This window comes from Balaenoptera borealis, assembly GCF_965194805.1.
Source record: "Balaenoptera borealis genome assembly, chromosome: 20".
NCBI lineage: Eukaryota > Metazoa > Chordata > Mammalia > Artiodactyla > Balaenopteridae > Balaenoptera > Balaenoptera borealis.
In genome coordinates this window covers 20,101,592-20,167,472 of record NC_138879.1, presented here as the reverse complement: position 1 = coordinate 20,167,472, position 65,881 = coordinate 20,101,592, and the positions used below count along the sequence as shown (strand labels likewise).

Sequence of the window (65,881 nt, the reverse complement as noted above, 5' to 3'; positions counted from 1 at the left end):
TATGTAAGATTGGAACGTTTTGGGCGACCAAGCAGGAGAGATGCTTACAACTGATTTTCAGCCCTCTTTATAGAGGATAGGGAGTTATCAGGGATAATGTGTGTCTGTGTGTTACTACTTTAAAAGTAAGATTTTATTTATTTATTTATTTACTGGCTGTGCCGCGCAGCTTGTGGGATATCAGTTCCTTGACCTGGGATTGAACCCCGGCCCTGGCAGTGAAGGCACCACTGGACCACCAAGGAGTTCCCTAAAAGTAAGATTTTATTAAGACACACACACCCCAATGTTCATAGCAGTGCTATTTACAATAGCCAAGACATGGAAACAACCTAAATGTCCATTGACGGATGAATAATGAAGAAGATGTGGTATACATACAGAAAGGAATACTACTCAGCCATAAAAAAGAATGAAATAATGCCATTTGCAGCAACATGGATGGACCTAGAGATTATCATACTAAATGAAGTAAGTCAGACAGAGAAAGACAAATACCATATGATATCACTTATATGTGGTATCTAAAATATGACATACATGAACTTATTTACAAAACAGAAATAGACTCACAGACATAGAAAACAAACTTATATTTACCAAAGGGGGAAGGGAGAGGGAGAGGGATAAATTAGGAGTTTGGGATTAGCAGATAAAAACTACTATATATGAAATAGATAAACAACAAGGTCCTACTGTATAGCACAGGGAACTATATTCACTATCCTGGACAAACCATAATGGAAAAGAATACGAAGAAGAATATGTATATATATGTATAACTGAATCAATTTGCTGTACACCAGAAACTAACACATCATAAATCAACTATACTTCAATTAAAAAGTAAGATTTTATTATGGAAAACAAAAAACACACGAGAGAGAACAGTATTATGATCCGCCTGTGTTTATCCCACGATGACGACACTATTTGTCAACTCATGGCCGACCTTGTTTCATCTATGAACCCATCGGCTTCCCCCTCCTGTGTTATTTTGAAGCAAATCCCAGACATTGTTTCATATACAAAAAGTTCGGTATCTATCTTTAAAAAATAAAGGCTCTTTTCAAAAACATCAGGGGACTTCCCTGGTGGTCCAGTGGGTAAGACTCCGCTCTCCCAATGCAGGGGGCCCGGGTTTGATCCCTGGTTGGGAAACTAGATACTGCATGCATTCCTGCAACTAAGAAGCCCACATGCCCCAACTAAGAAGTCCGCATGCCTCAGCTAAATATCCTGCATGCCTCAACGAAGATCCTGTGTGCTGCAACTAGGATCTGGCGCAGCCAAAATAAATAAATAAATAATAAATAAAACAAAAACGAAAGGACGTCAGTAGGTGAATAGATTAATAAACCATGGTACATCCAGATGATAAAATATTATTCAGTGCAAAAAAAGAATGCGCTATTGAGACATGAAAAGACATGGAAGAACCTTAAATACATATTAGTAAGTGAAAGAAGCCAATCCAAAAAGGCTAGATATTGTCTGATTCCAACTACATGACATTCTGGAAAAGGCAAAACTATGAGATTGTGAAGATGTCTGTGGTTGCCAGGGTTGAGGTGGAGGGAGGCATGAAAAGGTGGAGCACAGGAGATTTTTTAAAAATTTTTATTTATTTTTCGCTGCACTGAGTCTTCATTGCTGCACTAGGGCTTTCCTCTAGTTGCGGCGAGCGGGGGCCACTCTCCGTTGTGGCGCACGGGCCTCTCACTGTGGCGACCTCTCTTGTTGTGGAGCACAGGCTCTAGGCACGCGGCCTTCAGTAGTTGTGGCTCGCGGGCTCTAGAGCGCAGGCTCAGTAGGTGTGGCGCACGGGCCCAGCTGCTCCGCGGCATGTGGGACCTTCCTGGACCAGGGCTCAAACCCGCGTCCCCTGAACTGGCAGGTGGATTCTCAACCACTGCGCCACCAGGGAAGTCCCGAGATTTTTTTTTTAAATTGAAGCATAGTTGATTTATAACGTGTTAATTGTTGCTGTACAGCAAAGTGATTCAGTTCTACATACATGTATACGTTCTTTTTTATATTCTTTTCCATTATGGTTTATCACAGGATTTGAATGTAATTCCCTGTGCTATACAGTAGGACCTTGTTAAACAACAAGGTTATCCAAGGTTGTTATCCATTTTATGTAAAATAGTTGGCGCCTTCTAATCCCAAACTCCCAGTCCATCCCTCCCCCATCCTTCCTCCCCCTTGTCAGCCACAAGTCTGTTCTCTACGTCTGTGAGTCTGTTTCTGTTTCGTAAAAAAGTTCATGTGTGTCATATTTTAGATTCCACATATAAGTGATATCATATGGTATTTGTCTTTTTCTTTCTGACTTACTTCACTTAGTATGATAATCTCTAAGCCCATCCATGTTGCAGAGGAGTTTTAGGGCAATGAAAATGTTCTGTATGATACCCTAATGATGGCTACATATCATACATTTGTCCAAATCCATAGAATGTAAAACACCAAGAATGACCCCTAATGTAAACTATGGACTTTGGGTGATTATGATGTGTCAGTTTAGGCTCATCAGTTGTAACAAATGTCCCACTCTGGGGGGAGATGCTGATAATGTAGGAAAGCTATGCATGTGTCGGGGGAGGGGATATATAGGGAACTCTTTGTACTTTCTAAGCTCAATTTTGCTGCGAACCTAAAACTGCTCTAAAACATAAACTTTATTTTTTTTGAAAGATAAAATATGGAGTGATGGATATGTTCATTATCCTGATTGTGATGATGGTTTCATGAGTATTATATGTATATCAAAATTTACCCGATTTAAGTATGTTCCACTTTAAGTATGTTCAGTTAGAATTGTCAATTATACCTCAATAAGTCTGTTTACAAAAAAAGGAATGAAGTATTGATATATTCTACACCTTGGATGAACCTTAAAAACATGATGCTAAGTGAAAGAAGCCAGACACAAAGGCCACATATTATATGATTCCATGTATATGAAGTGTCCGGAATAGGCAATCCATAGAGATAGAAAGTAGATTAGTGGTTGCTGGGGCTTGTCGGGGAGGGGAATGGGGAATGACTACCAATGGGTATGGGGTTTCATTCTGGTTTGATGAAAATGTTCTGAAATTAGGTAGTGGTGTTGGTTGCACAATTCTGTGAATATACTAAAACCAGAGATTAAACATTTTTTCTCTCTTTTTTTGTTTTATCTTTTAATTTTTAAAATTATTTATTTTAAATTTATTTTTATTTATTTATTTATTAAAAATATTTATTTATTTATTTTTGGCTGTGTTGGGTCTTCGTTGTTGCGTGCGGGCTTTCTCTAGTTGCATCGAGCGGGGGCTGCTCTTCGGTCTGGTGTGCAGGCTTCTCACTGCGGTGGCTTCTCTTGTTGCGGAGCACGGGCTCTAGGAGTGCAGGCTTCAGTAGTTGTGGCTCGTGGGCTCTAGAGCGCAGGCTCAGTAGTTGTGGTGCACGGGCTTAGTTGCTCCGCGGCATGTGGGATCTTCCCGGACCAGGGCTCGAACCTGTGTCCCCTGCACTGGCAGCGGATTCTTAAGCACTGTGCCACCAGGGAAGTCCAGATTGGACACTTTTAAATGGTGAATTTTATGGCATGTGTTATATCTCAAAAAAGCTTTTATTTTTTTTATAGGAGTGATAGGGTTGTTACAGACTGTTTTGTCTTCCACCTCCCTCTGCAATTCGTAGGCTGAAACTTCAGCCCCAATGTGATAGTATTAAGAGGAGGAGGCTTTGGGGAAGTGATTATGCCATGAGGGTGGAGCCCTCCTGAATGGGAATTGCGGCCTTATAAAAGAGACCCCACAGAGCTCCCTTACCAGGTGAGGACACAGTGAGAAGGGAAAAGGCTGTCTATGAACAAGGAATTGGAACTCTCACCAGACACGGAACATGCCAGCATCTGGATCTTGGACTTCCAGCCTCCAGAACTCTGAGGAATAAATTTTTTGTTGTTTATAAGCCATCCAGTCTATGGTATTTTGTTAGAGCAATCTGAACGGACTAAGGCACCCCCTACTGTCTGTCTATTCTCAGCTAAACAGCCAGAGCCTTCCTGTTAAAGCTTAAGTCAGGTCACATCACTCCTCTGAGGTAAAGTCTTCCACTGACTCAAATTAGGTCTAGCCCATCGGGCCCTGCTGTTACCTTTCCGCCTCCCTCATCTATAGTCCCCTTTGTTCATGCCATTTTAGCCACTGTGGCCTCCTTCTCTGGCCTCGAGTCTTTGCATTTGCTGTTGCTGCTTCTCACCCTCTGTTGGTGAATATTCTCCCCAGCTCCCTCCCTCCTTCAGCTCTGGACTTAAGTGACTCTTCAGTGAGAGCTTCCCTGACCACCCAAATATTTAAACTTGCAACCCACAGCCCACCCACCCCTCCCAGGTCCTCCTCCTGCTTTCTTTTCTTCTCCCAGCACTTTTCACATCATTTATGCTATGTGCTCTACTTCTTTGTTTATTATTTGTAGCTCTGCATTGCATGTGGGCCCTATGAAGGCAAAGATCTTTGTTTTGTTTCACTGATGTGTCCCCAACACCTGTCACAATGCCTGGCACCAGGTGCTTGATAAATGTTTGTTGAATGCACCCCTATGTTCATAGCAGCACTATTCACAATAGCCAAGACATGGAAACAACCTAAATGTCCATCAACAGAGGAATGGATAAAGAAGATGTGGTACATATATACAATGGAATACTACTCAGCCATAAAAAAGAACAAAATAATGCCATTTGCAGCAACATGGATGCAACTAGAGATTATCATACTAAGTGAAGTAAGTCAGAAAGAGAAAGACAAATACCATATGACATCACTTATATGTGGAATCTAAAATATGGCACAGATGAACCTATCTACAAAACAGAAACAGACTCACAGACATAGAGAACAGACTTGTGGTTGCCAAGGGGGAGGGGGAATGGGGGAGGGATGGAGTGGGAGTTTGGGGTTAGTAGATGCAAACTATTTCATATAGAATGGATAAACAGCAAGGTCCCACTGTATAGCACAGGGAACTACATCCAATATCTTGGGATAAATCATAATGGAAAAGAATGTATATATGTGTATAACTGAGTTACTTTGCTGTACAGCAGAAATTAACACAACATTGTCAATCAACTATACTTCAATAATAAATAAATAAATAAATATTTGTTGAATGAATAAGGAGTAGAAGGTAAGTTAGGGGGACGAGAAGAGCTGAGATGAAAGAAGGAATGAAGCCAACAAATAATATGGTTGTTAAAGATTATGACCATAAAAAATGGCCGTGGATCTTAGATGCCCCATCTTTTTATCCAAAGCCTCTGGCCTGAGCCACCTTTAACAACTCGGCAGAAGTGCCCTGGAGTCTGGATGGGAGGAGAGGAGAGGAAGAGGGAGCAGGGGCCAGGTGGGCAAGGGTTGGGAGGGGTCTGGTTCCGCAGGGGAACAACTTCTTACTTCCCAGCCAGTGAGGGGGCTGCATTTGAGCCACTGTTTCAGAAACAACGTTAACTAGTGCAGACTGCTCCTTTGATAAACTAGCAGATGAATCCCCGTGGGGTATGCAGGATTTGGGGAAGGGGAGGTGAATTGGCGCCAGGGTTCACTCACTCACTCAGGAATAAGAAACACAGGCTCCTGAGGAGAGAGGCTGCCACTGGAGGGGTGTGGGTATGAATGGGCTGTGAAGCTGGAGGTGTGGGTTGAGATGCAAAATACTATGAAATTAATGATTTCTCCTCTCCCACGGCCCAGACCACCCTGTCAGTAGCACTTGCCATTTTTCTCAGTCATAGCTCCCTGTTTGTTTCTTTCAGAGAACTCCCCACACTCTGTAACTACCTTACTTGTTCTCTTGTTTATCTGCCTCCCCTTATAGACTCTAAACTCCAGGAGAGCAGGGATCTAGTTTCTCTTGTTCCCTGGTCTAGCCTGAGAGTCTAGCACAGTGCCTAGTATATATAGTAGGTGCTCAAGAAATATTTGTCAAAGGAATGAATGAACCCAGACAGAAGGAAATACTCTGATCACAATGCTTCTCCACTGGACGGCTGGGGATGGGGCACTCTGATCCTCCTTCCTGGGTTGTGCCTCTTGTTCCAGGCTGTGTCATGGACACCTGGCCCCCAAAGCACGCTGTCAGCACGAGGAGCCTCTGTCCTGGGCTCCGGCTTTGAGTGGTGGCTGTAGGAAAAGGGCTCCTGGAATTCCTTAGCTAGGACAGGGGTATGAGTGAGAGGGATGGGTTAGAGATGGAGTCATGTGGATGGGGGTCGGGTGGGTGGGAGGATAGACTCACAACAATCTAGAAGAGAGAATGAGGCCTCAACAGCAGAAGGGCTGAAAAGGAGGTGGCACATTTGAGAACTATTTAGGAGGTAAGTTAAGCAGGATTTGGTGATTGACGGTATTGAAGAGAAGGAGACTGGGGCACCAAGAATGATCCCAAGGCTTTAAAAGAATCAGTGTCGCAGCCATTTCTTTTTGGCCTGTAGGTTCCTCCGGTCCAAAGGCACAGAAATGGTCACTGGACTCCTCTGCCGCTCCACAGTTCATTCAGGACTTACGGCGACCCTCACAGGTATCCCGTCCTGTGCTGCGCTCTGAGGGACACGCTCCCTGTGTTGAAGGGGCGCACGTCTGGTCTCGGAGACACACACAGTGTGACCACTACGGCCATCGCATAAAGGATGCTCTGGGGCCGAGAAGGACGGGGTCGGAGGAGTCTTTACGCGGAGACACCTAAGTGGGGTCTCCCGGAAGAACAGGTGTTTGCTAGCGTGGTATAAGGTGGGCAAAGTGAATGAGGGCGGAGGTAAAGCACTAGGAAAGGCAATAAAACGACTTAAGAAATAAGAAAGAGGTTTGTCAAGCGGCTGCAACACCGGGAGTGTGAGCGCAGGCATCATGATGCCCCAGACTGGGCAGCGCGTGGAGGCCGTACTGGAGTTTGGATTTATCTCCCAGCCCACGCGGGAGAGACACAATACGGCCCCAACTCACAGGTCAGATCCAGGGAAGGCAGCCGGAAAGCCTCGGGCTGGAGCTGAGCGAGGGGGTGCCCCCAGTTAGAAACTTCCAAGTCCCTGTAACCGAAACCCCGGGAAGCGGCGGCTTTGGGCAAAACCATTCTCCGGAGGTGGATAGGGGAGAGAAGGCCAGCACTCGGAGCCCAAGTCCGCTGAACCAGCTGGAACGTCCACTCGCCTCTTCTCCTCGCTCTTTTCTTACTTTTGCGCTCTGTTCCGCCCCATTAGCTCGCCTCCTGCGCGCCCGCCAGTGCCGGGCACCACCAGTTGCTCCTCGGCCGCCCCCTCCCGCGCGTGGTACGGCCCGGCGGGCGCGCGTCCAGGCGCAGGTTATAAAGGCCCTGCTGCGGCAGCCGACTGCGGACTCAAGATGCGCCCGAAAGAGTTGGGGCAGGGTTCAGCCGGCGACTGGCCGGGACCCGGCGTTCCGGCAGCAGTCACCCCAGCTCCTCCGCCCGCAGCCAATCCCGCTCCAGAGCCCTCCGTCGAGCCTGAACCCGCCCCTGTGCAGGTACCGGCGGCAGGACCGGGAGCAGGATCCGGATCCGCAACCGTCTCGGGACCCTCAGCGGGAGCTCGCCCGGCCTCCAAGGCTGGATCGGAGGCAGGAGCCCAGCGCGCGTCCGCATTCTCGGCGGTCCAGGGGAATGCCCAGTCCGTGCCCAACAACTCGGACGCGCCGTGGACTCGCTTCATATTCCAAGGTCCCTTTGGGCCCCGGGCCGCTGGCTTGGGGACTGGAAAGGTAGCGGGCATCTGGAAGACGCCGGCTGCCTACATCGGCCGGCGGCCTGGGGTGTCGGGCCCCGAGCGCGCCGCCTTTATTCGGGAGCTGGAGGAAGGTAAACTGGGTCCCCGGGCCCCCGGAGCAGGTGGGACTAGGGCAGCAGCAGGCAGGAGGGGGCCCCGTCGGGTCCGGGCGCCGGGTCCCCTCTGGCACTCAGTCCCACCCCTCCGCCCACCCTTGCGAAGTCATGGTCTGCGGCGCCTCTCCGGTCCCCTTTCCCCCACCTCCTTCTCCCCTTCTCTCGTTCCCTATTTCCGTCGGTGGGTAGGATCCCCGGGGCTCGCGCTCCCCTGCCCCCCTCTTCACGCCTGTTGCTGCAGCAGATCTGCGCACTCTCAGTGCCCCCCTCCCGAGGCTACCGCAGTGCCAGGAGAGGGGCGGGGGGCTGCGGGAGGGCGCTGCCCGGTGCGCTCTGAGCCTGCGCTGGTCCGCCGCGCCAGCGACGGGGAGGTGGGTGGGCAGAGGGGAGGTTTTGCCAACCTTTTGGCTGCTGAGGTCAAGATCGGGCTTCCCCCCGACCCCAAACAATCTTGGGGGTGGGCGGAGCCTCAGACAGATGCTGCCTCTCCTCTTCCCTCCCACCTGCTCCTCGGTCGCTGGAGCGCTCCTGATTGGGTCTAGAGGCTCAAGTGGCCCCTACCCCAGTGCTGGAGAAGTCTCCTCCTCCTCTCCTCACGCAACAGGTGCAGGGTGGGCGACTGCGTCTGTTTTTATGACTCGTGAGGCTCCAGTGAGCTGGCCAAGGCTGCCCTCTGGATAAGGGGTGATGAGTCAGTCGGCGCTGTACTTCCGCTAGCTGCCTCCATTCTCCTAGGTTCCAGGAACTGTAGGACTGGGATATCCTTACCTCTCGCAGGCCCCTCCAGAAAAAAACAAACAGTCAATCAAACAAACAAACAAGAGTCCAGTTGGCCCTGGGAGCAGGGAAGGGAGTGCTGATTACTGCGGGTATGGAGAGGATATTGGGGGCAGAAAGGGAACTCAGTCTTCTCCCTTGTTGCTGACCCTTGCTGTTGAGGGCAGGAAACAGTAGGGTGGCAGGTAGCATATGCCCCCTTTTTCCTGATGCGGCTTCCCGCTTTCTCTTGCAGCGCTGTGTCCTGACCTACGCCCACCAGTCAAGAAGATCACCCAAGAAGATGTCAAAGTGATGTTAAGTTTGCTAGAGGAGGTGTGTGCTGCCTTCCCTACCCGGGACAGCCCCAGCTGTAGCCAGGCTCCCGTTTTAATTATGTCTGTAGGGGTAGGAGTGTTCTTGCCTGAATACCTCTCTGGGGGCCGAGCTGGAGGTCCCTCTTATGGAAGGCAGGTAGATGTGGGATGTCCAGGCTGGTAGAGCTCTTAGCACCATCCGGTCTGATCTCTTTTTCCGTAGGGGGAAACTGAGTCAGGTCCCACAGTGGGTTCATGGCAGACTCTTGTCTAGTACCTTGGAGAACTAGGGGATGGAGAGGGTCTCCAGTAGTGGCCTAGCTTTCCTCTGACCGCTGGCTTCTCCCATCTGTCTGGGAGATCCCAGAAACCAGGAACATATTCCCCATGGATGGGGGTCCCTCTGCAGAGAGAGCGGGACCTGAACACGGCAGCTCACATTGGCCAGTCCCTGGTGAAACAGAACAGTGTTCTGATGGAGGAGAACAGCAAGCTGGAAGCCATGCTGGGCTCGGCCAGGGAGGAGGTACCTGGGTGGGGAGGGCAGGGGGAGGCGTATCTCAGGCCTGCCTCCATCCCACTGTGCTGGGATCTGTGCCTGCCCCTGCCCATACCCCGACTCAGGGCTCCTCTTCCTCCTGCCAGATTTTACGTCTCAGACACCAGGTGAGCCTGCGGGATGACCTCCTTCAGCTTTACTCAGACTCTGATGATGATGAGGAGGAGGAGGAGGAGGAGGAGGAAGGAGAGGAGGAAGAAGAAGAAGAGGAGGACGAGGGGGAGGAAGAAGAAGAAGAGGAGGACGAGGGGGAGGAAGAAGAAGAGCAGGGGCATGATCATCCCTATGAAGCCTCAGACCCGTGAGTGTCCTGCCTTTTTTTTTTTTTTTTTTTTTAATTTTTGCTGTGCCACGTGGCTTGCGAGATCTCATTTCCCCAACCAGGGATTGAACCTGGGCCACGGCAGTGAAAGTGCCAAATCCTAACCACTGGACCACGAGGGAATTCCCCACAAGTGTCCTGCCTTTGCACCTGGGCGGCCCCTTCTCTGAGCCTCAGTTTCCTTGTTCGCAAACAGGGACACCATGTACCTGCCACTGGGGTTGCGGGAGCTAATTGAGACCACCGCAGTCAGCCTGGGGTGGGGGAGCCCTGGGTGGGCTGGGAACTGGGTCCCCCGAGCCCCTGCACCCCAACTCCCATCACTCCCTCCCCTAGGACTCCTCTGACAGAGTCAGAGTCACACCGCTGCCCGCAGCTGGAGGCCCTGCAGGAGCAGCTGCGGCTGCTGGAGGAGGAGAATGAGCAGCTGCGAGAGGAGGTGAGGATGGGGGAAGAGGGCGTGCCCGTGGGCAGGGGGTGTTGCCTCCCCTGCCCCTTCCTCTCTCCCTCCCTGCAGGTCTCTCAACTCGATGACCTTGAGGAGGAGGAGCAGATGTTCATCCTGGATTGTGTGGAGCAGTTTTGTACGTGAACTTGTAACGTGGGGTAGGGGGCTGTCCAGAGGAGCAGAGAGAAGAACCCGGGATTTGGAGTCTGGAGACTTGAGTTCATGTCACAGCTCTGACACCTCCTAGCTGTGTTGGCTTGGACAAGTTCCTTAACCTCTCTGAAACTTCATCTTTAGAATGAGGGTTAATAATCTTGGCCCTGCTGACCTCTCCAGGGGTTACAGCTGAGGAGGTGCTTTGTGCAAACTGCAAAGAGCTGTACAGATGCCATGGGGCTCCGCTAAGCCTGTCTCCTTTTGTTATTTGAGAAGGGGGAGGGAGGGGGCTGGGAGCGAGGAATGGAGGGAGCCATGAACTGCCAGAGACCAGGCCCCCCCTCCCTCCTCAGGCACTACATGATTAGGCAGAGGCTGTGCCTGGCACTGTGTGGTCATGGAGATGCGTGAGGCACAGCGTTTGTCCCTGAGGAGCTCAGGCCTAGCTGGGCAGATGCATACTCAAGGTGGCAACAGCTGAACTCGTGCTGTTCCGCTCACCCTAACTCTGGCCTGCCTTCCCCCTGGGTTCCCTGAATGGCCCCCCTGGTCCCAGGCCCCCGGAGTAAGAGCCAGTCCCCACATTCTGTTGCTTCTATGTCCTAGGAAAGGCTCACGTCTCTTTCCTTTTCCCACCCCAGCTGCCTCTAGCCCAGGCCACCTCTTACCTGGTCTCTCTGCCTCCACTCCTACCCTTCCAGGCCCTTCTGCACACAGCGCAAAGGAGTTTTCTGAAACCAAATCTATGTCACTCCCCTGCCTAAAATACCCAAATAACTCCCCATTGGCCAAAGGATAAACCCCACCCTCCCTGCCCCAGCCCTAGTGATCTGGGCCCTGCCCACTGCCTCAGCCACTCCCTCCTGGTGTCCTCTGGGCCTCTCCACACCCTGCCTGGGCCCTGTCTTCCCTTCTGCTGGGCGAGCCCCACTTCCCCGAGGAGGTCCTAGCATCTCAGACCTTGCCAGCCTGGCCTGGGTGCGGCAGCTGTGACCCCCGATGCACCCTTTACACTTGCTGCAGCCTAGTTCATAATACGCACTATTGTGATTTCTTTTTCCCTCAGTCTCCACACTGGTCTTGAGCTCAATGTGGGCTGGGGCCAGGTCTTGCTGACTGCTTGTCCAACACCCTGCTCTGTGTCAGTCAATAAATGTTTATTGAAAAGAAGACCCAAGTGAGGGATGCTAAGCCCTGTGGAACCTGGGGGACTTGGCGCGAGCTGAGGGGTGCAGGTGGACAGAGGCATCTGGGAGACTGAGGGCCCGGGGAACCAGGGCTGACCTCTCCCCACTCCTCCCCAGCGGAGGCCAGCCAGCAGATGGCCAAGCTGTCGGAGGTGCTGGCACTCAGGATGGAGAACTATGAACAGCAGCAGAGGGAGGTTGCCCAGCTGCGGGCCCAGGTCATGAAGCTGCAGCGGTGCTGCCGGTCGGTGCGTCGGGGTGTGTGCAGGGCTCCTTGCTCCTGTCGTGGCCCCATGGGACCCACACCTCCTTCTCCCTGCCCCCACCCCATGGAGCTCAGAGGCCCAAGGCCCCTCTCTGTGTCAGAGTCAGTGTTGGAGGAGACATCAGAGAGCGCCTCATCCTGTCCCCTCGTCCCAAGTTGGGGACCGAGCCCAAAGAGAGACACAGGGTGTTCCAGGAAGCAGACCACGTGACTCCCCACATTCTTTGGCCTTATTCCATGTGACTTCTTTTTTAAAGAGCTGCCAAAGACTCACTGATGAGCTTGGGAAGACTTCCCAGAGCAAGGTGTGCACGGGAGTGGGGAGGTCTGGGGTGAGGTTCACTGGTCTTGGGTCCTTCCAGTGTGGGGCTGAGGCTGAGAAGTTGCAGCAGCAGCTGGCTTCGGAGAAAGAAATCCAGATGCAGCTCCAGGATGAGGTGAGGCCCCCCTAGGCTCCTGGCCCAGCGTGGGGGACCTGGGACCCTTGGGCAGCTGCCTGACTCTCCTGAGAGGACAAGCTCCTTGCAGCAGGGACTGGGTCTGTCCTTTCCATACCCTCAGGCTCTGGCACAGGGCCTGGCAGGTGGCAGTTCATTTGGGGTCTGAGTGGAGTGGAGTCCGGGGATCACCCTGCATATCATTATGGGGGTCTAGGGTCTGGGCCTCTTGCCTCTTTGCCCAGGCTTCCCCGCCCCCTGGGGAGAGAGTGGGCAAGGCGTCTGGGCTGGGTGTGCCTGGGTCCCAGCAGAGCCTGGGGGCGGGTTCCCAGCTGCAGGACCTACGGGAGAAGTACTCCGAGTGTGGGAGCATGCTGATTGAGGCCCAGGAGGAGGTGAAGACCCTCCGCCAGCAAGCGTCCACTGGCTCTGTCACCCACTACACGTACACTGTACCTCTGGTGAGGCCCCCTGGCTGCCTGCCTTTTACCTCTGTGTGCTCTGTGTCTATCCGCAGTCTTTCCTGTGCCTGGAGGTACGGGTCGGGAGTTCTGTGGGGATCTTCTGGTAATGTCCTCCCTCTCCACCATAGGAGGCACTTCCTGATTTCCAGGAGACCCTGGCTGAGGAGCTCAGAATGTCTATAAGGAGGATTATCTCAGACCCTGTGTTTTTTATGGAAAGGTGCACTCTGGGCCCCAGACCTTTGCCTGCCCTGCACCCACTCTTGCCTACCTGGTAGGCAGCAGCCTTTCTGGTAGTGGGAGGGGTTCCCCCCACCCCCCCCCCCCGCTCTGACCTCCCTCTCCCCCTCCCCCTCCCCCCCTTTCCCCTCGTGGTGCCCCTCCTCCTGCCTCATTGGTCCTCGGCCCCTTCCACTCAACACACCTTTCCTCTGTGCACACGTTCTGCACGCATCATTTCTCCCTGGGATTTTTCTGCATGATGGGGTCCCAGGGATTTCGCACTTTCAGCTTCCCGTTGCCTCGGGACAGTGAAGGCCCTTTTCTATGTTGAAGGAATTATGAAGTGACTACAGAGGAGACCTCAGATCTGGGGTACGCCGACCAGGGGCTCCCCCTTCACCTGCCCTCACCTTTTTTTTTTTAATTTTATTTTTTTTTGGCTGCATTGGGTCTTTGTTGCTGTGCAGGCTTTCTCTCGTTGTGGTGCGCGGGCTTCTCATTGCGGTGGCTTCTCTTGTTGCGGAGCTTGGGCTCTAGGAACGCGGGCTTCAGTAGTTGTGGCTCGCGGGCTCTAGAGTGTAGGCTCAGTAGTTGTGGCACATGGGCTTAGTTGCTCTGCGGCATGTGGGATCTTAGTTCCCCGACCAGGGCTTGAACCCGTGTCCCGTGCATTGGCAGGCGGATTCTTAACCACTGCGCCACCAGGGAAGCCCCCACCTGCCCTCCCCTTTCAGCAGCCAGACAACCCCCTGCAGCTGGTTCTGTGACCCTACAACCCTGGAGAAGCCCCTGCTCTCGGGCCGGCTGGGCTAAGAGTTGTTCTGGGAAGGAGCTGCCCCCTTTGCCTTCAAATCTTGCCCCACAGGTGGCCGTCTGATTTGAGGCTTCTCCAAGTGGGGGCTGAAGCCTTCCCTTCACCTGACCAGGGGCTGAGAGGCGAATGGGCACTGGCCTAGAAGCTGGGAACAACTGGGACTGAGTCCCAGCTTGATCCCTTTACTGGCTGTGTGTCCTTGGGCAAGTCACTTGACCTGTCTGGGCCTTACTAAAATGGATTTGTTCCTATGGCAACTAGATGTGGGATGGGTTGTGAACGTTAAATAACGAAGGAGGTGGGCAGAGGGGATGTTATTCCTGCTGGTCTGTTCCGTGCAGCAGGGTGGGGTTACTGGGGGAAGGCGGGGCCTATGCAGTGTTGGTGACCATTCTTCTTTCTACCAGGGTCATGGGCTGGGTGTTTGAAGCCTTGAGTCTGGTACCCAGCTGCCCTCTCCCCTGGCTGGGACAGAAGTGGGGAGTAACCATCAGGGTCTGTGTGCAGACTGGGGCGGAGAGCAGGAGCCCCAGTGGCTGGAGATGTCCTGGGGGAGTGAAGAGGGGTGGCTCTGGCTTTGGGGGGTTAGGGAAAGACTTTCCTGTCTCCCTGCCCAGATATGAGCTGCACCACAGTGAGGATCGAGAGCAGGAGCAGGGGCTCGAGGCAGAGGAGGGGCTGATGTCGGCTGAGCATTTCGTGCCTGCGGAGGAGCTGGGGGCCACAGAAGAGGCGCTGCCAGCTGAGGAGGGGGTGACGGAAGAGGCAGAGCTGGTGTCTGAGGAGGCTGAGGCCTGGGAAGAGGTGGAGCTGGAGCTGGATGAGGCAACGCAGATGAATGTGGTCACGTCAGCCCTGGAGGCCAGCGGCTTGGGCCCCTCGCACCTGGACATGAAGTATGTCCTCCAGCAACTGGCCAACTGGCAGGACGCCCATTACAGGCAGCAGCTGAGGCAGAAGATGCTCCAGAAAGGTGAGTGCTCCCGTGGGGGCCTCCCTCCCGCCAGCCGGACAAGCTGCAGATCGTCAAGCCGATGAAAGGTGAGGGTAGGTGAGCCCCCCAAACGCTCACTTACCCCAGCCCGGCCCCACCCAGTGTGCTGATTTGCATGGACTTTGCATATCATTTACATAGGCACCTCAGGTCCCCCTCAGTGGGAACTGTGGCCCCAATGCTTATTTATGTGGAGTTTGCATAGGATTCCAGATCTTCACCCTTTTTGCTCCTGGGGCTGGGCTGGGGGTCAGGGCGCGGACTGTAGCCCCTCACTGCGTCTCAGCTTCCTGTCTCTGCCCGCTCCCTTCCCGTGTCCCCCACCCCCACCTCCCCCATCCCCAAGGCTCCCCAACCCTGCAGCAGTGGCAGCAGCAGGCCAAAACAAACATGGGGGGCGGGATCGTGGAGGAGCAGCTGGGGGTGCCAACCCAGGACTTTGGGAGGCTGGAGGAGGAAAGGGCCAATCACCCTCCCAGGGCCTGGGAGGAAGAGGGGCCTTCTGGGGCCACCCAGGCCATTGGGACGAAAGCCTCTGCCAGCAAGGGCCACAGTTGGACCAGTCCCCTGGGTGAGTCTGAAGGTGAGCTAGGGTCTCCTACAGGGTGATGGGGGGTGGTTAAGGTCTCCTCTCCCCAGCTGGAAGCCCCAAAGGTTGGGGAGTAACACCTGCTGAGTACAGGCCTTGTGCTAGGCCGTGAGAGCCCTGTCTTGAGGAGCTCATGGAGATATCAAAGGTGATTTAGTGATGCGAATTATCTTCTTTAATCCTCACACCCCTGTAGGTACGTATTATCCCCATTTGGAGAGGAAACGGAGGTTCAGAGAGCAAAATAATTTGTTCAAGGCCACTGAACCCGTTTTCTTCACTGCTATGCCATAACAACTTTTCCGACCCATCCCTCCCTCCCCTCTAACCCTGTCCTGGTGACTTCTTGGCTTTCTGGGTGAGCTGTGAAGTTTATAACCTGTTGGCAGCCTCACCATTATATCTGATCTGCCCTGACTCTGATGGTCACTGCTGGGTGGCCTCATCGGGGTCGCCATGTAAGGTTGTGCGGGTTGTAAACTGAATGGTGACCTCTATGGCCGGGCAGCGGACAACCTTCATAACTCTCAACGGTGGCTGTCTCTTTCTGATATAGCTGACCAGGCCTAGCCCCTGCCTGCTGCCCAGGCCAGACCTGTGGTCCTCAGGCCCCCAGTTCACATCCACCCCCTTCTCTTCCAGGCTTTGCTGTTTCCCAGCAGCCTGCAGAGGCCCCACAGACAGCCTGAGGCCCCTCCTTCCGCTGTCTGGCCAAGCCCCACCCTCCCCAGACCTCCCTTCCCTGGCTCAGAAACCGGACCCCCGATCTGTCACCAGCCCACCCGCTGTCCTGATGAACCTGGGCCGGAACTTGAGGGCCCAAGCCTTGACCCTCTTCTGGGACAGGCTGAAGGAACCCCGGCCCTTGTTCTGTAGCTGGTGCAAAAGCTGTGGCTGCTGGGCCTGGATCACTTGGTGGCCCCGGGGGCGTAAGAAGCCCAAGGGGTGTGAGAAGCCCAGGGGGAGGCCCACCAGCTACCAGACTCCGCTCTGAGCTGGGGCAGGGCTCAGGCCCGGGGTGTAGGAAGTTGTTTTGAGCACCTTGCTCACTACATGCCCCTCACCCCTTGACCCCCAAATCAAAGGTGGCTTCCCAGTCCTTGGTGACTTTTAGGGACCTGGTCGTCTGTCCCGGTTCTTGGCTCTTTCTTCTCAGTCCCTAATTGCTCTGTGTAACCGGAAGCATCTGTCTGTGTGGGCGAGGACTCCCTCTGCCCGGGATGGGGGTGCAAGGCTCGCTCCCCTGCCCCCGCCTCCCCTCCCCACCTCCCCGCCTGTGGCCTGTGAGTGTCCAGGCTCCCTCCCAAGGCCCTGTCACTCCCCACCACGTCCTCTCCTCAGTGCCCCTTGTTTCCTTGTTCTAGATGTTTCGCCCTTTCCCACCCCTTACTCATAAACACCTGGAGTCGGGGGCGCAGGACCCCGTCGGTATCTACCCACCTCCCCACTGTGCTTCTCATGCTCCTATTGCTTGTCAGCCCATGTACGTGCCGGTGCAGGAAATAAAGGACCTGTGCACTACCTGGCCCAGCCTCTGCTGTCTTTCTCAGGGAGTGCACGTGTGTGTGTGTGCACTGTGTGCGTGTGCATGTGCACTTTGGTGGGGCAAAGCTGTGGAGAGAGGATGGGCTCCAGTAGTGAATTATGTGCCAGGGGCTTTGATTAAATACATAATCATTTCAACAACCCCTGGGGGGGGTGGTGGGTGATCTGATAAATGGTCGTCAGGTGATGAAACTGACACCTAGGCAGGTGAAGTGACCCTCCCAAGAGTGGAACAGCTGGTTGTGGAGCTGGGATTTGAACCGAAGCCCTCAGGCCTCCAGAGCCCATGCTTGGGCAGGCCCCCTTCCCTGATCCTTTCTGTTCCTGGGATCCTGACTCAGTGCCTGGCTGCAAAGGGTAAAGCAGGAATGAAGTCACCACTGTCTTAGGCAGAGGTCCCCCAGAACAGCATGTGAAAACAAGCCGTTTATTTCCGTTAAATGAGGCTGTTGGACTGACTCTCGCCAAGGCAGGATTCTCAAACATGCAGGCAGAGAGGGACAGAAAACAGTATGAGATCAGAGGGTCCCTGAACTTTTGTTATGAGTCTGGCTTGATGTGTTCAATTTCCAGTCTAGAGTTTATCATTTTGGAAAATAAGAGCTCAATTCTCAGAGCGGTTTAGTCACCTTCTAATTCTTGGTGTTTCCAGAGCATTGATGATAAAGATTTCAATCATGAAAAAAAAAACAAACAACCCAAGTAGTTTATTTAGAAGATGATCCCAGGAAGCACTCTTGGTGGGGGAGTGGGGAATTGAGAACAGAAGGAAGCTAACGAAAGGGAGTTTTAGGCAACAGAGGCTCAGTCCTACTGGGGAACCCTGGGAGGGAGTGTAGCCCGTTGCAACTCAAAGTGTGGTCTGTGGACCAGCATCATTAACATCTCCTGGGAGTTTATCAGAAATGCAGAATCTCAGTTTCCACCCAACACCTATATTGTCGGAATCTGCATGTTGACAAGGTCCCCAGGACCTTGACCTTCAGTGCATATTGAAGTCGGAGATGCACCGATCTAGAACCCATTTCAGTTACCCCATCCAAGGGGCGAGGAAGCTGGGGCAGGCATCCTCCAAGTTTCGTTTGTCATTGGCTGAGGTCTGCTCCTGGGGGTATTAACTCACTGGTGCTCTGGCCTCTCCACACATACGCTGGGGAATAGCCCCCTGGCAGAGACTAACTGTGCTTGTCACGGACCATGGTCAGCGTGTGCTAGAATGGTGAGTGCCGAGGATGTGGGCAGGTCACTGACAGTCTGCTACAGTTCACCCTTTGTGCCACTCAGATGTACTCAAGCCCCATGTGGAGTTCACTCTGGCCTGGCATTGCTTCTTTAAGATGGTGGCTGGTCACAGTATCTTAGAAAGAAGAATTACACCTGGAGGATGAATGGTATAAGCTGTGGTCCTCAGCTGCAATTGGTCCTGAATCCCTAGATGATATTTCTCATCTCCTTCCTCTACCACCCATCCTATATTCCCCTCTTCCTTGGTCAGCACTTCAGCTGGTCCAGGTTGCTTTCCTGGTGAAGTAACCTAGATCTTCATTCCTGAGAGGTCTGAACACTTGGTCAGCGGCCCTGGTCAGGCTATTGTTACTGCAACTGCCTGTTTATGGTTATCGCCAGGCAGGAAGTCCCAAGACGCACCTCAGTGAATCCCCCTGAGTTCCAGACCCCGAATACTCCTTCCTGCCCCCATTATGAGGCAGTGATCCTAGCCCCTCATGTTAATCAGAATCAGTAACCCCTGCTAATAATTGACCTTTCTTTGCCTGATGGTCTAATGACATGAACCCAAAATGGCCAGGCAGCCCCTATAACTTTATTTTTTTCTTTTTCTTTCTTTTTTTGCTTTTTTTGTTTTTGGCCGCACCATGTGGCTTGCAAGATCTTAGTTCCCTGACTAGGGATCGAAACTGGGCCCCCTGTAGTGGAAGCGCAGGGTCCTAACCACTGGACCACCAGGGAATTTGCAAGCCCCTATAACTTTAGATTTAGGAGAATCTTTACTGTTTTCCCTGGTGGAAGCATCTTTCCCCAGGAACCAGGATTTCTAGTCCAGGAGTGTCTAGAGTCGTGGGGACAGGAAGTACAAATTTCTGAGGTGGGCCACTGGCAGTGATGGTCATAGGGACCACTTCCACTCTCCCCCTAGGTTCCCGGACCCGCGTGTTCTGGCTGTCAGGGACAAAGCACTGTTTGAGAACCTCTGGCTCAAAGTATATCCTGCACCCCACCCTCCAAGGTGCATCCCCAAGTTAGTACCTTAGCTGCGCCTTTAATTCCAACATTCTTTTAGGCCTGCAGTCTCTGGGTCACATGGTGTCTGGTAGGACAAGTGGATCCCATGGTCATGTGCTCATTGCTGCACCTCCTTCACTATAAAGCAGGTCCCTTGTCTGAGGTCATGTTTTTTTATTTTCTAATATTTTTTTAACTTTACATCTTTATTGGAGTATAATTGCTTTACAATGTTGTGTTAGTTTCTGCTGTATAACAATGAATCAGCTATGTGTATACATATATCCCCATATCCCCTCCATCTTGCATCTCCCTCCCACCCTCCCTATCCCACCCCTCCGGGTGGACGCAAAGCACCAAAGCACCGAGCTGATCTCCCTGTGCTATGCAGCTGCTTCCCACTAGCTATTTTACATTTGGTAGTGTATATATGTCAGTGCTACTCTCTCACTTCATCCCAGCTTCCCCTTCCCCCTCCCCGTGTCCTCAAGTCCATTCTCTGTGTCTGCGTCTTTATTCTTGTCCTGCCCCTAGGTTCATCAGAACCATTTTTTTTTTTTTTTTTTAGATTCCATGTATATGTGTTAGCATACGGTATTTGTCTTTCTCTTTCTGACTTACTTCATTCTGTATGACAGACTCTAGGTCCATCCACCTCACTACAAATAACTCAGTTTCATTTCTTTTTATGGCTGAGTAATATTCCATTGTATATATGTGCCACATCTTCTTTATCCATTCATCTGTCGATAGACACTTAGGTTGCTTCCATGACCTGGCTATTGTAATTAGAGCTGCAATGAACATTGTGGTACATGTCTCTTTTTGAGTTATGGTTTTCTCAGCATATATGCCCAGTAGTGGGATTGCTGGGTCATATGGTAGTTCTATTTTTAGTTTTTTAAGGACCCTCCATACTGTTCTCCATAGTGGCTGTATCAATCTACATTCCCACCAACAGTGCAAGAGGGTTCCCTCTTCTCCACACCCTCTCCAGCATTTCTTGTTTGTAGATTTTTGGATGATGGCCATTCTGACCCGTGTGAGGTGATATGAGGTCATGTTTTACGGGATCCTGTGATGGCATGTCACACACTGTGCGTCCTTAGATGCTCCGTGGTCCTGGAGCGCTGGGGGAGGCACTGCGGGCAGAAGGGAAAGCCTACCTTCAGAACGTGAACCACTCTCCGCCAGGATGGTTCAGTGCCCCTTCTAGGGTGGAGGGTGTCTGATGGAATCAATTTACCAAGTGGCTTGTTGGTCCCCTAAGGGCATGGTCCCATAGCCAGGGCTCAGAAACGGCCTCTGCTGCTCACAAGTCAGATGTGCAGCAGAGGTAGCAGCTGGATTGACTCGGTTCCATGCCTGACCTCTGTCTCTGGCACCATGGTCACTTTATTCATGGGCCCATAGTGCAAGTAGGGAGTGGCCAAAGACTGCATCTAGCTGACCTCCACTGGGTGAGACATCCTGACCACCTGGTCATTTCAGTGGATGCTCTCGGGCGGGCACTGATGTGAGACACGAAGGTCCACAGGCCCTGTGCCGCCCTCCATAGATCTATCTGCCTGCCTCTTTCCCAGATATCTTCGCCTCGGAGTTTCTAGTCTTTCTCTTGCGTGTCCCCTGACTGATCCGCTGCTGCCCAGAGGTCTGTGTGTGTTCTTCCCCCAAACCGCTTCTCCCTCCATGCCAAGTGGATGCCCACGTCCAGAACGTGAAGCTCTACCCACCTGAAAGACAGCCCTTCACCACCGTCTTCCAGGGCCGCCCAGAGTGAGCCGTAGTTCAGCAGCAGTTCATTTTCAGTTTTTACCAGCTTATCAAGTCTACCCCCTCGTGAACCAGGCCTGAATTCTTCCTCCTGTATGAGCTGGCCATAGGGAACCTCCAGTGAGGCTATAGGGGTAAGCCGAGGAAGAGGCACTGGTGCAGTAGACGTAGGTGGCCTGGGGGTGTGGGTGACTGACTAACATTTTTGTGCCCTCTGGCCTTCCTCAGGCCCAATCTCAAGTGTACTATTTCATCCTAAACTGAATCACTGCTTGGCCCATCCAACCTTATGACGGGGTGGGTCTGAAAACACCCAGCTCATGATGGGCGACTCTGATTGCATAGTAACTTAACGTCCAGTGGTCAAGTGCTCATTCCCTACTAAGGCCCAGTAGCATGCTGGGAGTGGCTTTTTTAACAGTAAATAATTATCTTCTGTAGATAGCATGCCCTTGACTCTAGAACAGGGGTCAGCAAACTATGACCCATGGGCCAAATCTGGCCTGTCACATGTTTTTGTTTGGCCTGCAAGCTAAGAATGTTTTGTGTTTGTTTTTTTAAAAAATAAATTTATTTATTTATTTTTTGGCTGTGTTGGGTCTTCGTTGCTGTGCGCGGGCTTTCTCTAGTTGCGGTGAGCAGGGGCTACTCTTCATTGGGGTGTGCGAGCTTCTCATTGTCGTGGCTCCTCTTGTTGTGGAGCATGGGCTCTAGCCGCGTGGGCTTCAGTAGTTGTGGCACGTGGGCTCAGTAGTTGTGGCTTGCAGGCTCAGTAGTTGTGGCTTGCGGGCTCTAGAGCGCAGGCTCAGTAGTTGTGGCATATGGACTTAGTTGCTCCGCAGCATGTGGGAACTTCCCGGACCAGGGATCGAACCCGTGTCCCCTGTATTGGCAGGCGGATTCTTAACCACTGTGCCACCAAGGAAGCCCTAAGAATGTTTTTTATAGTTTAAATGGTTACACTTTAAATGGTTATTTGAGTACCTATGCAATGTCCTTGATTTTGCCTCTTGGCCTGCAAAGCCTAAAATATTTTCAGTCTCGCCCTTTAAAAACAAGTTTGCCAGCCCTAGGGGTCTGCACTGCAGTTCTCTTATTGGGACTTCCCAGAGACTTCACATGAAACTCTTGTCCAACACAGATATTTCTAGCACTGTGGGATCTGTAGCATCACAATTACTGAGATTCTTTTTTTAAAATTTTTATTTTATATTGGAGTATATTTGATTAACAATGTGTTAGTTTTAGGTGTACAGCAAAGTGATTCAGTTATACATGTACATGTATCTATTATTTTTCAAATTCTTTTCCCATTTATTGCAGAGTATTGAGCAGAGTTCTTTGTGCTATACAGGAGGTCCTTCACAATTACTGAGATTCTTATCAGTAGTGAATTAGGATGGGATCCAGGTGGATGAGGGTGCATTGGCTTATCAATTGCTTCAGCACTTAAGAGATAAGAGCAGTGATTATTATGACTGTGGAGTTGCTTGGCTATTGTTAATCATCAGAGAATCTCTAAAGGAGGAAAATGTTAGGCTCAGGTCAGCCAAGCATTGACTCAGGACATAGTATGAAAGTCAAATGGCCTCCATTGCAACAAAGGGAAGATTGCATTGGAAATCAGGACCAAGACCTGATGGTACGAGTGCAGAGTAACAAAGGAGGCTGAAAGCAGAACTCCAAAGGTCTCCTCTGCTGAAGTCCTAGAATGAAAGGAATGGGACCATGACACCCATGGGTGGAACATTTGAGGAGATGCCCTTAAGAATCTTGAACTCCCAACCCTCCTACACTGTTGGTGGGAATGTAAATTGGTGCAGCCACTATGGAAAGCAGTATGGAGGGTCCTTAAAAAGCTAAAAATAGAGTTGCTGTATGACCCAGCAATCCCACTCCTGGGCATATATCTGGGCAAAACTCTAATTTGAAAAGATACATGCACCCTTATGTTCATAGCAGCACTATTTACAATAGCCAAGACATGGAAGCAACCTAAATGTCCATTGACAGATGAATGGATAAAGAAGATGTGGTACATATATACAGTGGAATATTACTCAGCCATAAAAAGAATGAAATAATGTCATTTGTAGCAACATGGATGGACCTAGAGATTATCATACTAAGTGAAGGAAGTCAGACAGAGAAAGACAAGTACCAAAAGATATCACTTACATGTGGAATCTAAAATATGACACAGGGACTTCCCTGGTGGCGCAGTGGTTAAGAATCTGCCTGCCAATGTAGGGGACACGGGTTCGAGCCCTGGTCCGGGAAGATCCCACATGCCGCGGAGCAACTAATCCCGTGTGCCACAACTACTGATCCTGTGCTCTAGAGCCCGCAAGCCACAACTTCTGAAACCTGTGCACCTAGAGCCCATGCTCTGCAACAAGAGAAGCCACCGCAATGAGAAGCCCGCGCACCGCAAGGAAGAGTAGCCCCTGCTCGCTGCAACTAGAGAAAGCCCACGCGCAGCAATGAAGACCCAACTCAGCCAAAAATAAATAAATTAATTAAGAAAAAAATGACACAAATCTGTCTACAAAACAGAAACAGACTCACAGACATAGAAAACAAATTTATGGGGAATTCCCAGTGGTTAGGACTCAGCGCTTTCACTGCCGTGACCCGGGTTTGATCCCTGGCCGGGGAATTAGGATCCTGCAAGCCTCGCGTCCCAAGGCCAAAACAAACAAACAAACAAATAAATAAATAAATCCCCTACCCCATTTAAAAAAGAAAAGAAAAGAAAAACTTATGGTTATCAAAGGGGAAAGGGGATGGGATAAATTAGGAGTTTGGGATTAGCAGATACACACTATTACATATAAAATATATAAACAACAAGGGCCTACTGTAAAGCACAGGGAACTATATTCAGTATCCTGTAATAAACCATAATGGAAAAGAATATGAAAAAGAATATGTATACATATGTATAACTGAATCACTTTGCTGTATACCAGAAGCTAACACAACGTTGTCAATCAACTATACTTCAATTAAAAAAAAAAAAGTGAAAGAATCTTGAACTCACGGTTTCCGGGAATCCTCTGGGCTGGAAGAAGGACCTCTACCCTGCCAGAGGGGAGCAGCTTCCCTTTACCTGGAGGCTGCAAAGACCTCCTTGAGGCAGATGCCTCCTGAAATGATGCTTCTCAAGATTTGCCCCTGCCACCCTTAGGCGTTTCTAAACCACAAGCTAACGTCAGGTCTTAGCATGTGGAGAAGTACTGCTCCAGATAAGAGAAGAGAGGAATTATTCACCGCCAAATGCTGCAGGAGCTGAATGACCTGGATAATATGTACCAGCAGGGACCAGGACAACAAATATAGGAGTGGATTTTTGAGGCTGGTAGACCCAGGAGGGTGAGCTGGAGAATGGTAGAATAACTGGCTAGGTGAGAGTTTATTTTATTTTATTTTGACCACGCCGCCCGGCTTGCGGGATCTTAGCTCCCCGACCAGGGATTGAACCCGGGCTCTCGGCAGTGAAAATGTGGAGTCCTAACCACTGGACAGCCAGGGAATTCCCAGGGGAGAGTTTATTGATATGGGAGACAAGGTTGCTTACTCTCCTATGACTCAGGATTTAATTTCCTGGCAAAGACACCTGAAGCCAAATGCCTCGCTGGCAATGACTCCTTGAAGCTCAGACAAAACAACAGTATACAGCAATTGACTCGAAGATGTCTGAATTGCCTCAGCAGAGTATTGAGGAAGGAGACAAAAGGCTCAGAGAGGCAGGCTTGCTAGAATGGAATTGTGATGTAAGATGAGAGAATCCACAGGTGACAGTGATGCTTTGGGTGTTATCAGCACCCCTCTTAGCTCAGCAATGGGGTCTGGCTGGTGCAGGGTAAAATCTCAGAATCCCATCATGGGGGTCTTACTTCCTATAACCCCTTCTAGTACCCACTGTCTTAGGATGGGTTCCCCCAGATGCAGACTTGGAGATAGAGATTTGAATGCAAGTAGTTTATGTGGGTGGAGATCACAAGAAACATCCGTGGCAGCCTAAGGATGTGAGACAGGGAAGGGAAGGGAGCCAATAAAGGATATCGTTGAGCAGGTCACTGCTGTGGGCAACTAGGGCTCAGTGCTACTGGGGACCTCTGAGAGACAGAGCAGCATACACCTCAGAGTTACCCCGCCCCAGGGGTGAGGGAGCTGGGGTGTTTATTCTCCAACTCTAATCTGTCATTGACTGACAGATGCTTCTGGAGGTACTAACTCCCCAGAATTTCCAGCCTGCCTTGCATTCTGAAAGCCCTCAGGTGGAGAGAAGCAGGTGCCTGTGGTAGGATGCTGTGACAGGCACAGGAACAGTAAAGGAATATGAGTGAAACGCCAAGTGTGTGTGCCGGCCACGCGCCTATCCATTTGATAAATATTTTTAAAATTATTTATTTATTTAATTCATTTTTGGCTGCGTTGGGTCTTTGCTGCAGCACGTGGGACCCCTCGCTGCGGCGCTCGGGCCTCTCTCTAGTTGTGGCGTGTGGATTTTCTCTTCCCTAGTTGTGGTGCGCGGATTTTTCTCTTCTCTAGTTGTGGCGCGGGTTCCAGAGCGTGTGGGCTCTGTAGTTTGTGACACGCAGGGCTCTCTCGTTGAGGCACACGAGCTCAGTAGCACGTGGGCTTAGTTGCCCCACGGCATGTGGGATCCTAGTTTCCTGACCAGGGATCACACCTGCATCCCCCGCATTATAAGGCTGATTCTTTACCACTGGACCACCAGGGAGCTCCCCTATTTGATAAATATTTATGGGGTATCTCCTGTTCTTGGCACTAGGGATACAGCAGGGAAGAAGGACACGTGGTCCCCACCCATACAGAATTTCCCTTCTAACTGGGGAGGCAGACAATAAACTGGCAAACAAAACAACTACAGACTGTGAAATGCGCTCTGCAGACAGTACTATGCTGTGTGATTAAAGACTACTGGGGGCTGCGTGTGCGGAGCAGAAAAGGCAGGTCTCTCAGGAAGAGGCCTTTCAACCAAGACCCCAGAGAAAAAGAGGAGCTGGCCAGGAAATGCAGTCCACGCACAGGGAACAGCAAGGACAAAGGTTCAGAGCAGGAAAGAGCATGGTGCGCTTGAGTGGCAGGAAGGAAGAGGAAGGAGAAAGGAATCTGGCACCCATGAGGGAGAAGAGGACAGCAGGGCTAGGTCTTAGGGCTATGGCAAGGAGCCCACGTTGGCTTTTTTGTTTGTTTGTTTGTTTTGTTTTTTTGGCCGGGCCACGTGGCATGCGGGGATCTTAGTTCCCCAATCAGTGATCCAACCCGTGCTCCCTGCAGGGGAAGCGTGGAGTCTTAACCACTGGACCACCAGGGAAGTCCCCAGGAGCTTAGGTTTTATTCTAAGTGCAACGGAAAGCACTGGGGGGTTGACTCTGGAGTGGCATGATTGATTTCTCTTTTAGAAGGCTCACTCTGGTTGCGATAACACCATCTATTCTCCCATCCACACTGTAGAGTCTTGTTCAACGTTAAGCTCTGGGGACACCCAGGAGACTTAGCCAGTATCCCTGCCCCTAGGGGAGTGCTCAACCCTCCTCCCTGTCTCAACTCTGCTGCAACCCCCATTCCCTGCCCCATGACACTTGACACAATGTGATTCATTGGAAACTAGTTTATTTTGATATGTGTTTCATGGGGCTGGGCTGGGCAGGGCTGGGCTGGGAGGTGGCTGGGCTCTCAAGCTTGGTTCTAGGGACGTAGGTCCCCTTCCTCGGCACTGCGGCGACCGAAGTCCATCCATCCATATGCTTCTTCTTCTTCTTCCATCCATGGTCCCTGCTTCTTAGACAGGTCTGAGGGTCAGAGGTGGGAGAGGAGGTGAGGATGCGGGAAGGACGCCTAGCCTCTGGAGACTGAGGCCAGGGCCAGCCTGGGGGGACCTTGGCTAAACCAGGCTGGGCGAGGCAAGTAGGGACTGTTGTCACCAGCTCCTACCTGCTACCAAGTGTGAGGGATCCTGGAGCCCCAGCTGCCTTCGGTGGTGAGAGGCTGGGCCCAGCCGGTCCAGCCCACGTGGCTCCTGGCCCCTATTGGCCCCTGGATCCAAGGGTGCATCTTGCAGGTGGGAGTGGGGCTTCCAAGAAGCTTCAGAGAAGGCGGCCAGAGCCAGCACCACGATCAGCACATACACACACAGTCGCTGCATCTTGTCTGCAAAGGAGAGAGGGGTTGAGCTTAAAGGTGGGGCTGTCCAGGCACCCAGAGGCAGGGCCAGGACCCTCCCTGCTGACGGGTCTGCAATTCTGCGTGGGGTTGTGGTCTGTTCCTCCAGGTCCTGCCAGCTCTTCCCCTAACTCCCAACCTCAAGCCTTGCCCCTTTGCTCCTTACCTACCCTAGTTACAGTGACTGCTTCTCTCGGAGGAATTTAAAACCCAGAACAATGGTTTCCAAACTGTTCTGAAGAATTTGAGGCCACGTGAGCGGTTCTGTAATGCTTAAGTCTTGCAACTGAAAGTGAACTTTTAAATAGTAATAGGAACGGGATGTACACAGCTGCTTACGTCTCTCTTTGCAGCCAACCAGCACATTCACTGTGTAGTGGGGTCACCCTGTTTTTGTGCAGCCTTCGGAGGGAAGGTTCTCCTGCCGTTTTCACTTAACTGAGGACTATCCTCTGATTATAATCTAGCACTTAAAAAAACAAACAAAGTGAAACTGTCACCATTTGCAGCTATGTGTCAAGGTGAACCAAGTTTGGGGAAACCAGAATACAGAAATAAAACGGACACTCAAACAAATCTAAAATTTTTCAGAAGTAAATAATAAAAATGTTGCCTTCGGAGAACACATTTGTATTAATAAAACACTGGTTTCATCTGTTTTCTCTGTTAGATTTCTTTTGGAAGAGAAAGGGTTCTGCTGCTAAAGAAACAAACCTGAAAAATCAGTGATCTAGAGCGACGCTGTCCAATATGGTAGCCACCAGCCACATGTGGCTCTTTACATTTAAATTAATAAAAATTAAAAATTCCTGGGACTTCCCTGGCGGTCCAGTGGTTAAGACTCCGTGCTTCCTCTGCAGGGGGCACGGGTTCAATCCCTGGTCCGGGAGCTAAGATCCCACATGCTGGGTGGCCACACACACACACAAAAATTCCTCTCCTGCACAAGCCACGTTTTTAGTGCGCATGTGGCTGGCGGATACCGTATTGGACAGTGAGGCTGTGGAATGTTACCACCAACATGGAAAGTTCCATGAGACAGTGCTGGTCTAGGAAAGAGCTTGAGATGGGTCTAGGAGCTGTGGGTTCCAGTTCCAACCCTGCCCAATTTGTGTGACTTTGGGCAAGTCACATCTCTCTCTGGGCCTCAGTTTTCTCCCCCGAGAGATGGGAGAATAGCCTTCGTCCTCACCCCGCAGGGCTGGGGTGAGCATGGAGTCAGAGGGTCAGGGAAGGGCTCTGGTTGAGGCAGCAGGGCAGCTCGAAGGCAAAGGTTGGGATGCCAGGGTGGGTCCTAGAGCTGAGACCTAAGCCAGCTAAGGGCTAAGGGAAGGCTCCCAGCCCTGGAGACACTGAGGTGTGAGCCTGCTAGCTGGATGAGGGCAGGGGTCCCATTAACCCTCCTCCCAGCTTCTCCCCTCCCTTCCTGGGTGCTCTCACCTGCAGAGTTGGGAGATGCGTGACGCTGCTGTTGGCCTGGCTCCTCAGTTCTCTGCTCTGCTGGGCGCTCCAGCCTGACTTATAAACCCTCAAGGGCCCTCCCAAGGCCTCCTCCCCCAGGAGGCCAGGCTCCCCACTGCAGAGGAAGAAGGATGGGCCCAGGTACCTCAGCCCCACCCCACCCGGTCATTTAGTCAGCCGTCCAGATGTGGGGGAAGGGAAGACGAGTTGAACTTCACAGCGAGGGGCAGGAGCAGAGTGGGGGCAGTTCTTCAGCTGGGCATATCAGGTGGGAGATGGGCTCCCTGGGCTCAGGACAGAGCCCCCTGCCATGTCCTTGGGGTCAGCAGCCTGGTGATCATCCCTTGGACCACATCCCAGTTGGATGGACCGAGTGACCTTAGATTCAGAGGAAGCATGTTTCCCGACGTGTTCGTGTTTGAAGAGCAGGGAGTGTGTGAACGTGGAGTGATGTATTGATCCCCTGTCCCCTCTGTTGGGCTCTGCAAACAGGACGTGTCATAGTTATCAGGAGCAATGGGCCGTGGGCTAATGGCCCCGCTCTCTCTACCTGGTGGCTGTGTCCCGGTGGCCTCTGAAGCCCCTTCACCTCCCTTACCTGGACCTGAGCGTCCCCCTTTGGATGCCTTTGATGCCCTCTGCGCTGGGCTGGGTTTAGCTTGGGGTTCCCCATCATCTCTCGGGTCTGTCCCTCCTCCCCCACCCCTTGCATCCCCCATCAAAGCCAGTTCCTTGAGGTTCCTGCACTTCCAGGCTCCCTCATTTTGTTTTCAAAGCAAGACAGTAATCTGCACTTTTCAATATCGAAATACATCTTTAAATGGTTAGCAAAGAGACTAAAGCGTTTGCCCGAATGTACCAGAAAACCAAAGGGTGCGTTCGGTCAACTTATTTGATAAACTGCTGCATCGACCTGGTTTGGGTGGATATAACTAGCTCTAGGCTGTGCTTGATTTTTCCACGGTTGGGGCTAGAGATTTAGCTCTTGTTCATGCGTCATCAGGGCCCCTCCTTGTCTGGGGGAGTTTTGATGCCCCTGGGTATCATAAGGGGCCGTGGTACCCACGCTCGCAGCCAGACTTGCTGAAAATGAACAGGTGATGAAAGAAGCAGGCTGTGAAGTGTCCATGGCAACCAGTGGCCAAACGTTCTGATAAATAACCACTCACATCCGGAGCAGGACTCAGTGACTCAGGAGACGAAATAAATGAAAATGACAAAAACGGGGCAGGCATTGTTGATAATTAATTGAATCACAGAATCTCAGAGACGGAAGGAACTTTGAGGGGGCTTGGGAGAAAAGGTGGGGTGGGGGAGCAGCTCTACTCACACGTTAGGGGAATAGAGGCGTTTGCGTTGCTGTGGTAACAGGAAATTATAAGCTTACAGCAGAGCCCTGGCTGTATAGGGCCCAAGACGTGATTTCTGCTGAGGAGGGGGTTATGCTCCTTTGGCTGTTCTTCTGCAGGCTGGTTGCTGGAGGGGTGGCCACTGCACAAAATAGAAGCAGGTACTCCCATGCAATAGGTGATGGTGGAAGGCGGCTGCTGCTGGTGGGTGTTGGTGGGCCTGCGGGGGGGGCTCGCAGTCACAGAAACTGCATGTTCTCCTCACAAGGGGAGCTTGTCCGATGGCAAAGGGAAGGGTTTCCTGGCTCTGTCCTTTTCCAGTTTTGGGCAGATGGCTGTTTTATCCCCCCAGGAAATGAAGGAAGTAACTTGGAGAGGAGTCTTGAAGATGATGTACATAAAGTACAGTTGCCCAGAATATCGTGGGCATCTAATTTGTTTGCATCTTCTCCCCTTAGCCTCTCTGGGTCTCAGTTAACCTCATCTGTGAAATGGGAATCACTCATTCCTACCTCACAGGGCTGTGGTGAAGGGGGAATGTGACAAGATCTATGCACATGTTTTGCATACACGGTGGAGCTTCTCCCACCCCCACCACCCCCACCACCCCAACCAAGGATTAAGGAACGCAGTTCCCTAAAAAGCATTGTCTGTGAATCCAAGGTTTTCCCTCCTGCTGGCCTGACACCTGCCCTGAGTTGCTATTGAAAGGGGTGGCAGGGATGGAGGCTGTGGAGGCTGGGCTTCTCAGAGGCCGGCACCTACTGGTGTGCAGAGGGTTTTGGAATTGATGAGGCCAAGGTGGAATCCTGGTTCCAATGCTTTGACTAGCTGAGTTACCAGAAAATCCAGTTTCTGGGTGTACCAAGTTGAAGAGCAGATCCCTGGGGCCCAGCCCCCTCCTGCTGCCTGTGGACCCTGCCCCTGTCTTCACGGTAATGACCATGCCGAGTGCCAGGCACAGATAAGCCCTTCGGGGGAATGAATGCAGTTGCTCTTCACCATGATCCTCAGACACAAGTGCTAGCATGTCCCCATTTTACAGATGAAGAAACTGAGGCTCAGACAGGTCTAACAATCCCTGTCCTGTGTTTACATGACTGACCAAGGAGAGCTGGGCCGGAAACTCAGGTCTCTATCCTTCTAGTTCTGGGATCTTTCTCCTCCCAGTGGGGGTGTGGTGGGCAGAATAATGGTCCCCCAAAGAGGTCCACACCTCAATCCCTGGGACCTGTGAAGATGTGACAGTGCATGGCAAAAGAGATGTTGCACATGCGATTAAGGTTACAAACTTTAAAATAGGAAGTTTACCCTGGATGATCTGAGTGAGCCCAGTTTAATCAGATGAGTCCTTAAAAACAGAGAGCGCTCCTCGGCCAGAGGCAGAAGTGATGTGGCTGAAGGATGAAACAGAGATTTGAAGAATGAGAAGGACCAGCCCTTGCTGGTTTGAAGACAGGTGGGGGGCAACGAGATGAGGGATGCAGGTGATCTTAAGGAGCAAAGTGGTCCCCCCATGACCACCAGCAAGGAACAGGGATTTCAGCCCCACGACCAAAAAGAACTGAATTCAGCCAACCACCTGGATGAACTTGAACTTGGATTTGTCCCTGGCACCTCCAGAAAGGAATGCAGCCCTGGCAGCACCTTGATTTCAGCCCAGTGGGCCATGCTACACCTGGACCCCTGACCTACAGAACTGTGAGGGAATGAATTTGCGTTGTTTTAAGCTTCTAAGTTTGTGGTAATTTATTATGGCAACACTAGAAAATGAATCCAAGGAGTTCCAGCCTTTTGAAGGCTTCTGTCAGTGAGAACGGACCCTGAGTGAGTTCGTGGGAGATTTTTCCAGTGCAGTTAAGGGAGATGTTCGTCAGGGCATCTGACTCCCCATCTAGTCCATTTTTGTTCCAGTTATCAGCATGTGCTGTAAACCACGGTCTAGATGAGGCCCTGGGGGTAAGAGGTGACTGTGACGGGCCCTCTTGTGGCTTTGGTGGAGTTTAGATTCTTGAGGAGGGGGGACACATAAAATAGACAAAAGCGATGGTTCCCTGTCAAGGGGAAAACTTCCCTGGACTCCGCTGCCACCACGTCCCCCACCCCTCGCCCCAGCTACACTCCCTGCTGCCAGGACTGGCCTTGGGAAACCTCTGAAGAGCAGCTGTCAGGAAGGCAGTGCCTGGGCTTCCTAATCAGTTATTGATATGGAAAAAGGGAGAGGTTGACGGTGACTCAGTCACCCCGCCCCAGGCGATGGGGCCTTGGAGGGTGTGAAGGTGCTGGGACAAGGACCTGGGTGCCGTTCGTATCCACATGGGCATCCACGGTTCCTCCCAGGGCTGGGGCTGGGGCTGGGGAGAGGGAGGTGGGTTCACGACTTCTGGCTTCACCTGCTGTCCGAAGGTCATAAGGTAGCAGGACCAAGAGGACAGCCCATATGATGCCCTCAGGCCTAACTGGAGAGGCCACCGGCCAACCTCAGGGGCAGGTGACAGGCCCGGCAGAGAGGAGAGAGAGCAGAGATGCTCCCATCCCAGCTTTCTCTCCCTAGCCCTGCCTCTCACCTTCTCTCTCTCTCTTTTTTTTTGGCCGTGCTGCACGGCTTGCGGGATCTTAGTTCCCCAACCAGGGATCAAACCTGCGCCCCCTGCAGTGGGAGCGCGGAGTCTTAAACACTGGACTGCCAGGGAAGTTCCCCCCCACTTCCTCGACGGTGTTTTTATTTTAAAAATATTTATTCATTTATTTATTTATTTGGCTGAGCCAGGTCTCAGTTGCGGCCCACGGGATCTGTTCTCCAACCAGGGATTGAACCCGGACCCCCTGCATCAGGAGTGTGGAGTCTTAACCACTGGACCACCAGGGAAGTCCCACCGATAGTGTTTTTAAATGGGAAAATAATTCTAAAATAATTCTCACTAATGTGAGAGGACTCTTTACTCAGGTGCATTTTAGGGATGGTTGGCCAGGTTGAGTCGCTTACCCCAGACCCCACGGGTAGGAGGTGAGGAGGCTGAGCTGTGAACCTGGTCCGTCTTCTTGGTCTCCGCGTCCTGCAGCCTCTCCTCGCCCACAGCCTCCTGTTCTACGCTTTCCCCTGAAGCCCAGCTCCTGCTGAATCTACCTTTGCTGGGACCTCCAGTTCCCCAACCCCGTCTGGGTCCTCACGACCCACCCACCCTTCCCAGTCTCACTTTCCTCCCCAGCCTGGGCCACAGGGTTTGTCATTTCAGTTGTGTGTGGTGCATCTGAATTGCTGCCCTTGTCCTGCTTCAGAACCTGCCAGGCTGGTCCCCAGTTCCAGGCAGAGGATGCCACTAACCCTTAGTTTCTGTCTCCCTCTCCCTGCAAACAGGAAAGTTCCTGAAAGTGGACGGTTGATTCGATTACAGATTAATATTCTGCAGCTGGGCTGTTGCCTGGCAACCTTGTGAATCATCTCTCCCTTCACTCTCAAAGTCACCTGACATCAGCCCCCATCTCTCCACCATGACCAAGGTTGTCCAAGTCTGCCTTCCATCCTTTGTTTTTATTTTCTATTTTTTTTAGGCCCCTTGGGATCTTAGTTCCCCAACCAGGGATCGAACCTGTGCCCCTGCAGTGGAAGTGTGGAGTCTTAACCACTGGACCACCAGGGAAATCCCTGCCTTCCATCCTTTTCTCCTTTCTGCCGTTACTAGAGGGGGCATAGCCCTGTTCAAGATCAACCCCCCCTACCAGGATCCTTCATCCCAGACCCTCCTGCCTGCTTAGAGACCTTGTGCCTTCACTTTTTCATTCATTCATTCATTCATGCATTCATCTGTTTCTTCAACAAAAATTCTCTAAGTTCTCACCTAGTGCCAGACACTGTGCTGACCCTGGGGACACAGTGTTGATCGAGAGGGTCTTCATGCCTTTTCTCTTGAAGGGGAGACAGTATGATGTGAGCTTAAGGTACCATAGGTGGTTGGGGATGATGTAAGCGGGGGAACCTTGTCTATTTCCCTGGACCTTGAAGCTCTCCTCCATGAAAGCCTCCTCACATCTATAACACGTTTCCCCCTCCCTCTTCCCAGATTGATGGTGATTAAAATTTAGGGAGCACTTCTATGGCCAGACCTCCATGGTAAGCACTTTACATGCCTTATGTCTTCTAATCCCTACCACAACCCCACAAGGAAGGTAACACTCTTATCCTTAGTTTATAGCTGAAGAAACGAAGGCACAGAAAGAGTTGGTGATTGTTGGGAGAAGCAATGAGGCAATCCACTATGGACCTTGAGCATCCCTGAATGTTCTTGCTGAGGAGGCCAAGAATGCAAGGTTATGACCACTCTTCACCTGGGCCATGTCTCGGGGATGTCTTTGGAGTGAGTAACCTTGACGAATGAGGTTCTTGATCTCCTGATGGGAGTAGGGAGACTCCCCAAGCTCAGTGTTCCTCAGCTGCAACTACTGCCCACAAAGCATCCATCTGGGTCCATATTGTGTCACCAACTGTGGAGCTTGAGGGGCGAGGGGAATTGATGCAAATCATGCTGTTAGCTGGGTTGTAAGTAAAAAGGTTATTTGTCTCTGACCCAGGAGTCTTGTGTCTTCTGCCGGCATTGATCAAAGAATAACTTATCAGCTCGTAAATAGGATAAAATCAAATCAATCAAATCAATCCCAAAGTCAGCACAGTGATTTGCCCAGGACACAGGGCTCATCCACTGAGATTTGAACTTAGGCAGTTTGATTTCACAAGCATTAAATAAAAGTCTTTCCTTGCTGCTTTCCTGCTCCCTGTATGGCAATCTTTGAGCGGGGCTGGTTGGAGGGACAGTGGGGCTAAGGAGAAATGGGAGGAGGTTTTGATGGCTGATTTTACCTGCGACCTCACTTGGCTATTGTGAAAAGCTATTTCAGGGAACGGAGAGGGAGCAGTGTATTTCTCCAGCCTTTACTGAAGTTCTCCTGCATTTATAAACCCATCTCATTCTACAGTATCCCTGGCAGAGAGTAGAGGACATTTGTGTTCACCAGCCAAAGTGGTGCCATGTGGCAAGGGCAAAAATCCCTTCTCATAATTTGCTCACCCAGCCAGCTTTGAAAGGATGCAATTAAAAAAATACATATAACCTATTTATTGAGATATATTTCACATATCACACCATTCAGTCTTTTAAAGTATACAATCCAGGGGCTTTCAGGATATTCACAAAGTTACCCAAATATTACCATTATTTAATACCATTTTCATCACCCCAAGAGGAATCCCTGTTCCCCTTTGCTGTCCCTCCTCATTCCTCCTTTCCCCTGGCAACCACTCATCAACTTTCTGTCTCTGGACATGTCTGGACATTTCATATAAATGAAATCATACAAAACGTGGCCTTTTGTGTCTGGCTTCTTTCACTTAGCATTGTTTTCAAGATTTACTCATGTTGCAGCATGTATCAGTACTTTGTTCCTTTTTTTGCCAAATTATATCGTGTTGCATGGATATACTACATTTTATTTATTCATTCATCAATTAACATGATCAGATGGACATTTGGGTTGTTTCCACTCTTTGGCTATTATGAACAATGCTTGCTAGGAACATTTATGTACAAGGTATTATGTGAACATATGTCTTCAGTTCTCTTGGGTATATACCTAGGAGTGGAAGGGCTGGATCACAGAGTAAGTCTATGTTCAACCTTTTGAGGAACTGACAGACTGTTTTCTTCAGAGGCTGTACCATTTTACATTCCCACCAACAATGTATGAGGGTTCCCATTTCTACACATCCTCCACCAAAAATGGTTATTTTTTGTCTTTTTGACTATAGCCATCCTACTGAGTGTGAAGTGTCATCTCAGTGGGGTTTTGATTTGCGTTTCCCTGATGGCTCATGACGTTGAGCATCTTTTCATGTGCTTATTGGCCATTTGTGTATCTTGTTTGGAGGGATGTCTATTCAGATCCTCTGCCCATTTTTCAATTGGGCTATTTGTCTTTTTTTTTTTTTTTTTTTTTTTACTGCTTTGTAAGAGTTCTTATGTATTCTAAATCTGAGTCCTTTATAGGGTATATGATTTGCAAATATTTTTCCCCATTTGGTGGGTTGTCTTTTCACTTTCTTGACAGTATCCTTGGAAGCACAAAAGTTTGAAAATTTGGTGAAATCCAATTCAACTATTTTTTTTTCTCTTGTCACTTGCACTTTTGGTGTCATGTCTAAGAAAGCTTTGCCTAACTCAAGGTTGTAAAGGTCTTATATTTTCTCTTAAGAGTTCTATATTTTTAGCTCTTATATTTAGGTCTGTGATCCACTTTGAGCTTATTTTTGTATATGGTGGAAAGTAGGGGGTCCAACTTATTTCTTTTGCATGTGGAGATCCAGTGGTGCTGGCACCTTTGTTGAAAAGACTATACTCTTCCCTCTTGAATTGTCTTGGCTCCCTTGTTGAAAATATTGTGGAAAATTTGAAATGCGCTAATTCTTGACAATTTTTAATTTGGGGGTAATTTGTGTTATTTCAAATGCAGTGTATAGAGGGAGGCTTTATTAAAGTGGGTTTCCTAACAGTGTTTCTCAATTTTTAATGTGCATGAGACCCACTGGGGGTCTTTTTAGGATGTAGATTCTGATTCAGTTGGTCCCATAGGGGGCCTGAGATTCTGTGTTTCTAAAAAGCTTCCATGTTAGCATGATGCTGTTGGTCTGCAAATCACACTTGGAGTAGCAAGGTTTTATCAAATGTGATTTCAAATGTGCACTATTGAAATCCACAATAAGAAAGCCCCAGTTAAAAAAAGGTTTGTGATAACCACCCCAAAAGATGGGAGCACAGAGATCACTCTAAGAAGTGAGAACCCTTCCCTCCTCATTGATTATTTGAAATTTAAAGCTACTCTCCTGAGGGACTTCCCTGGTGGTCCAGTGGTTAAGACTCCTCGCTTCCAATGCAGGGGATGCAGGTTCCATCCCTGGTCTGGGAACTAAGATCCCACATGCTGTGCAGCATGGCCAAAAAAACCAAAAAACCAAAAAAACCCCACTCTCTTGAAGAACCTACAAAAAGGAAACGAATACCACAAGGTACTTAGAAAATTATAGCCACGAGAATTCTAAGAGATGGGGCCAAATCTGATTTAGAGCATTAAAGCATTCATCATCAAGCAAAGGAATAATACAAATGTGTGAATCTTTAAACTCAAGAAGTTAGGAAAAGAACCACAAAATCAACCAATGAATGTAAGGGGGAAAGAAAAATGATAAAAGTGGAAATGAATGAGAAAAACAGAAAAAAATGTTAGGGCTAATAAGACTAAGAATGGATTGGGGAGGCAATCAATAAAACAGAGACATCTAGCAAGTCTAATTATTCAAAAACCAGAAATCACATGTGGTTAGACATGAGGAAGAGGATGTAATTTTAAAAAATAGAGATTTTTAAAATGATAAGAAATACTGTACATACTTCTATGCTAATAAAAATGATAATCTCAATTAAGGGGACAATTTTCTGGAAAAACACACATTTCCAAAATCAAAAAGAAAACTCAAAGAGTCCAAAATTATGGAAGAAATTGAAGGAGATGTCAAAGAATTACCTCTAATAAAGATGACAGGCCAAGAGGATTTAATGATGAAATATCATTCTGCCATTAATAATGGTGTTTTTGAAAAACAGTTAAGGACACAGGGAAATTTTCACATAGTGGATTACATAGATTTCTGTTTTCTTTTTTCCTACTTTTTGCTGTTTTCCAATTTTTCAGTGAGTGCATATCGTTTTCATAGTCAAATAAAAAATAGATTTTTAAGGAAGAGTAGTGTGTATCCAATGCACCCACCTCTTCACCACCGCCCCCGCCCCCCCCACACACACTGCTCCTTGAAAAGGGGCTTCTGACCCTTCTCAAGGTCACCAACTCATTGGCCTTGGGTGTCTCCTAGTTGTCTACAATTGTTTCCTGCAGCATTTGGCATTGTAGTCCAGCCCTCTGGCCTTCTTTAAGGTCTCCTACCAGGCACCATTCAACCTCTTTACCTGCTTGAACCTTCCATTCCTTCCAAATATAGGAATTCCACAGGGATCGTCGGGACCCTTCTTCTCTTTCCCTTGCTGGTCTCACCCTGTCATGACTTCAGTGTTCATGATCTTAAAGCTCTGTTTCCAGACACACCTTCTCTTCCATGTCCAGACCCCATTGCCAACTCTTGGCTGTGTTCATTCATTCATTCGCTCATTCATTCACATTTACGTAGTACTTACTTGGTGCAGGTGCTGTACCATGCATGGGTTCAGCAACGAACAAGTCAAACCACACCTTTTTCTCATGGAGTTCCTATTCTAGTTGGGGAGTCAGATGCTAAGCCAACCACTGTACAAATAGCTAAATTATTTCCACTGTGTTTAGGCAAGGGGTCACATTCAGTGTGTGAGAGAGAGGCACTCTTTTTCTCCTCTCTTTTTCTCCATAGCACTTACCACCATCTGGACAAGGATCTAATTCATTTGTTTGATTTTGTTCGTCTTCCCCCACTGGAATGTAAACTCCACATGGGCAGGGATCTTTGTTTAGTGCTATATCCCCAGTGCCTCAAAGACTATCTGGCACATACTAGGTGCTGAATAAATGTTTATTGAATGAATGAATGGCTCATGCTACGAGAAGTTTAAAATGAGCCTGGTTAGCCTATCTGGTAGAGCAGGAGGGAAAGGATGGGTGAAATCAGTGGGTCTCAAAAGGGAGGTATGATTTTGCCCCCAGGGGCATTTGGCAATGTCTAGAGACAGTTCTGGTTGTCTGGGGAGGTGGGGTAGGGGAAGGAGTGCTATTGGCATCTAATTCATAGAGGTCAGAGATACTGCTAAACGTTCTATGATACACAGGACAGACCACCTCCTCTCCCTCCCCCCAATAACTACCTGGCCCCAAATATCAATAGTGCTGAGGCTGAGAAACCCTGGGTTACATGAGCCCACTGGGCACTGTCATAAACCTGGGAAAGCTTTTCAGAGTCACCCACACCCTGTCTTCTGTCCCGCGTCCAGCAGCAAAGCATCTGAGATCTCTTTCAGTGAGTCTCAATTTTTTTGTATCAATGATCCTTTTTACTCTCATATGAAAAATCTAGAGGGACTTTCCTGGTGGTCCGGTGGTAAAGAATCTGCCTTACAATGCAGGGTACGTGCGTTTGATCCCTGGTCAGGGAACTAAGATCCCACATGCTGCGGGGCAACTAAGCCCACGTGCCACAACTACTGAGCTCCCACGCCTCAACTAGAGAGAGAAAACCCGCAGGCCGCAACTAGAGAGAAGCCCTCACGCCACAATAAAAGATTCCACATGCCTCGACTAAGACCCAATGCAGCCAAAAATAAATAAAATAAACAAATAAATAATAAATAAATCTTAAAAAAAAAAAAAGAATCTAGAGAGGAATTCCCTGGCGGTCCAGTGGTTAGGATTCCCCACTTTCACTGCTGAGTGTGTGGGGAACTAAGATTCCATAAGCCACCACAAGCCACCACAAGAATCTAGAGAACCAGCTTGGGAATTTTAGATCATTTTCATCATCGTATGCCAGGTATACGCCAGGCATTTTAAGTAAAAGGTAATCTATTTGAGGTTGGTAATGATAGGTTCTTCTTTAAAGCTTAATTTAAAATATAATCTGTAACTCACAGACATAGAGAACAGACTTGTGGTTGCCAAGGGGGATGGGGGATGGGGGAGGGATGGAGTGGGAGTTGGGGGTTAGCAGATGCAAAGTGTTACATATAGAACAGATAAACGACAAGGTCCTACTGTATAGCACAGGGAACTATATTCAATATCCTGTGATAAACCATAATGGATAAGAATATAAAGAAGAATGTATTTATATGTGTAAAACTAAATCACTTTGCTGTACAGCAGAAATTTACACAACGATGAAAATCAACTATACTTCAATAAAAAAATAAAAATAAAAATGAAATAAAATAACTGTAATAATCATATCATTTAAAGATAAAATTTGACTTTCCCATTAAAAAGTGACAAAACATTGTTTATATTTAATTAGAAGAAAAAGCATGATTTTAGACAAATTAAAAAGTGATAGTGCATCATGCTTGGTTATGAAAACAAATATATGTTAAAATGCAGATTTAAATTTCATTATGTATTCTTTTTAAAGCTGTAGTCCATAGGGATCACCTTATATTTTTTTATAAACTTTGTATTATTTTTCCTGGAGGGTGATATAAGAGAGTTTCAGGCTACTTATGCAAGCACATTACAGATAGCACATGAGAGATGGGCGCTGTCTTTGGTCCCAGTAAATGAAAAGCCACATTTGATATAGCCATCACTGTATTTTCTCCTCCAGCATTGTTTTTGACATCCTTAATCAGATGAACAGGACCTGCAGATCTGGTAGGGTTCGGTAGTGGTGAATGGAGAGATCACTCATGGGCCACTCCAGGGCTTCTGGCCTGAGGCGCTGAGGGCTGAGCTCAGGCTTGGTACCACTGAAAAGCGCCCAAGCTGACTGCTGTGACAGCCAGTTTTCTGCGCCTCTCAGCCGGTGCCATGTTATTTATTTATTTATTTTTTGCGTTTCAATAGAACTAGCTTTATTATTATTATTTTTAAACAAAAGAAATGGTCTAAAAGCAAATACAGATATGTACCAGGGGATGGATGTGACCTGGTACTTACAAAGGAGCTGCTGTGTCATAAATGAAAACAGCATGTTAGGAGAAAAATAATTTTCAGGTGCTGTCTGCTTGAATAATCTGGAGATGCATGGTAATAATCAGTGTACCACGGTACTAATCAGTTCATATTTAGCTCATAACTGTTGCTTTCCATTCTTCAACAGTCTGTTTTTGTGCATTTCAATGCATATCTGAAACTGTAATGGAAAATGCATTTATAAAAAATTTAAACTCATAACGTTACCGTTTTTCTTTAACCAGCTTGCAGATCACTCTATGAGGTCTGCTAATTTTATGGTCCAAGCTGGTGCTTCTCAAACTCTGTTAATGAAGATTCTTAAAGTGAAGATTGAGGGACTTTCCTGGTGGCACAGTGGTTAAGAATCCGCCTGCCAATGCAGGGGACATGGGTTCGATCCCTGGTCCAGGAAGATCCCACATGTCCTGGAAAACAACTAAGCCCATGCGTCACAACTACTGAGCCTGCGCTCTAGAGCCCACGAGCCACAACTACTGAGCCCACGCGCCGCAACTACTGAAGCCTGCACGCCTAGAGCCGGGGCTCTGCAACAAGAGAAGCCACTGCAATGAGAAGCCCGTGCACCGAAACGAAGAGTAGCCCCCGCTCGCCGCAACTAGAGAAAGCCTGCGCGCAGCAATGAAAACCCAGCGCAGCCAAAAAAAAAAAAAAAAAAAAAGATTGATTTAGTAAGTCTACTGTGGGGCTTGAAATTCTGCACATCTAACAAGCTCCCAGGTGATACTGAGCAGCAGGTCTTTAGCTCTGTTTCCATGATGGGACAATGGAACCTAAGTAAGTCGCAATCTCCCTGCACCTGATTTGGTCCTGTGTTTGTTTTCTACTGTTTCACAGAAATGGAGTGAGAATCAATGACTTGACACAAGCACAGAATGACTGTCACGTTTATGCTCCCACATTAACATTTTCCACCCTCTGCATTCCCTATGCTTCCTGTTTTCAACCAGTTGTCCATTCTGGGTATAAATTAACCATAAAGGTCTAAGATTAAAGACAATTTGAACCTCGCAACGACCTGGATGGCTGCGGCTGGATGACGGCTGGTGATAGTGGCTGTGCAGCGAGTGAGTCGCGTGCGGGCTTCCGAGCGCCTTGGAGTCTGGCCGCTGTGTGCGCTTTCTGCTCAACACACACTCTGTTTCAGAGTTATTTTTAAATATTTTAAATGGTTATTAATTTTAAAAATCGATATTGAAATAGGCACTGTTACTGCTTGTAGTGATGTGCCTGGAAAACCTTTGATAATCCCTGGGGCTTTGCAAGTCTTGAGAGGAAATCATGGGCCAGAGATTCTTAACTGTTCTGGGTAGTGGCTTCCTTTAATAATCTGATTAAAGCTATGGAAGGTCTTGAAGAAAATGCACACACGTACGTTATACATGAACTCTCACAAAGTCTCAGGGGTTGGTTTCTCAGATGCTGGTAACCCTCGGTCACCCCTTTTTCTACCATCTTAAATAAATAAAATACTCTTTTTAAACAAACAAAAGAATTATTTATTTATTTATGGCTGTGTTGGGTCTTCGTTTCTGTGCGAGGGCTTTCTCTAGTTGTGGCAAGCGGGGGCCACTCTTCATCGCGGTGCACGGGCCTCTCACTGTCGCGGCCTCTCTTGTTGCGGAGCACAGGCTCCAGACACGCAGGTTCAGTAGTTGTGGCTCACAGGCCCAGCTGCTCCGCGGCATGTGGGATCTTCCCAGACCAGGGCTCGAACCCGTGTCCCCTGCATTGGCAGGCAGATTCTCAACCACTGCGCCACCAGGGAAGCCCCTAAATACTCTTTTTTTAAAGTTTTTTTTTTTGTGTGGACCATTTTTAAAGTCTTTATTGAACTTGTTACAATATTGCTTCTGTTTTATGTTTTGTTTCTTTGGCTGCAAGGAATGTGGGATCTTAGGTCCCCGACCAGGTATTGAACCTGCACCCCCTGCCTTGGGAGGCAGAGTCTTAACCACTGGACCACCAGGGAAGTCCCTTAGATAAAATACTCTTGATTACTTGCCCTGAAGTTTAGCTCTGATGATGCTTCTCTCCTACTCAAGTTTCTTCAATATTTCCCCATTAGCCACAGCAGTGTTTTCCCACATGGGGTTTGTGGCCCTCCCATAGGAACTGGCTTGATGCTGGTTAAAGGGCAGGGCCCCATTTAACCAGCTGGGCCGCATTTCAGAGCTTCTGGATCAGAATCTCTGGCCCTAAAGGCAGGGCCATTTCCTGGAGTTTGTAGGCCTCTGTAATATCCTCCCAGGCTATGTCACACCTCATACCAAATGAATAAAATGTACTCACAGGCCATATAGACATACATTTTCTGTAACTTTTTTTGAGGAGGGAGGAAGCAATTCTGTAACATTTTTGAAAACATATTTATAAATTTTACAAATCTAAGTTTTGTTAAAAATAACATTCTTTCTCTAGAACCTTTATTACGTTTACATATAGTTATATAAGAATTATATTGCAGCTTTTGTAGTGTTAAACAATTATGCTGATTTTGCAGTTTTTGAGTCAATTTTTGGAAATGATGCATTTTTCTTTTTTTTTTTTTTTTTTTTTTTCAATTTATTTATTCATTTATTTATTTATTTATATTTGGCTGTGTTGGGTCTTTGTTTCTGTGCGAGGGCTTTCTCCAGTTGCGGCGAGCGGGGGCCTCTCTTCATCGCGGTGCGCGGGCCTCTCACTGTCGTTGTCTCTCCCGTTGCGGAGCACAAGCTCCAGACGCGCAAGCTCAGTAGTTGTGGCTCACGGGCTTGGTTGCTCCGCGGCATGTGGGATCTTCCCAGACCAGGGCTCGAACCCGTGTCCCCTGCATTGGCAGGCAGATTCTTAACCACTGCGCCACCAGGGAAGCCCGGAAATGATGCATTTTTCTTCAGTCCTTAGACATTTTGTAGGCCCTTGAAAAGTAGCTGGGATCCGGGTACTGGTTAGCTAATACCCAGTTCAGCCAAATTGTCCTGGGAGGGGCCTAGAATCTGAATTTTTAACAGGTTCCCCCAAGAACAGTGCATTTTATGACTATTTTAATTGGAGTTGAGTGCAAGAGAAGAAATTACCAAAGCCTCAGATTATGAGCTAATTTTGAAATAATGTCTTATCTCCTTAAAAGTTAAAAATTAGTCAAGGGGCTCTTAATTTCAAAGTAATTGTGACAGTGAATAGTAGTTTTTTGTTTTTTTTTTAAATTTTTAAAAAATTTTATTGGAGTATAGTTGATTTACAACGTTGTGTTAGTTTCAGGTGTACAGCATAGTGATTCAGTTATACATATACATATATTCAACCTTTTGTAGATTCTTTTCCCATATAGATTTTATTTTTTATTAAAAAAAAATTTATTTATTTATTTTGGCTGCTCCGGGTCTTAGTTGCGGCATGTGGACTCCTAGTTGCGGCATGTGAACTCTTAGTTGTGGCATAGCATGTGGGATCTAGTTCCCTGACCAGGGATCGAACCCAGGCCCTCTGCACTGGGAGTGCAGAGTCTTACCCACCAGACAACCAGGGAAGTCCCTCCCATATAGATTTTAAAATTTAATTCTTTTTAAAAAAACTTTATTGGAGTATAGTTGATTTACAATGTTGTGTTAAGTTTCAGGTGTACAGCACAGTGATTCAGTTATACATATACATATATTCATTCTTTTCCAGATTAATAGTAAAGTGTTTTGACACTGATGCCACAAGGGGGTACCACCCAGGCTGGTAAACAAGGAAGGGAGTCAGTTCTAGAGCCTTCTGGTACAATGTTTGTTCACGAATATACTGGGTTTCTTTGACCTATTTATAGATTAAAAATTGAGTAGGTTTTAAAGTAGTTTTAGCTCACCAGTCTGCATTTTGCCTTCATTTTGTCTTTGGCCCTGCTTGTCCCCGTTGCTGAGGGTGAGCATTGAGCTGGGCAGGGAGACTGAAGGAAGAGAGGGGAAGGATGAGGCAGAGAGAAGAAACTGGGGGTGGGAGAAAGGAACTAAGGAGCAGAGAGCTGGGAGACATTTTTTTTTTTTTTGGCCGTAAATTTTATTAATCATCTTCCTAATCAGTCTTTATTTTTTTGGCCAAGCTGCATGGCATGCAGGATCTTAGTTCCCCAACCAGGGATCGAATCTGTGCCCCCTGCGGTGGGAGCACGGACCCTTAACCACTGGACCACCAGGGAAGTCCCTGGGAGACATTCTTTACTGTGATTCTTTTGCATATTAACATCAAAAAGTCTTAGCTCGTGGCTTAGCCCACTCCGACCTCACACCAATCTTCCCCCCAGCCCTTATTCTCCTCCACCCCCTCCTCCCCACCTACTTGCTGGTTAAGTTATATTCCCTCTCTGAATCTGTATACCATGGGACTGAGTCCGTACTGTGAAATGAGTCATTTAGCACCGGCCTGGCATATAGTGAGAGGCAGTACTGAATTATTTCTGCTCCATGCAGAGCCTTTGTTCGAGCCATGGGTTCCTCACACACACTAGGTGCTTCCACCCCTGGGTCTCGACTCCTTCTCTTTGCCTGGAATGCCCTGCTTCTGATGGCACCTCCTCTACGAAGCCTTCCCTGGTCCTATGGGGTCCAGATGGAGGTGGGGAAGATTTCCCAATCCTCAGAGATCCTGCAGCTCTTTGGTCAAGCCACTGGTGGCCTTGACCCCTCTCTGCCTTGTGTCACGGCTGGGTGCCAGTCTCACACCCTATCTGGGGTCAGCATCCCAACCACAGGGTGTCTGACTAGCCTTTTTGAGGCCCACGACTCCTTGCATGCTGCACTGCATATACCACGCGTGCAACCTCTGTAAACTACTTAGGTCATCTGGTGGGAAGAGCAGTGGCGAGTCCTGGGTTCTAGAAAATGCGCAACCACCTATTAGCCTTGGGAATGTCCACATTTCCTATTTCTTAACTATCAAATGGAGACAATTAGGCTTTTTTTTGGGGGGGGGGGCCACGCCCATTCGTGTATTTATTTTTTGTCCATACCACGCGGCATGTGGGATTTTAGTTCCCCGACCAGGAATTGAACCCGTGCCCTCCGCAGTGGAAGTGTGGATTTTTAACCACTGGACCGCCAGGGAAGTCCCTAGCCTTTCTTAATTATTTCATTCCCTGAGATACACCCAAGTCACATCAATTTGATTAGAATGTTCAGAAACCAGGACTTCCCTGGTGGTCCAGTGGTTAAGACTCCAAGCTTCCACTAAGGGGGCACAGGTTTGATCCCTGGTCGGGGGAACTAAGATCGCTCATGCCACTTGGTGAGGCCAAAGGAAAAAAAAAAAAAAATAATGTTCACAAACCTCTTGCCATTATGTTCAGATACTTGTTTTGGTTGGTTCCAGACAGCTGACTGAATACTGATGTTGCTAGTTTTCCAAAGAATAGTCCCATTCTGGAGAACTGGAGGTCTTTAATAGCCACGAGAAATGTTAACAACCTAGCACAGGACCAGCACACCAACGGCACAGGATTCTCTTACTGTTTCATCCCATCTTCTTTTTTTTAAACAGAGTTAAAAAAATTTTTTTTACTTATTTTTGGCTGCATTGGATCTTTGCTGCTGCACGCGGGCTTTCTCTAGTTGCAGTGAGCAGGGGCTACTCTTCATTGTGGTGCATGCGCTTCTCGTTGCAGTGGCTTCTCTTGTTGAGGAGCATGGGCTCTAGGCACACGGGCTCAGTAGTTGTAGCACGCGGGCCCAGTAGTTGTGGCACACAGGCTCAGTAGTTGTGGCACGCGGGCTCAGTAGTTGTGGTTCGCAGGCTCTAAGGCACAGGCTCAGTAGTTGTGGTGCACGAGCTTAGTTGCTCCACGGCATGTGGGATCTTCCCGGACCAGGGCTTGAATCCATGTCCCCTGCACTGGCAGGCGGATTCTTAACCACTGCAACACCAGGGAAGCCCCTCATCCCATCTTCTGATTGTGGTCTTCTGTGGGTTTGGCCTCTAGGTTGTTCTATAATAGAAGCCCCTATAAGCCCTTCTGCTTAAGTCACATCTTTCTGATTTTTAAAAGTATCATCCAAATGCTTTGAACAATGCTGCTACGTTTGGAGCCAAGTGGTAAGTTGTTCATTAAACACAATCAGTTTTGTAGGATCTTGGGTTACAAGCCTCTGCCTCTGGGGTTAGAATCTTGTTTTTAGGGCAGTTACCACTGGCTCAGCCCTGCATCTCATTGGTCCTCCTCTTCCACACACACCCCCCTGGCTCCAGGTTGGCCTCTATGTGGGAGGCTAACCTTTATTTACAAAATGGGCTGGCAACCGAGAGGGGAAGTGTTGACTCCTAACGACCATTCTGAGTTTGAAGCCTGACCAGTTCATAACCCACAAACGGATTTTGTGTTTAACAGAATGGCCCTAGGAGCAGACTTTGATACACTTCACTGCTCATTGCCCTTTGTCAAGGGATGGCCTCCCAACATTGTTTCAGCTTCTCCAACATTTTAGTAACTACATTTTTACTACTACAAACCTATTCTCTAGAAAAAGTACTTTCATTATGCCTTTTCTAGGGTTTGTGGATTACATCAAGCCACACACCATGTTTATCTTTCTGTCACAGTCCTTAATACCTGTTAAGAAGGGAACTCAAGGATTTCCAAACCAACCCTGCTCTGTCATCTCACAAGGCAAGTTCCTCCACAACCACTAAACCACTCAGGCAGCTGGCCAAGTGTCTGTCAGCCAAGCAGCACCTTCTTTCAGGACAGATTAATGGGACAGCACAGCTCTGGCTGAATGCTTACAGGACAGCTGACATAGGGGGCACTTGGAGGGACAAGCTCACTAGTTTTTCATTAAGAGGCTGAGGCCCCATTTGAGGAGCTGCAGGTGCAGATGTATCCTCTACTGCCATTTCTGTGGTTCCTCCACACATACAAGATTGACTATGACTATATATTAAACAGAAATCTGCAAGTCAGATGTTTCTGAAAACAAGTTTTATTTAAATAAGGATTTAAATACATTACATAACATTAAAACTGAAGGGGAAAAAAACCCCCCAAAAAACCAAAAACCAGTTTGTTACTTCACATGGCATTGGGCAGCTGTTGCTAGTAAGTTGCGAGCTCTACAGCTACATGACTGATACATCGGCTTGAAATTTGTTCCCTTGTCAAAAGTTTAACTCTGATAGAAGGTTGGCCTCACATTCTAGTTTGGACATCGATCAGCTAGGATATGTCTGGTCAAAAAGACCTTGGTGGCAAGCCAGCTGTACTCTCACCTCAATAGAAGGAAGGTGGCTGCTCTAAGCTCTGCCCACCTGGTCACGTTGGAGATACCAGGGGATCTTTCCCCTGATGATCAAAGACTCCCTCTAGCAGTACAGCTGCCGTCGCTGCCTCACCCCATCCTCCACTCTCAGCTTCACCGAGGGCTGTTCAGGTGGCGACATTCTCTTAGGGCAGGGAACTCTGTAGAGGGATTGCTGAGGAGCTTCGGGCCAGACATAGCCGTCTGTGATCTTGGGGCTCTGGACTTGGCTGAAACATCACTGTTATTGCTTTGTTTCAGGCTGGACACTGCCAGGTGCCTACGGCTTGACCTCTGTTTAAATGAGGGACTTCAAGACTAGACAGCATGGCTCTTTTCAGTTTATTGCATGAAGGAGTTACACTAGTCCAAGTTAAAAGCAGACCCCAAATGGTTACATTACACAAACTGTGAGGTTTTTAAACTTGTGACAAGGGACAGAAGGAAAATTCTACTCATTGCAAGGAAATCCTCACTTAAGCTTCAGTGAGCCAGGAGCACTTAAAACCCATGAACCTTCAGCTGATCGTCCTTAGCCAGTCCAATCTGCAAAGGAAAAAAGGGCAGTTTTAAAGCCTCCATTTCTGATGACAACAATCCTGTCCTCCTGCTTCTACACTGGTCAAGAGAAGTCCCAGAGCCCAGATGCTCTCAACTCAGGGTACACTCAGTTAACCACCAATGGTGTAATAGGTAGGATTTTAGCACTTAGAACAGCCAACCAGACATCCTGCTTGTTTTAGTATGTGTCTGCATGCAACTGCACCCTTAAGGTAGATCCATGTAAACAGTAAACTTAAGGCAGACAAATCCCTTGCTTTCAGAAATACATTTTGTCTACGAACTTCAAAAACTCAACTGTTTGGCTTAGCCTTAGAAAACAAACTTCTATATCCCCAGCAGAAACTGACTAGACTAGGCAGATCTCAGATTAGTTAGCCAGGGCAGAGGCACAAATGTACTAACAGGAAGTGACAACTCACCTCTACAAGGAACTGGCATATGTTCTTGCGCTGGTCACCCTGTAGCTGAATTACTTCTCCATATTCTGGATGCTCAATTACAGTTCCATTGCAGGCAAATTTCTGCAAGGACAACGCAAGCAAAATAAGTTAGGCAGTGCAACGGCCTGAATGCCACTAATAACCCTTTTCAGAAAGTAATACAGGACAGCAGCCCCATGCAGGCAAGGTAAATGTGATTCCCCTACAATCTCATTAAAAACCTACCTTCTTAAACGCCTTCACTAGTTTCTTTTTATCGTAATCATCAGCGATCCCTTGGACAGTAGTAAGGGTCTTCCTGCCGTTCCTCTGTTGAATTCTTATATGGATATAATCCTCAGTGCCAGCAGGAAGCAGATCATCACCCTTACTTGCATCAGCAAAGGGGTCTGGGAAAAAAGGTCAAGCTCGTTTAGTGCTGTTGTGCTCAGATCCCACTGCCACCCTCCCACTGGATCTCTTCCGTGTGCAGAAAGTGATACTGAAATCGTCAGGGCCTGGTCAGATCAGGTATATTCTTTGTTGGCTCTCCTCGAACAGGTCAGTCCGGGACGGCCGGCTTCCCCAGTCCGGGAGAAAGTCTGGGCTTCCTGCCCCAGGCCCGCCCTCGGAAGCCGATCACATGTCGGGGGAGCCAGGGTTGGCCGGCGGCGCCCCACCCAGCTGATGCAACCGGCCGGAACCCAAGCTCCGAGGCGGGGCCACGCTTCCCGCCCCATTGGCGCGCGCAGCTGTCACTTACGGCTGGCACCGCCTCTCCCTCCCGGCTCCGTGACAACGGCGGTGACGTATGGGATGTGACGAAAGGGTGCCGGGAGGGGCGGGTGTGGCCCGATGAGGCCAGGGAGCCATTAGTAAATGCGCCACCCGAGACGCCGGACCCGCCCAAGAGCTGACCTCCCGCCCGCTCCTTCCGGTCGCGTTCAGGGGCCAACCCCAGGGCCCAGGCCGTGGCCCCACTGCCTGCGAGCCCGGACATCTCCCCTCTACCCAAGTTCACTAAGGCCCAGAACGCTTAGCAGCTTTCCAGGCTCTGGCTGCGGACCCGGAGCGCCCCGCCCGGGCCTTCCTCCTCTTGGGACCTTTCCGGGACTTACCGAAAGAGTGGAGGTTCTGGATAGCGGACATACGATACGATTCCTTTTCCTCGGTGGAAACGGCCTGCGGAAGGCGGCGGCTGGAGAAGGCAGGCGGGGGGGACGGAGCGTCGGGAAGCGAGGGGGCTCAAGGGGGAGGCTGCTGAGTCCTCGGCGGCGGCTCAGTGACTGGGACGAAGGGGCGGTGCCTGTATTCACTTATATAGCCGCCCCTGTGACGCCAGCGCGCTGCCCTCACGTCCAGGCCCCACCCACGGCGTTCTGCCCCCTGCGCCCGGGCGCCGCCGCTTCCAATTGGTCCGGAAGCGGGGACGCGGGACGGCGCTTGCGCAGGAACTGTGTGCTGCGGGAGGGCGTCCTCTCGACTAGGGGAGAGATGGAAGGGGGAGGGAAGGGTTGGTTCGTCTAGGCGCCTGCGCAGTGCTGGAGGAAGGTGTCAGGCCGGTGCAGACAACTGGCGGAGGTTTCTGCGCCTGCACCCTATGTTCTCTGGCTTGTTCCGCCTTCTTGACCCTGTTGCAGGGAAGGGTTTTTTCCTGGGGTAGATTGGCATTCCTTAGAGGGGATTTAGATGCTGACCCTCCCACACACGACAAATTCCCACTATCTCATACCCACCCAACTACCCACTTACTCCCTACTTTACAGATTTGCTCCGTGACAGATTTAGGGCGGCACTTTTTCAACGTACAATAGTATAACCAAAACCTTAACTTTATCATTTAGATTAATTTATCATTTAGATGAATCTAATCTAAAAATGGATTAATCTACTTTAAACGTATCGTTTAGATCTTCTAAGGAAAGAATGCCCAGATCATTAGCACGAGTTCAAGGGAGAGTAACGCCGGTTCTGGGGGCCAAGAATTCACGCACTTGGAAGGGGGTCCTTTCTGTCATACAAATTGTGTGGGGTTGAGCCTTCCCAGAGCTTAGTTGAACTATTTCCTTCAAAACAGTCAAACTTTCTTGCGCTTTCAATTTATTAATTGAAATGCTCATAGTTGCAGGGGTACCTAGTGTGGTTTTAGACTCCAAAGGCTTCCAGGGGCCAGGGAGGTAAGATAAAGGAGTGCAGACAGCCAAGGGTGGTGTAATGGGGTGTGGTGAGCGCCGGGGTGAAAATCAGAGGCTGCAGGGGCTCCAGCCCATTGTACTAGATCTTCTTTTTCAAGAGAACCCTGAAATTCAGATGTTTCTATAAAATCTTTTGATTTCTAAACATTGCCAATAAATTTAATTTTGGAAAAACACTGTGCAAGGCAAACAGAAAAATGTATGCTGGCCCCAAGGACTGTGGGTTTATGTCTCTTGATGGTCAGGGTCACTGGCACCAGTGGAGTCGAATGGGAGAGAGAGACAATAAATAAGATGACAGATTGTGACAGGTGCCAAGAAAGAAGTAAATAAGGTGACATGATAGAGTGACAAGTGTCATGGTCCGAGCACGGGTTGGAAAAGAATTTCCAGACGCAAGGCAGACTGTAAGGAAGATAGAGTTTATTAAAGAGAAGGGTCGCTGCAAGAACAGTGAACCGACTTCCTGGTAGCCAGGGAAAGTCGACGATGAGCATGGGTTGCTTGTCTGTTTTTATAGCCAGGGAACAAAGGGGCTTGTGAGTCACCTGCCTATTGGGTAGGGTCCACATGTTTCCAGTGGGAGGAATACCTTCCTTTATATGGGATGGGAAAGGAGCAAGGCTTGCTGCTTGGGAAAGCTCAGAGATGTTGCAATGGTCTTATTGTGACAGAGTGATAAGGGTCTGGTAACTCTCTGTTCTGGTGATGTTGGCCCTTTGAGTTTATCTTGTTCTTTGTCCTTGGAGCACATCACAACAAGGGCTTCAGGAGGCCTCTGAGGAGGTGACGTCCCAGTTGATGCTTAAATGGAAAGAGCCCATCACATGGAAAACCCCAAGGGAGGAAAAGCTGGGTGTACTTGATAGTTTTTTTTGAAAATTAATTTTTATTGGAGTATAGTTGCTTTACAATGTTGTGTTTGTTTCTACTGTACAGCAAAGTGAATCAGCTATATGTATACATATATCCCCTCTTTTTTGGATTTCCTTCCCATTTAGGTCACCACAGAACACTGAGTAGAGTTCCCTGAGCTATACAGTAGGTTCCCATTAGTTATCTATTTTATACATAGTATCAATAGTGTATATATGTCAATCCCTGTCTCCCAATTCATCCCCCCACCCCCCCTCTCCCCTTGGTTTCCTACGTTTGTTCTCTACATCTGTGTCTCTCTATTTCTGTTTTGCAAGTAAGATCATCTATACCATTTTTCTTGATAGTGTTTTTGATTCCGTATTTACTAAGTAGTCTTTTCAATAATCATTTGGCTTCCTTGATATCAGGAATTGGGGAACCATGGCTAGAAGGCATGGGCGTCCCAGCCTCACACCCATCCCAGTGTGAGAAGCTAAGGACACAACCTTCCTCCACCTGGAAACCTCTACACTCACAGACGTGGCTGTGCTTGAAAGGGGTTTGGGGAGAGAGAGTGAATGAGTCAGAGCTGACTCCCCCAGTGTGCACACATATTTTGTTATAAGAAAATTTAAAATAACAATGTGGTCCAGCTTATCTTTTCCTTTTAGGAAAAGATCCTTTCTCTGTCATATTGAAGAAATCTTTTGTCTGTCTCCAGTTTATAAAGATACCCTGTTTTTTTTTTTTTTTTCCGAAAGTTTTAAAGCTTTGCTTTTTCACATTTAGGTCTTTTTAAAAAAATGGGCTATAGTTGTTTAACAATGTTGTGTTAGTTTCTACTGTACGGTGAAGTGGAGTTCCCTGTGCTATACAGCAGGTTCTTATTAGTTATCTATTTTATACATAGTATCAATAGTGTATATTTGTCAGTCCCAATCTCCCAATCACATTTAGGTCTTTAAACCACCTGGAATTGTGTGTGTGTGTGTGTGTGTGTGTATGTGTGTGTGTGTGTGTGTGTAATGTGAGAACGGGGTCTAATTTTTTTTCCTCTGTGGATAGCCAATTGTCCCAGCACCATTCATTGACTAGTACCTGATTTGTCCTGCCTTCTCTATCATAATCGTATTTCCATTTATGCGTGGGTTCGTTTTCAGACTCTCTGTTCTGTTCCACTGCTCTATTTATCCCAGAGCCATAATCTCTCAATTATAGGAGTTTTACAAAAAGTCTCTGTGCCCAATAGCATGAGCTCCTCTGTTTTGTTCTTCAGGATTATCTTGGCTTTTCTTGGTCCTAGTTCCCCTTCACCTCATGGTGTATCACGACTCCCCACGTTCTACAACGTTCTTTGAAGCACCCGATCTTTCTCATTGCAGGGTCTGTACGTGCTGTCCCTTTTCTTCCCTCCTCTTCTCTGTTTGATATCTCCCACTCATCCTCCAGGACTCAGCTGGGAGTCTTCTCTGTGCCCCCGCTTCCTCTTTTTGGCATTAATCACACTGCATTTTGCTTGCCTGTTCCTTGAACTGGCTACATAAATTGCTGGGCCTGGTACAAGATGACAGCGTGAGGCTCTTTGTTCAAAAACGATTCAGAATTTGAAGACAGCGACAGCAGAACATTAAGCCAAGCACAGGGCCCTCCTAAGCGGGGGGCCCTGTGTGATGGCACAGGTGGCATGCCCGTGGTCTGGCTCTGCCAGTTCCCTTATTTATCTCCCTGTTAGACTGTGAGCTCAAAAGAATAGGGTACGTGCCTCTCTCCTCTGCTGTGTATGTGCGGTAGGTGCCTGCACACAGTGGGTGCTCAATGCTTGTCGAATGAACAGGCATTGTAGGTGCTACCAATTAGGGTTCTTGGCCTTCCTTAATCAATAGACATTGATAAGAGGCCAGACAAGAAATTCAGGCAAGGCTTCACTGGGGGCCCTGCTGCAGCAGGAGGGGAGCAAAAACAAGCAACCGGTTCCCTTGATCGCTCCCAAGGAGGGACGAGCTGGTCCCCTATATGGGGTGAGAGTAGGAGTGTATCCAGGGGTCGGGCCAGAGGGGTGGCTGAGGTGATCTGCCCACCCCTTTGGTGGTGTTGAGTTCAGGGGGCATGTGCAGTACCCCGCTTTTGCTCCTGGGTCTTCAGAAGTGGCAGTTGGGTTTTTGGTCTTTTTGTATCTTGTTATCCATAATTTGCCCCAACTGTGCATGCATGCAGTTATTTTTAGTCCCTCCTAGTTTCTTTGCATTTTGTTGTTCTAGGAGACGTTTGTTCAGGTGCAAACACTGCAGCAGAGTCCCAGGTCCCAACTTGTCTCATAGTTGCTCAGTTACTAGGAATGGCCAACCCCTGGCTCCAGGCTGCAACCTCTGCCGCCCTCTTAGAGAGTCCTGGGGGGTGAAGCACTGAGAAAAAGTCCTTTTCAGAGGTCTGACTCTGGGCTCTAAAGGGAGCTCCTGGACCTGGCTTCCTGGTGCAGGGCAGGGAGGGTGGCCCTAGATAAGCATGTTCCCCAGCTCCTCTTACAGGGACCTGGTGTCCGGTGCCAGACCTGACCTCAGTGCGTTGTAAACAGTTATTGCCACAAACACACACAGGCTTTGCTTTCAGAGGCCAGGCCAGGGACAGGTGGCTAGGAAAGTGGGACATCCAGTTCTTGCTTACCACCAGCTTCCTGGGCGACCCTGTTCACCTCTCAGGGCTTCCATTTTATCCCCTAGAAGGAGGGCTCAGTAATTTCTAAGGCCTTTTCCAGGTCTAAAGTCTGTAGCTCTGTGTTCCCGTTGGGGACATTTCCAAGGAGGGTCTATAAGAGTCCACTATCCAGGGACTTCCCTGGCGGCCCAGTGGTTAAGACTTCGCCTTCCAATGCAGGGGGTGCGAGTTTGATCCCTGGTAGGGGAGCTAAGATCCCACATGCCTTGGGGCCAAAAAACCAAAGCATAGAACAGAAGCAGTATTGTAACAAATTCAATAAAGACTAAAAATGGTCCACATCAAAAAAAAAAATCTTATTTGAAAAAAAAAAAAGAGTCCACCGCCTAGTGCGGAGGTTGTCCCAGCCCGGGGAGCTTGTAGAGTAATGATGGGGCCAGGACAAATCTGTCTGAAAGTGACATCTGTGCCTGCCGATAATACTGGCTTGTTCGTTACCGCACTCCTAGTTCCGAGTCCTGGCCCCAGAGCACGGGCTCTGGAGTACCTGAATCTGAGTATCACCTCCACCTCTTCCTGCCTGGGTGACTCAGTCTCCCAACCTCCATATTTTTCATCTGTACAAAGGGATACGAATACTTTCTCTCTTAAGCTTTTGAGGAGATTTAAAGAGAAAAATATGTGTGACAAGATAAAAACGTAATGTTTTTAAATCACTAAGTAGATTATGCCAGATTCTCAGTGGAGAAGGGAAAGAGAGAGAGCTCAGAGCAACAGGGGACAGGAGCAAGTCCCTGAGAATGGAACAGATGTGGGCACCTCTCCAGGGTGAGCTTGGGACATGGCAAGGGCATGGCTGTGTGGGACTCCTGGGGACCTTCAGCCTTGATTAAGATTCCCCAGGGCTCTGAACCTGGCATGGAAGCAGCAGAATCTCCCACCAGGAAAGGATCACATCCTCTGGGGAAATAGGCATCTCCATGGTAACCAAGGCAGATGGCTGATCTGATCCAAGTGGCCTCTCTGTAGCTCTGGTGCTACAGAAAACCCCGTGACCTAGAGGGAATCCTGGGGATCGCTGGAGGCCCTGTCACATCCAAGGTCAGATTTCTGGGCAGCTGGTGGGATAACTGGCACAGGATTTAACTTGATTGAAAGAAAGTCAAATAAATGTGATCTTTCTTGCATTCCTTATTTGGGAGCTACCAGTATGTACATACATGATGGGAATCATGTCCCCCCCACCCCTCCTCAGTGAATGAATGAAGTCTGCTATTCTTACCACTTGGAAAAGGAGGCAGACCTGGGCTTGCTGCAGCACTGACCCAGATTGCACGGGGTTGTTGCGAGATGTGCTTTAGCCCTCAGCTGGGGTTCCGCTCATGATACATCACCCCTTCAACCTCCCCCCACCCAGGGTGTGTAGTGGGAAGCGACGCGAGGGACCCTTATGGGGTGCTGAAAACGATCTCGATCTTGATCCTGGTTGTAAGAATTCATGGAGCTGGACCCTTAAGCCTAGTGTGCTTTACTCCCCTCCAGCCATCCCCCCGCCCCCTGCCGCTGCCCCCCACCGCCAGGCTCTCTTCTTGTTCTCACTTTTCCTCCGCTTGCCAGGAGCTCCTGCTCAGTTCCTCTTTGCCGGCAGAACATCTGCCTTCCCCATCCTGCTTTCTGCTCCTTCCCCTCCTCTTCCTCCTCCTCCTTCTGGGAGTCCTGCAGGACCCTCTGTGGATGGGATGAGGGGGAGGCAGCTTTGCTTAGGAAGGGAGGTACAGGCCAGAGACCCTGGTTCCCCTCCCCTGGGCAGGCAAACTGCAGACTTGGTTGCGGGGAGGGTAAAGTGTAGCCTGCGCTTGCAGAGGAAGCCTAGAAGGCACCTACCTGGCATCTACCCTCAGAGAGTTCACAGCTTGGCAGGGTTCAGAAGATGCCCCCAACGAGCCAGGGGCCCAGGCAGAAGGGAGGAAGTGCCGGGCGCAGGTGCACAGAGGGTGCTGCATTCTGAGCGTGGCAGTAGGAGTCCCCTGGGGTGGGGTTGGGGTTGGGGTAGACATTCCAGATGGAGTAAAGAGCATCAGATGTGTTGTGGGGAAGTCAGTTCACACCTGGTCCCTCTCCGGCAGAAGCTCACAGGTGTGTCTGGCAGTCTTCCTTGGACAGAGACCATACCTCCTCAGGTTTATTTTTATTTTATTTTTTAAAAAGCGAATGTGGGGCTTCCCTGGTGGCACAGTGGTTAAGAATCCGCCTGCCAATGCAGGGGACACGGGTTCAAGCCCTGGTCCGGGAAGATTCCCACATGCCACAGAGCAGCTAAGCCCATGCACCACAACTACTGAGCCTACGTGCTGCAACTACTAAAGCCCGTGCGCCTAGAGCCCGTGCTCTGCAACAAGAGAAGCCACCGCAATGAGAAGCCCGTGCACCGCAATGAAGAGTAGCCCCCGCTCACCACAACTAGAGAAAGCCTGCGCGCAGCAATGGAGACCCAATGCAGCCAAAAAAAAAAAAAAAAGTAAAATATCTCAATAACTTTTATATGATTGCTTATTGAAATAATAATATTTTGGATATATGGGTTAAATAAAATAGATTATTAAAATTAATTTCACCTGCTTCTTTTTACTTTTTTAAAAATGTGTCTACCAGGAAATTTAAAGTTACATGGGCGGCATGCATTATATTTCTACTGGAAAGCACTGCTCTAGATGATTCCAGACTGAAGAGAGGGTTCGTTGACACAGCACGTGGCAAATCCACACTCATGCACTTGGCTGTTCCCCCCAGCCTTCTCCTCACCAACATCAGACTTGTTTCCTGGTCTCCTACTCCAGCCTCAGGCATCTCTGATGAGCTTGCGAATTGCTTCCTGCTCCCAGTTTAGAAAACAGCTCAGGGATGGTCATGTGAAGAGAGTTACATGATCTTTTCCTTTCCCAAGTGGCTTATCTTCGCCCACCCAAACTGGGTCTCTTCCTGGGCAGGGCTGAGAGTTCTACCACCAAGATGGTGAAGGTCTTTCCTTTTGTTTCACTCGCCCAGCCCAAGCTGACACCTCCACCAGCTAGTGACCAAATATGGCCACCTGACCATGCCCCAGGGACTGGGGCACCGACCTTGTCCTTTGCCCCAAACAGCTTAGATGCTGTCCTCCCTACCCCTAGATAAGACTCTTCCTAAGAGGAATTCTAGGAAATAATTACAAACAAATAGACTTTATTCTTTAGAGCAGTTTCAGGTTTACAGCAAAATCGAGAGGAAAGTACAGAGAGTTCCCATATACTTTCTGCCCCCACCCAGGCATAGCTGCCTCTTCCACTGTCAACATTCCCACCAGAGTGGTACATTTGTTACAACTGATGAACCTACAGCGACACATCACAATCACCCAAACCCCATGGTTTACATTAGCGTTCACTCTTGGGCAATGCATTTTTCATTTTGTGAAACGAACAATTATTGAGTACCCACTACCCACTACATGCTGTGCTGAGTGTTTCCCACTCCTGTCCCACGAGATTCTGACAAAGCAGGTGGCATTAGCTCTTCTGTAGGTAAGGCGCCTGGGCTTGGACAAGGACACTGGCCAGGGTGGTGGTGGCCCTCTTCCCGCTGGCCAGCATGGCCACCTGGAGTGGCTGGGTTTCCAGGAGAAGCCTTGGGGTGATTCTGCCTTTGTAAGGGGGTTGGTCATTTGCTTGGTGGGGCTAGTGCCTGGGAGTGCATCCCAATTCTTGGGGTGAGGGGGGGATGTTACTACAAGCTTGAGGACTGAGTCTGGGTGATCACTTCTGCTGTGGACAGGGCAGCTATCACAGCACATAGACTAGGATTTAAAGAACAGTTTTTTGGATCCCTAATTCCTTTCTTTAAACAAACAGTGGCTGAAACCCACACTTTGACAGAAGGGTCAGAGGGGTCGCCAGAGTTCAGTTGTGCTTGACAGATGAGCGGGACAACGTATGTGTGTGTGTGTGTGTGTGTGTGTGTGTATGTGTGGGTGTGTGTGAGTATGTGCAGGTGAGAGTGCGTGTGCAGGCTATAGGCATGTGAGTGTCAGGGTGCGTGTGGATGCACATCTGAGTGAGTGTGAGCGTGTATTCGTGGGTGTTTTCCTTTCTCTCTTCCCAGATGCTCCCGAGAATCTGAGAGCTTCCTGCGTTGCAGCCCAAACCCAGGGGAATCATCTCAGTCCCTACAGGAGGTCCTGCTACAAAATTGGGGTTTTAAGTCAAGGGACCGTTTGAGATGCTGTCCTGCTACTCGTCTGTTCTATGTCCTCAGGCTGTAACCGAGTCCAAGCTCGTACTTCTCACCGCAGGATAGGCCAGTAAATCAAGAGACCAGTTGTTGGGGCAAAGGATAACGACTTTACTTGGAAAGCCAGCAGACAGAGAAGATGGGGGACTAGTGTCCCAAAGAACCGTCTTCCCCGAGTCAGAGTTCAGGCTTCTTTTAGACTAAAAGGGGAGGGTGTGTGGTTGGTTGCTGCAAACTTCTTGGTGCCAGAATCCTTTATTCTTTTTTTTTTTTTTTTATTAAAACAATTAAAAAAAATTGGAGTATAATTGCTTTACAATGTTGTGTTAGTTTCTGCTGTACAATGAAGTGAATCAGCTATACGTATACCTATATCCCCTCCCTCTTAGACCTCCCTTCCAACCCCCCATCCCACCCATCTGGGTTGTCACAGAGCACTGAGCTGAGCTTCCTGTGCTTTATAGCATGTTCCCACTAGCTAGCTATTTTGCGCTTGGTAGGGTATATATGCCAATCCTAATCTCCCAATTCGTCCCACCCTCCCCTTGCAGCTGTCTGCGTAGGTCAGGTTTTGATGTTCCTGTAAACCTTCAACAAGAAAAATGTTATTCTCTGTTCTGCAACTTTTTATTTCTATATGAATAGAAAAGTGTTATACCTTTAAAGGTCAGAGCCTTAAGAATGGGCTATCCTGTAAATTGCAGGCTATAAGCAACATTCTTGTAAGAAAAGCAGTAGGATGCAAAGGTTAAAGTAAAAGAAACAGATCCAGTATGGAGTCAGGTTTGTTCTTCCCTATTACAGGACAACTTGCATAACCTCTCTGAGCCTCAGTGTCCTTTCCTGTATGTATCAGGAAAAAAACCCACTGGTTTATCTATAACCTGCAGCCCACCTTCTAAGGAGAGCAGCTCCAGTGCCCTGAGGGGCCTTAGTTGGCAGGTGGAGGAGACTGGTGGAGCTACGATGCTGGGCGAAGGATGAGACCCCCGGGGAGACTTCAAGGGAGGGGTAGGCATGGCCAGTGAGGCTGGGGGCCATGCAGTCTGTGGGGACAGGTGGAGAGGGAGGGTCTGGGAGAACCTGGATTTGTGCACCGTGGGTGTCCCACCTGACCTATCCTCACTGCTCCTGCCGAATCCTTCGTAAAATACCAATTGCTCACTGGTGCTTCTGAGGACAGGATTTTCTTTTGGGGACAGAGTGAGGTTTGGGCTTTTGCTTCAAGACTGGCCTGGGCTTCTGCATGGGGGAAACTGTGACACTTTGGTTACCTTATAGGGAGGCCATGGCCTGTTGTAGAAATATTATTTACTATCTGCTTCCAAGTGATGGGCTTGGCATTAAGCACTTTATATTTACTGTCTTGTTCAATCCTCCCAACACCCCACCAAGTGGGAATGGCTCTTCTCTTTTACAGACGAGGACACTAAACTTAGAGAGCTGGGATTATTTTCGCAAGATCATAGCTAGTAAGTTGCAGGGCTGCATTCAAGCCCTGAGCCTGTGCCCTTAACTGTGAGGGTACTCCCGCCCTGGAGGACTGTGTGTGCCTGGCCGTGCCCCCCAACAGATACCCCCAAATCACTGCTGGCTTTTCTTCCCAGGGCGGGGGAGGCACGGAACCCCCGCACAGGGCAGGACGGCCTGGCTTGGCCCTTGAGTGAACCCACTTCCTTCAGTTCTTTCAGCATCTCTATGCTTTATTTTATTTTCAAAATAATGATGATATCTCCCCAAATTGTAAAATAATACATTCTTATTGCATAAAAATTTAAAAAGTAGAAAAGTGACCCCCCAAAAAACACCTGTTAAGTCAGTTACCACCTAGGGATGACCAGGACCCATTTTGGCATGTTTCCGTCTGTTTACGTGGATTTTTATGAATCTGCCCACTGCTTTGAGTGTCCTTCTGCCTTGTGCCTTGCTATCCTGTACACAGCCTTCGGCATGGCTTCAGATCCTCCCCAAAGAATCCATTCTTACTTAAAACATGAGTGAACGATGTAAGTTTTACCCAGTGACCCTCAACAGAGGGCACTTACACCGCCTCCCCTAACTTAGCTCAAAAGTCTTAGCTTGCGCAGACCCCTCCTGGTCTTTCTAATGCGGCTCTTTCTCCATCCGGGACCCACCTGTGCTGGCTCCTTCGTCTCCCGCTTTGATCCTTTCCCAGTTCCAGGCCTTAAACTCTTGCCCCCTTGATTTTGCAGTTCAGCTCTGCGCCATGCCTCCCTCTGCATGTGTACAGTCAAGACCCATCTCCACTTGGCAAAACAAAAGGTGTACAGGATTGTAGGATCCCTAGAGAGCAGATGCGGTTAGAAACATCAAAAATGTTTTTTTTTTCTATTATTGTACATTTAAAAACAATATTTTTGTTTGGGATCAAACTTTACAAACTGTTTGTAACTTGTTTTTGTCTGTAATAGATAAGGAGGTACCCTAGTCTTAGTAAGAAAAAGGATACGTGTGTGTGTAAAAAAAAAGGTCTTAAAAAAAAAAGGTTACTTGTAAGGGGAAAGAGGGGATATAGTAGAGGGGACAGGAATAGAAGCTGGATTTCCTTGACTTTATCTTGTTTTAGAGATTTGATTTTGGAACGATGTAAGTATTTTACATAATTATAAGGATAATACATGCAATAGATTGAAACATACCATATATATTTATTTTTTAATATTTATTTATTTGGCTGCACAGGGTCTTAGTTGCGGCATGTGGAATCTTTAGTTGCGACATGCATGTGGGATCTAGTTCCCTGACCAGGGATCAAACCTGGGCCCCCTGCATTGGGAGCACAGAGTCTTAACCACTGGACCACCAGGGAAGTCCCCAAATATGTTTATTTTAAATATATTTAAATTTATAAGTTTGTAATGAGGAAAGAAAATCCTTATGAGTTACTGTTGGAGCATGTTAGGGAATCATCTCATCACTTTGAAAGCTTGCCTTTCCCGTAACAACTGTGGAAACAAATTGTAGATGCAGGGGAGGGGCATGATTCTCCTTATAGCAGTATTCCCAGGTAGTAAATGAAGAAGTACAATCAGAGTGTTGCCATTTTGCAACCCCTAATGAATGAATGGATCTGGGCATTGATCACCTATGGCTGCTAAAGTCACCAAAAGAGAAACAACATATTTCTCCCGCACCACCTATAAATTGCCCCTGCTGAGAAGGAGGAGGAAACCTTAAATTTGATCAAGACTTTAGGTCTAACTAGCAAGTTTCAGGCAATACAGAGGACAGGGAAACATGTTAAATTACACCATGGGAATGCAATCAAAGAAGTCCAGACTCTTTGGCCGTTGGGTTGACCAGCAGTCCGGGTCTACGGGACAAATCATTTTTTCCACAACAGATACATTGGGAGGGGAAAGAAAAGACAGGGAGGAGGTACCCATCATTTGAAAGACTTAGGATATATACAACCAGTTGTTTTGTGTGGACTTTATGTGGATCCCAAATTCAAAAGAAAAAATTGTCATTTACAAGACAGAAATTTAAACACTGACCAGATATTGGATTATGTTGTGTGGTATTGTGATAAAACAAATAAATATTTGGTCTCTGTCCCCAGTTCCTGGCACAGAGCTCCTAAAACCATTGTGATTTCCTGAATGATAGGGGTGCTGGGAGTATCTTTTATTAGAATATTTGGTCTTAGTCCCTGGTTCCTGACCCAAGAGCTTCTAAGACTCTTAGAATCTCTGGAGTGATAAGAGTGTCTTTTTGTCTGTGAAAGTGATGCCTGGTGGCTGGGGCCCCTAGATAGCTTCCGGATGGGGGCTGGTTACCAGAGGAACCAATCATGTGATTAGAGGGTTAGAACTTTCAGTCTTGTTCTCCAACCTCCTCTGGGGTGGGGGAGGGGCTGGAAATTGAGTTACTCACCAGGGGCCAAGGATTTAATCAATCAGGCCTACATAATGGAAGCTCCATAAAAACTTTAAACAACAGGGTTCCTGTTGGTGAACACATCCACGTGTTGGGAGGGTGGTGTACTCATTCCCTGGGAATAGAAGCTCCTGAGCTTGGGACCCTTCTGCACCTTGCTCTGTATTCCTCTTCATTTGGCTGTTCAAGTCTGTTGTTTATAATATCCTTTATAATTAACTGGTAATAGTAAGTAAAGTGTTTCTCTGAGTTCTGTGAGCCATCGTAGCAAATTATCAAATCCAAGGAGGGGGTTGTGGGAACCCCCAATTTGTAGCCAAGTTGGACAGAACTATGGGTACCTTAGGACCCACCACTTGTGATTGTCGTCTGTAGAGAGGGACTGAACCTTTAACCTGTGGGGTCTGTACTAACTCTGGGTAGTTAGTGTCAGAATTGCTTGGTATGGAAAACCAACGCATTTTGTTCAGAAGTCTTATGAGTAGAGAAACCATGTTCCTTTACTAAGGAATTATTAATTATTTTAGGTGTGATAATTGTATGTGGTTATGTTAAAGAAGAAGAGTTCTTATTTGCTAGCTACATACTGAAATATTTATGGATGAAATGCAATGATTCTTGGGATTTATTTGAAAATAATATGTAGGAGGAGGGAGGAGGTGGGTGGGGTTATGGATGAAGGCTGTTTGTGAGTTGGTAATTGTTGACTTTGGGTGATGGGTGCATGGGGGTCTATTACATTATTTTTTCTGCTTTGGTGCATGTTTAAAAATGTCTGAAATAAAAGAGTAACAAATGTATATATTTGAGCCTCTTTCTGTGCTGATAAAACAATTCTACAACCACATTTTTAACGGCTATGTAGTTTTGATTTATCTGAATGTAGCATAAATAATATAACCAGTTTCCTTTTCTTGGACATCTAAATCATCTCCAATCCTCTGTTCTCATCAACAGCACTGGATGAACATCCTTGTGGGTAATTCAACTTGCACACCTTTCAGGAATTCTGAGGATAATTCCTCTAAGTGGATTTTCTGGGTCAACAGATAAGCATATCTTTAAGGTGTTTGCTAAACTGCCCTCCAGAGACAAGCTGGTTCACATTCCCTCTAGCAGCCCATGTGGAGGAGGGCCTTTCCCCTCTCTCCCAGCCACTTCTCTGACTCTTTCCTCCCTGGGCTCTGTGACACTCTCTCAGCTCTCTGCCAAGGGTTTTACAAATCCTAGTTCATCATATTTAGTTGTCACGTCAACCCGATGAGGCAAGGACTTTTTAAAAAAATTAATTAATTTTTGGCCGTGTTGGGTCTTCGTTGTTGCGTGCGGGCTTTCTCTAGTTGCGGCGAGCAGGGGCTACTCTTCGTTGTGGTGCGTGGGCTTCTCATTGCGATGGCTTCTCTTGTTTCAGATCATGGGCTCTAGGCACGCGGGCTTCAGTATTTGTGGCATGCGGGCTCAGTAGTTGTGGCTCACGGGCTCTAGGGTGCAGGCTCAGTAGTTGTGGCATGCGGGCTCAGTAGTTGTGGCTCACGGGCTCTAGGGTGCAGGCTCAGTAGTTGTGGCATGCGGGCTCAGTAGTTGTGGCTCACGGGCTCTAGGGTGCAGGCTCAGTAGTTGTGGCATGTGGGCTCAGTAGTTGTGGCTCGCGGGCTTCAGTAGTTGTGGCTCTTGGGCTGTAGAGCACAGGCTCAGTAGTTGTGGCTCACAGGCTTAGTTGCTCCGCGGCATGTGGGATCTTCCCGGACCAGAGCTTGAACCCATGTCCCCTGCATTGGCAGGCAGACTCTTAACCACTGTGCCACCAGGGAAGTCCCAAGGCAAGAAGTTTTATCATCACCATTTTATAGATGGGGAGACAGAGGCTCAGAAAGGGTAGGTAGGGACTTACCTACTTATAAGTAAGTAAGTAAGTAAGTAAATAAATAAATAAATAAATAAGAAAGGGTAAGTAACCAGTCCAAGGTCACACAGCTGCTAGCAAGCTGTGATTGGATGGCCTGTCCTGGGACTGTACTGACAGGCAGCTCTCCCTTTGCTTTCTCTGCTAGCTCCCCTTCCTTCTCTGGACTCCTGCCGGCTCCCAAACTCCTACTTCCTGCTGTCTTGGGTCTCACATTCCTCTCTTCTGCAGCAAACTGGCAAACTCATTGCCCACCAGCGCTATGAAGATGGCTCCTAAGTTTGCACCTCGGTTCAATTCAGCTCCCACAAGTTTCTATTTCCAGGTCTGTCTCTAGCAGAGGTTTCCGAATCACAGTGGCCAAGCGAACCAGAAACATCTCTGGGGCAAGCATCCTTGGCTCAGGGCTCTGCTACCTCCTGTAAGTTCCTTTTCCTGTCTGATTCTCAAGCCCTCCTGTGTAAAAGTGGGGAAAAAACACACAGCGTTGGGAAACAGCATAGCAGCGCCTCAAAAAAACTAAACATAGAATCGACATATGATCCACAATTCCACTTCTGTGTATAAACCCAAAAGAATTGAAAGCAGAGCGGCATGAGCAGATGTACACCCATGTTCATAGCAGCACTATTCACAATAGCCAAAAGGTGAAAAACCCTCAAATGTTCATTGTTGGATGAATGGATAAACAAAACGAATTCCTATACAATGGAATATTATTCAGCCTTAATAAGGAATGAAATTTTGACACATGCTACAACATGGATGAATCTTGAAAACACTATGCTAAATGAAAAAAGCCAGATACAAAAGGACAAATATTGGATGATTCCACCTAGATGAAGTGCACAGAATAGGCAAATTTATAGAAATAGAATGATGGTTGCCAGGGGTTGGGGGAAGGGAGAATGAGGAGTTATTGTTTAACGGGTACAGAGTTTCAGTTTGGGATGATGAAAAGTTTCTGGAGATGGATTGCGATGAGGAGGATGGACGATGGCTGTACAACAATGTGAATCTACTTCATGCCACTGAATGATATACTTAAAAATGATTAAAACGGTAAATTTTATGTTACGTGTACTTTCCACAATAAAACACACACACACAAACGCACACACACATGGTTACCAAGTGGGTTGAATGAAGTTAATTCACCTGATATCCGCCTTGTGATGTTTAATAA

General features: G+C 48.6%; 3 protein-coding genes across 12 annotated transcripts; 1 reads left to right on the top strand and 2 right to left on the bottom strand.

The window, feature by feature from the left end:
* Window positions 1-6,294: 6,294 nt before the first annotated feature.
* HAP1 (huntingtin associated protein 1) lies at window positions 6,295-43,222 on the top strand. 10 transcript variants are annotated; one of them, XM_082371375.1, is made up of 14 exons: window positions 6,295-7,863; window positions 8,900-8,979; window positions 9,370-9,486; window positions 9,606-9,820; window positions 10,178-10,280; window positions 10,359-10,425; window positions 11,750-11,880; window positions 12,260-12,334; window positions 12,667-12,795; window positions 12,927-13,072; window positions 13,354-13,392; window positions 14,452-14,807; window positions 15,175-15,411; window positions 15,523-16,942. In XM_082371375.1, the coding sequence occupies exons 1-14, from the start codon at window positions 7,392-7,394 to the stop codon at window positions 15,567-15,569; spliced, it is 2,214 nt and encodes a 737-aa protein (XP_082227501.1). In that variant the 5' UTR covers window positions 6,295-7,391; the 3' UTR covers window positions 15,570-16,942. The 10 variants fall into 10 exon arrangements, with proteins under 10 accessions (XP_082227501.1, XP_082227497.1, XP_082227496.1 ...); XM_082371371.1 differs by having other exon boundaries at window positions 10,178-10,425; window positions 15,523-15,613; window positions 16,060-16,942; XM_082371370.1 differs by lacking the exon at window positions 15,175-15,411 and having other exon boundaries at window positions 16,060-16,942.
* On the bottom strand, window positions 26,606-32,677 carry GAST (gastrin). Its single transcript, XM_082371438.1, has 2 exons — window positions 26,944-32,677; window positions 26,606-26,801 (listed from the first exon to the last, which is right to left on the bottom strand). Exons 1-2 carry the CDS (start codon window positions 27,152-27,154, stop codon window positions 26,698-26,700), a joined length of 315 nt encoding a protein of 104 aa, XP_082227564.1. The 5' UTR covers window positions 27,155-32,677; the 3' UTR covers window positions 26,606-26,697.
* A 4,386-nt stretch (window positions 43,223-47,608) lies between the features above and the next one.
* EIF1 (eukaryotic translation initiation factor 1) lies at window positions 47,609-50,230 on the bottom strand. The gene is made up of 4 exons (XM_082371437.1): window positions 50,043-50,230; window positions 49,171-49,334; window positions 48,925-49,026; window positions 47,609-48,487 (listed from the first exon to the last, which is right to left on the bottom strand). The coding sequence occupies exons 1-4, from the start codon at window positions 50,071-50,073 to the stop codon at window positions 48,443-48,445; spliced, it is 342 nt and encodes a 113-aa protein (XP_082227563.1). The 5' UTR covers window positions 50,074-50,230; the 3' UTR covers window positions 47,609-48,442.
* Window positions 50,231-65,881: the final 15,651 nt, after the last annotated feature.

Bases quoted from the DNA above. Each gene is read 5' to 3' on its own strand.
- HAP1 (XM_082371372.1), top strand. From the start codon at position 7,392: ATGCGCCCGAAAGAGTTGGGGCAGGGTTCAGCCGGCGACTGGCCGGGA. The intron at 12,335-12,666 runs GTGAGGCCCCCC...GCGGGTTCCCAG, and splicing joins AGATGCAGCTCCAGGATGAG to CTGCAGGACCTACGGGAGAA. The intron at 15,412-16,059 runs GTGAGCTAGGGT...CTTCTCTTCCAG, and splicing joins TCCCCTGGGTGAGTCTGAAG to GCTTTGCTGTTTCCCAGCAG.
- GAST (XM_082371438.1), bottom strand. From the start codon at position 27,154: ATGCAGCGACTGTGTGTGTATGTGCTGATCGTGGTGCTGGCTCTGGCC. The intron at 26,802-26,943 runs GTAGGAGCTGGT...TCTGACCCTCAG, and splicing joins TCCCTCACACTTGGTAGCAG to ACCTGTCTAAGAAGCAGGGA.
- EIF1 (XM_082371437.1), bottom strand. From the start codon at position 50,073: ATGTCCGCTATCCAGAACCTCCACTCTTTCG. The intron at 49,027-49,170 runs GTAGGTTTTTAA...TTGTCCTTGCAG, and splicing joins TAGTGAAGGCGTTTAAGAAG to AAATTTGCCTGCAATGGAAC. The intron at 48,488-48,924 runs GTGAGTTGTCAC...TTTCCTTTGCAG, and splicing joins TATGCCAGTTCCTTGTAGAG to ATTGGACTGGCTAAGGACGA.